At 35.3% G+C, this 72089-nt stretch overlaps 2 protein-coding genes across 4 annotated transcripts; both read right to left on the reverse strand.

Moving 5' to 3' along the window:
• Nucleotides 1-16078: 16078 nt before the first annotated feature.
• LOC110667188 (uncharacterized) lies at nt 16079-45610 on the reverse strand. 3 transcript variants are annotated; one of them, XR_009150685.1, is made up of 7 exons: nt 45235-45610; nt 44956-45146; nt 44618-44663; nt 33544-33626; nt 33312-33428; nt 17021-17094; nt 16079-16568 (listed from the first exon to the last, which is right to left on the reverse strand). XR_009150685.1 is itself a non-coding variant. In XM_058151590.1 (7 exons), the coding sequence occupies exons 1-6, from the start codon at nt 45455-45457 to the stop codon at nt 17061-17063; spliced, it is 702 nt and encodes a 233-aa protein (XP_058007573.1). In that variant the 5' UTR covers nt 45458-45610; the 3' UTR covers nt 16079-16568; nt 17021-17060. The 3 variants fall into 3 exon arrangements, 2 of the variants coding, with proteins under 2 accessions (XP_058007573.1, XP_058007572.1); XM_058151590.1 differs by having other exon boundaries at nt 17021-17102; XM_058151589.1 differs by lacking the exon at nt 17021-17094.
• Nucleotides 45611-45697: 87 nt separating this feature from the next.
• Nucleotides 45698-46341, reverse strand: LOC110667189 (histone H2B). Its single transcript, XM_021827968.2, has one exon. The coding sequence runs from the start codon at nt 46250-46252 to the stop codon at nt 45833-45835; it is 420 nt and encodes a 139-aa protein (XP_021683660.1). The 5' UTR covers nt 46253-46341; the 3' UTR covers nt 45698-45832.
• Nucleotides 46342-72089: the final 25748 nt, after the last annotated feature.

Genomic DNA, 72089 nt, shown 5'->3' on the forward strand with positions numbered 1-72089 from the left:
CTAATAGAATCAAGACAAGAACATTGGGATGAAGAAAACCAGCTTAGTTATGTTAGGTTAAGTGTCATTCAAAATTTTTCATCTCCATGCAAATTGTCTCCTCTCCACCTTTCCATCTCCCTCAAATCATTCTCTAGGGTTTCAGCAAAACTCCATCTCCAAGAATCCACAAAACTTTCTCAATCCCATCAATTTGTATAGTCAGAAATGGTTGGCAACAAAGCATTGGGAAATGGGAAACCAAAATTTAATCACATAATAAAAATTTTCATTTCTGGATCCTTTGCTGGCCAGGGCTTCAAGGCAGAGGCATAGAAAGAGACTGTGTGTATTGGGTCCATATACATGCAACATTCATCACTTAGGCTTTGCTGTTGTCTGCTTCCACCGGAGAGAATATGCCATTTCTCTTATTATTTTTACCTATATATAATTAAGTAAAGCGGCTAATTTGTTCTTGATTCTTTCTTTCTTGTTTTTCTTTGAGTGAGGGGACATCATGCAATAATGATATGTTAGCTCTCTTTGGATTCTACATTACATTTTTTTTTTCCACCACATGGTGTTGGGTACAAAGTAATATTTAGATAAAGCTTTGCCTGACTCCAGAATTTATATCTCTGACATTATAGGTAAAATTCATATGAAAATACAGTCTATTTTCACTCATGTAACTGTCTGTTGATTTTAGCTTCTCCATTATTTGAAACAAGTTAAAATTATTAATTATATTTCACTTTTTACATTTTTTTTCTCAAAATTTTAGCATTATTTTAGAAAGATTTTGTTGGATAGAAAAAAGGTAATAGTTAATTTATGAAATAAAAAATAAATTAAAAATTTTAATCTATGATGTTAGTGCTCATCTCGATCACTTTATTTCTTTCTTTTTTAATCTATGTTTTTACGTAATTTAATTTTAATTTTAATCAATTGAATAAAAATGTAAATAATTAGCTGAATTGGTTAAATTTTTAAAAAAATTATAAGTTTTTATTAAATTTAAAATTTGAGAAAAGATTTAGTGTTTTGTTTTAATTATAGATTTTTTAGTAAAATATATACTAAAAATTTATTGTTAAAAATTAATTATATGGCATAGATTTTATACATTTCTAAAATCTTTTTAAAATATTAAAAATTTTCTGAAATTATATATATATATATATATATATATATATATATATATATATATATATATATATATATATATATATATATATACCTCAGGCAAGAAAATGACAATGAGAAAGGAATTAGCTAGAAAATGAAAGAGGAAAAGGAAAGCCACACAAACAGAAATAGAATAATTTTTGTCCCATTATTAAATAAATAATAAAATTTTCCAAATTAAAAATTATCTTCTCTGTTCTTTTCTTTCTTTAGAAAAATATTTTCCCCATCATTACTATTTTCTTTATTTATTTTACTGTCTCAATCTCATTCTTATGTTGAGTTCTCATAGATATATGCTAGATGCGTTTCTTTTATTATATATATATATTAATACATATAAATTAGCTAAAAATATTCTAACTATGAATAAAAAAGAAAAATCGATTTTCTATACTATAATTTAGATATTTACCATATTATTTTTACATAACATTAAATATATTAAATAAATAATTTTTGTTAATTTAATTTTAGTTAAAATTAAAATAAAGATTTTACAAACATTAGAAATAATTAAAATATTACCCTGTCAAATTTTATTGATTAATAAATAAATATATTTTTTTATTCAAAATGGGAAATTAATTTCATGAAGGAGCCGCCAATTACTTGTAAAGTAAAAGTAACTACTGATTTTTGCCAAGTGCAAGTGATATTATATTATATTAATTAATTATTATCCTAGGTGTACTAATAAGACACGTATTCCTTTTCACAGACAAAGTTCAAAGAGACCAAAACATCCTTTGAGATGCAAATGATTAATCAAATGATCTCACATGATGTTTTCTGTTAGTACTGTAAATATCTTAGACCATAAGATGATAAAAGAGGATTAATTACATGAGTTAATATGAATGATTAAATTTACTCTTTAATATATCAATTTGATTTTTTTTTTACCAATATTTAAGAAATTATTCTTAAATGTGTTAATTGAAGTTGCACCTTTAGACTTATTTAAAAAAAAATAAAAACAAATCAAAACTCTTATCCTTTAATGAGATCGAGTGTTCGATCATCGTAAATGAAGATAATATTCGTTAGGATCGCTTCACCCCTTAGTGAGTCCATCTGAGCAGAATTAGTCTGGTCTAATAGGTTAGGAATATCTATGCAATATAAAAAGAAAATTTTGTTAATATACAAATAAATTATATATATAAAAGAGAGAGGCAAATTCAGAAAAAATCTTTTTCTAGGTCAATATATAAAAAAAAAATAAATAATAATAATAATTCATCATATATTTTTATACATTAAAGACTTGAAAGGATAGAGAGGTTAACCAACATCAAGCCAAAAACCTAATTTCTAAAATAATAGAGATGAACATCAAATCTCACATAATAAATGTTATCTTTTGTCATTTCAATTGTAATGAGTGTGAGTTGGAATTGACAAGAGCCTTTGAAATAATTGTCATTTTCCTTGTGGTTTGTAGTCAATTGAAGGGGTTGTTGGGAAGGATTTTTCAAAGGTTGAAGAGGGGAAACAAACAATGCAGTGTTATCCATCACATTAAATAGTGTAATACATCATTCCAAATTAAACATCAAAAAGAAAAATTTCATGATAATTAGAAGAATAGTTTCTTGATTTTTTTTTCTTTTCTTTTTGGCCATTTGGAGGTCTCTAATTGTCTTTCTCTTTTTTGTTTTGGCATTTTTTGATGAGATGGGAAACATAAATGGATTTTCTTAAGATATCTATGGCCTACAATCAATCAATCATGTTGCATAACACTGCCTCCAATCCAATCTAACTAGTGCAAATCTATTAGCTCCTTATTTCTACGCTTTTTTTTTTTTAATTTGGCTTATATATATATATATATATATATATGGAAGGAATCAACATTTAAATTTAAGATGTTATAATTTGAGGTCAATTTAATACCATTTGGCTTTCTTTTTTATTAGAACTTATTATTAGATATTAAATTAAATTAAAGTTTTAACTAACCTAATTATTAATTAACTCTAAAAGTATTAGCTAATTAAATTGAAATCGAGAAAAAATCGAATTTAATTAAAATAAAAAAATATTCAGCCACTTATCGATTATAACAAAATTATTTAAAAAAAATAAAATATATTTTATATTATTTATAAAAAAATAAATATCATTTAATATCAATAAGAGAATAATTATAAGTTAAATATAAATAAAAAATTATAAAAATATTAATTATAAATAATATATTACTAATAAAACTATAGTTAATATATTAATTAATAAAAATTTGATTATTTTGATTTTTCCGATTATCAAATCAAAGGTTTTCAAATTGATAACTGAAAGCAAAAACTTTTTATAATTATTAATTGAACAAAACTTATTCATATCAAAATAATCAAATTTTATTGATTTATTTCAGCTATTTAGTTATAACCGAATAATGCGCGGGGGGGGGGGAGGGGGGAAGTTAAATTGTCTTATCCAAGCTTGACATAGCCACTCCTACATAAACAATTTTATGAGGTTAAAAAAAAATTTACATTTTAAAATAAAATAGTGCAAAATGATCAAATACATAATATTTTTGTATAAAATTTTATATATAAAATAATTTTTTAATGTAATTTTTGTTTTATTTTACACCAGATTAGTAGGAGCGAGACTAATAAGAGAGTAGAGGGGCCATGAACACCTCAAAATTTGGTGAATTTTCCTTTTTTAAAATGTATAGTTATTAAATTAATTATTTAAGTAATAGGTAATTTTTATACAATTAGACTTTTGAAATCTTTTTAATAATAGTCCAACTTATTTTATAAATTTTAATATTTAATTTTAAAAATTAATTTACTTTTATTAGCTAGCTATTTAAAAAAAATAATTCTAAATCAATAATAATAAGTAAAAAAAAAAGATTGCTATGATAAATCTTTGATGAATTTATACTCAACTTAACTCAACTCAATTAAGCCTTTATCCCAAAAATTTGGAGTCGGCTATATGGATTCGCTTTTTCCACTCTGAACGATTTTGGGTTAAATCCTCAGAAATGTGTAATGCTTCTAAGTCATGTTGTACTACTCTCCTCCAAGTCAATTTATGTCTATCCCTTTTTTTTCTTTCTGTCCTCTAACATAATGTGCTCTACTTGTCTAACTGGAGCCTCCGTATGTCTACGCTTCACATGACCAAACCACCTTAATCTCCCTTCTCTCAACTTATCTTCAATTGGCACCACTCCTACCTTTTCTCTAATACTTTCATTACGGACTTTATCTAATCTAGTATGGCCACTCATCCACCTTAACATTCTCATCTCTGCAACTCTTATCTTAAATGCATACGACTCTTTCAGTGCCCAACACTCACTACCATATAACATAGCCGGTCGTATGGCTGTACGGTAAAATTTTCCTTTTAATTTATTGGGAATCTTACGATCACGTAAAACTCCCGTGGCACGTCTCCACTTCAACCATCCGGCTTTAATCCTATGACTAACATCCTCCTCACATCCCCCATCTACTTGAAGGACTGAACCTAGATATTTAAAGTGATTACTTTGGAACAGTACCACTCCATTCAAACTAACTCCTTCCCTATCACCAGTTTGGCCTTCACTGAACTTGCAATGCATGTATTCTGTCTTCATTCTACTTAACTTAAAACCCTTTGACTCTAGAGTACTTCTCCAAAGTTCTAGCTTCCTATTGACTCCTTCTCGTGTCTCATCTATCAGAACAATATCATCCGCAAACATCATGCACCAAGGAATACTCTCTTGTATATGTTTCGTCAGTTCATCTAAAACTAATGTAAAAAGGTAAGGGCTTATGGCTGATCCTTGGTGTAATTCAATTGAGATCGGAAAATCTCTTGTGTCCCCTCCCACTGTATGCACAATAGTAGTTGCTCCTTCATACATATCTTTCAATACTTGTATGTACCTAATAGATACCCTCTTTTGTTCTAACACATTCCATAAGACTTCTCTTGAAACACTATCATAAGCCTTCTCCAAATCAATAAAAACCATGTGTAGATCTTTCTTCACATCTCTATATTTCTCCATTAAGCTTCTAATGAGAAAGATCGCTTCCATAGTTGAGCAATGGGCATGAAACCAAATTGATTGAGAGAGATAGAAGTATCATGACGTAGTCGATGCTCCACAACTCTCTCCCACAACTTCATAGTATGGCTCATGAGTTTAATTCCCCTATAGTTTGAGCAACTCTGTATGTCTCCCTTATTTTTAAAAATAGGTACTAAAATACTCTTCCTCCATTCATCAGGCATTTTCTTTGAGTTTAGAATCTTATTAAATAATTTAGTTAACCATGCCACTCCCATATCTCCCAAATACTTCCACACTTCAATTGGTATTTCATCGGGTCTGTCGCAATAGATTTTGCGGTCGCCTGGACGATCACTCACCGAAGTGGGAAAAAGTGAGGAGTCGCCACCTTAGTTTTGAGGGAAACTAAAGAAAACCATTTGAGAAGTTAAATTAAAAAATGAAACCACTTCAAAACAGAGATTCTAAGTTCGGGGTCCGTAAACGGGTGGGGAAGGTGTTAGGCACCCCACCTCGTCCCTTAATAAGGGTAAGTAGATTTAATTCTGCATTCTTTATAAATTAGTTAGGAGGGCTTGGACGGCAATGTTAATCCTTTTAGTAAAAGGAATATTCGATTTTTCACTAAATTTGGATCACCCAGATACATAAGTAAATGAGACAACCTTAGTGAACGGGTGTGAGAATCGGATAAGAACTCTCCTCCGATCTCTTTTAAGTTGTTTATTAAAATTTTGAGGGGAGACCGGATAAGAACCCTCCTCCGATCTCTTTTAGAGTTATTTATTAATGTTTTGAGTTGAGACCGGATAAGAACTCTCCTCCGATCCCTATTTAATGTTTATTAAAATTTTGAAGGGAGACCGGATAAGAACCCTCCTCCGATCTCTTTTAGAGTTATTTATTAATGTTTTGAGTTGAGACCGGATAAGAACTCTCCTCCGATCCCTATTTAATGTTTATTAAAATTTTGAAGGGAGACTGGATAAGGACTCTCTTCCGATCTCTTTCAAATTAACAGGAGCCTGGAAGGGATTTCTCCGATCTCCCGGATTTTTAATTTCAACTACATGGCATAAGAGCCTAAAGCTAAGGATTCTGGCGTTCTAAGATGCTGGGGATAAGGCTTCTCGATACCTTTTGACTAGATAGAGAAAACTAAACTTGATTTACCGACCTTCCATGCGTTCATTTTACCAATATCTATTAATGACCGATCTACTCTGTTTCGTTTACTTTGGTCTTATTCCACTTTATGACATCTTTGTCGAATTGCTGTTTACGTCGGCCTAATAGTTTGGCTATCTTCCTGACGTGTTATTCATGTTCTCTCTTTTAAAAGAGACCCTTGAGTTGCAGTTACCTACGTTTACCCAACCACTTACATACTACTAGGAGTTAGAAAACTTGCTTTCAAAAAAAGATGAAGATTAATAAAAATGAACTTATCACTAAATAGATGATTTGGGAGTGTCATTCTTTGGGGATCGTTTGTGCAAAAATAATCTTGAAGAAAGTTGCAGATGTAAGAAGAACACAGGAAAATGCGGAAAGTAAATGCAGACACTTGATAAAACAGTGGTATGAGCTCTTACAGTAACATTCTTTGGGGATCGTTTGTGCAAAAGTAGAAAGTCACAGATGTGCGAAGAACAAAGAAAATGCAGAAAGTAAATGTAAGCACTTAATAAAACAGTAGTATGAGCTCTTACCTGTAAGGAGCCAAATCTACTAAAATAACTATGGGGTGTCAAATAGTGATAAGGCAAGGATTGATTGGCCTGAAGGGTGGTGTTCCTCGTGAACTGGAGGGTGCTTAGCTAAAATGCGACCAGATCAAGATGAAAAGAACCGAGTGGAATGAAGTTGAGCTTGGACAATGAAAACAGAGATGATAAAAGGCAGAAAGTGAGAGTGTGACCAGATAATGAACAAACTGGAAATGTAGAGTTCCAGTATTCAGAATCTTTTCAAGAAAAACACTTCAGAAAACTAGTTTCAAAAGTCTTTTTGATCGACACTTCTAAGTAGCAGAGTAGCAAACTAAATGAAATTTCAGAGTTCCTCCGCTATAATAACAGCCTCTTGTCTATTTTTTGCCCGTCCCTTGAACAGTTTTTGTGCAGGTATTTATAGGAATCGGGTGCTCTTCGTGAAGGGTCAGGATTTATTTGAGGGAGACGGAGGGTCGAGATTTTGAAGGACATGATCGGAGGTTCAGGAATTAAAGAGAATCAAAATGAATGGTTGAGATCACTCTTCATAATATTTGTCCTTTTCTTCTTTCCATCTGACGGTCCCAAATTTCCTTGTCCGGAACGATCTGAGGGCTAAGAGCGAAAGACGCTGGTATTGTCGTCTTCTCTCTTGATCTAAGGGTTCCGGGTTTGTCCTTACAAGTGGGATCAACGGTGGAGATTGGGATGTACAGGACTGTCATGACATACCACGCACTGTCGGCATTGCGGCGATTCTTAGGCGTGCGGTGGAGATCTCGTCTGCAACGCCTTAACTACCTCGGCTCTGATTCTGACAACGGTTATTGGGATTTGTCTTATTCTTTTTGCCTACCGATCCCTCCTCTTTCTGATCTCTTTCACATGTTCTTTCCGACCTTTCATGCTGGTCTCCCACCTTCCGATCTACTATTCCGATCTTTTCCCTTCTTGGTCAGTCTGGTCAAAGTATTAATTGTCCTCGATTCCGGCGTTAAGCCGTTTTGCTCGACAATAAATGCTCATTTTCCCCTATATATACTCCTTTCGACAGAGACATTTCTTTCATCTGATTTTCCTCTCTTCCTTTCTTACTTTCCCTGTTCTAGCTGCTCCGGTGGAAGTTCTGGCTATAACTGTGGCTTTTGATCCCTTTCCGATGGATCTTTTTACTCACCGACTGAAAATTTACGATCCCGGTGATCGAATAACCTTGTCTGATGACGGTGAGAGGACTGGATTTGATCGATCTGTATTGCGGACCTTGTTTGTACCGATCTCGAGTCGCTCAACTGAGTTCATTCGGTTTCTCATCACATTGAGTGTTCCGACAGCGATTTTCCTCCACATTGGGTGTCCCGACAGCGGGTCGGTTTCGGGTGGTAACATCGGTGACGATGTCTCTCATCTTCATGGGAGTCATAGTCACCCCATCTGAGCTGCACATCTATCCGATGTCAATAGCCGGTCTCCTGGTCAAACACGTCTTTTGATTCAGCCACGAGACTAGGCTTTGACATAGGCCTTTTAGATAGGATGTTCCACCGGTCTCTAGAGATCGCCCAAATGATGTAATCCTAAAATGTAATCAGATCTCTAGAGATCGCCCAAATGATGTAGTTAGACCTTTATTGTAGTCCGATCCCTAGAGATCGCCCAAATGATGTAATCCGATCTTTTGAAAATAAAGACTTTATTTTGTCGGTTATCATCTTATTATTTTTGCATTGATTATTTTCCGATCTCTAATGTGGTTATCCGATCTGGTTCTTTACCTGAATGACACTTAACTGATCCTTTATTCAAAATATTTAACTTATTATGCCGATCTCCAATTAACCGATCTCAGAACATTCGGATATTTGAGAGAAGTGTCAGAACAGCTGTCGAGTCCCACCAATTGATGCGCTGCCTAGAACCTCGCGAGCATTAAATGCTCAGACTAGTATAAATAGGGGTGGGAGGGTTAGCCAGTTGTTCTCTCATTCCATTTTCAATCCCCTGCTCACAACCTCGAAGTTCTCTTGTTTTCTCAAGTTCTTCCGACGCCGATCAGACTCCGATAAGGGCTTTGATCCTCTTTTTAGTTTAAATTCTTTGTTTCTTTTGAAAATGAGCGATGCCGAAGGTCAGAGAGCGGCGAGCCCTCCTTCCATTCAGTTCTCGTGGTCATCGTCTGATGAAGAAGAGGCAGTCGGGCGAAGCGTTCAACAAGAACCTCCCAGGGCCTCCGCTCCAACTCGGGCGGGTCATACCATCAAGGCTCGCACCTTCTTGAGAGAGAGACTCTCCTATAGACGAGCTACGTCGGTTCTTCGAGAATCCGATGCGCAATCGTTTAGCCAAGAATATAACATTCGGCTGATTAAATGCGAGCTAATCAAGTGCCACGGCGATCTTCGTGTCGATCACTCCTTTGAAGAGAATGACATGGTTATGGTGTACGAGGAACGAGTTAAAGGCCGGTCGAGGTTCCCTCTGCGATTTCTATAAGGAGGTCCTAAAACTTCACCGAGCATGCATTGTTCAAATTCACCCCAACTTGTGGCGGATCTTGGTAGCCTTCCGAGGTCTATGCCGAGCTAAGGGAATCGGACCTACGGCTAAGGTGTTCGCCGAGCTGCCGACTAACTTCGAAAGGATGACGAACACTTTGGTTCTTTCAGTGAAGCCTCATTGCGGGCTCTTTTCCGATCGCCTCATCCCTTAAGAATTGGAAGAACCGTTTCTTCATTCGAGGAGCAAAGATCCGAGTGCTTTGAGGACTTCCCTCGTAGGTGGTACCGGGGCCCTTGCTCGAGGCACATTACCTGAGTCGGAGGAAAGTTTAATAGTGATGGATCTCAAGAGTCGGGCCGCCACTCAAAAGTATTCTTGTTTGGATGCGGTGATAGCCGTGCACCATTGGACTATTCAATTGCTCACCGGCCAAGACCGCGAACTTCCGCTCTCGACCTTGGCATTGGTATTTTCTATCTCTCAGTTCTCACGACCTTAGCGATCTCACTAACCTTTTGTTTGTGCAGGTATGGAGGGTGGTGAGGGTTCTAGGACGCGGAAGTAGGAACGAGAGATCTGCCGGAAGATAAAGGAGATGAAGCGTTGGAAATGCTTGAACACCCGATCATGAGCACAGGAGATACAAAGAGACCCGCCTCAACCTTGGGTCCGCCTCGACCTCCGATCTCCTCCTAGAACGGAAGAGCGGCCTCCACCTCTCCCAATTGTTCCAAGCACGAGAAGGGGGCCTACTCAAGCTTCGGGAGGACCTCTTCTCGTGGCGCTTAAATCTTGATCGACTCCTTGAAGAATAACCGATCATTAGAGAGAACCCGATTTTGCCAAAGTCACGGGGTCTACCATCTTCTTCGGGAGGATCGGACAGGCTATCCCGGAATGGTCTCGATGATATCTTGACTCGATCCATGAGCCTAAACGTAGAGTGTCTGGTGAACCAGACCATGGTTCGGGAAAAGATTCAGCGTCTGGGTAAGGAGATCGGGAAGAAGAATGAGGAAGTGGCTTCCCTCCGATCCCAACTCTCATCCGCTCGGGATTATATATCTCAAGTCGAGGGACGGGCAAAGTTCCATGAAGACAGGCTGGCCGAACAGAATCGTATTTTGGCTGAGAGGGACCGTGCTCTTGGGGAAGTCCAGGCGCTTCACGCCAACGAAGCCGCTCAGGTCGCTCAACTTATAGAGGAACTCAAGGAGAAAGACGAGGAGCTTAAGGCGAAGGATGAGGAGCTTAAGGAGAAAGACGAAGAGATGGTGACAGGGATAGCCGGAGCCTATGTGAATGCTCACAAGGACCTCTTGGCCGAACTCCAGAAGCGCTACCCTGAAGAGGACTTCTCCTGGATGGCCGACCTGGCTCCTGAGGGCGACGATGAGGACAGTGAGGAGGAAGCCGAGGGTGAGAGAGAGAGTGAGCAGAATGTAAATCAGGCTGGGGGTGATCCCCCAGCCGAATAACTTGTACAAATTATGAAATGAAATGGAATGCCTCTTTGTTCAATGAATGGTTGTGATCGGAAAATTTTAAACCATTGTTTGTCTGAGTATTTGATTGTGTGAGCACAGCAAGACAAGAACTTAAATGCAATTATTAATCTAAGTATAAGAGATCGGAAAGCACCATAAGCATGAGATCGGTGGACTTGATTAAAATTGAAAATTTAACTTGAAAACTTAAGATCGGAACCCTCGTTAAACCGAACCAAAACCTTAGCTCTTAATCTTCCGAGAGATCGACAATAAAACTGGTAAAAAAAATCTAATGCTAGTTCACTTCATTTATCAACAGAGATCAGGGATATACCTGGTCGGAAATTCGCGTGGGTTTGAGAGATCGGTAAATGATTTGAGAGATCGGCAGGGCTTTAACGAATGTTAGGTCTTAGCATTGATTCAATTCCTTTTAAGGAGAGTTCGGAAATATGGTCATCTGGTAAAGAAAAATGAAGAGAAATCGGAAATGTCATTGGCTGGCCCAGGGAGACCTAGTGCTGGGGATCGGTTTCAAAGTCTTGTTGATTTTGGGGATCGGCCAAAATATGGTGTCGACAGGGTCCATAGGTTTTACCCACTTTCATTCTCTTAAGTGCTTCATTTACTTTTAAATATCTAATCCTTTTAGTATAATTTACATTCTTTTCTATTGTTCTATAATCTATATTCACGCTATTTCCATTTTGACTATTATTAAAAATATCATTAAAATAATTTCTCCATCTTTCTTTAATGTCCTCATCTTTCACCAACACTTTTCCTTCTTTATCCTTAATGCACCTAACTTGATTGAGATCTTGACATTTCCTTTCTCTACTCCTTGCTAATCTATAAATATCTTTCTCCCCTTCTTTAGTTCCAAGTTTCTCATATAACTTTTCAAAGGCCTGTGCTCTTGCTTGACTAACTGCCTCTTTTGCCTCTTTCTTTGCTATCTTGTATTGTTCATATGCCTCATTATTATCACATTTAGGTAATTTCTTATACCATTCCCTTTTTCTCTTTACTGCCTTTTGTACTTCCTCATTCCACCACCATCTCTCTTTTGAGGGTGGTCCATGTCCTTTAGACTCTCCAAGTACTTTTCTAGCTACTTCTCTAATCTTTGATGCCATATGTATCCACATATCATTGGCCTCCATATCTAGCTTCCATACTTCGGACTCGAGAAGCTCATTTTTTAACTTCACTTGCTTTACTCTTTTGAACTCCCACCACTTTGTTCGAGCTACACTATTTCTTCTGACCTTACTTGAATTGTTCCTAAACTTGACATCCAAGACCACCAACCTATGTTGACTTGTTAAAGCCTCTCCTGGAATGACCTTGCAATCCTTGCATAGAGCTCTATTTGTCTTCCTGGTTAAGAGGAAGTCGATTTGGCTTCTATGTTGCCCACTTTTGAAAGTCACTAAATGTGACTCTCTTTTTATAAAGTAGGTATTTGCTAGTATTAGGTCGTATGTCATAGCAAAATCCAGGATGCTTTTTCCCTCCTCATTTCGACTGCCAAAACCAAAACCTCCATGAACATTCTCATAACCTTGTCTATCACTTCCTACATGTCCATTCAAATATCCACCAATGAAAACATTCTCTTCATTCGGTATGCTTTGCATTAAATCATCCATATCTTCCCAAAACTTTTGTTTACTCTCACTGTCTAGTCCTATTTGTGGGGCATAAAATTTAATTTTGTATTTAATTTGTTAAACAAAAATTTATTCTTTGTCAAGTAAATAGCAAAAAGATTGAAATACACATTTAAAAAGTTATATTTTGCCCAATAATACATATTGTGAAAATTCTGAAAATAAATTTATTAATTAAATTAATATCTACATTAAATTACTAACAATTTTTATAATATTAATATTTACTTTCGACCCATTAAAATGCTAGCTGCGTTACTACGGATCAAGTCGTTTACCCTTATCCTTTATTTGAGAAGATTTTTTTTTTAATTGTAAGAAAAAAAATTATTAATTTTTAAAGTAAGATTTTAGAGATTATTGAAAATCTTTAAATTTTATTTTTTAATTTATTAAAAATTTTTTAATCTACTAAATGAGTGAGTCAATAGAGTTTTCTTTTAAAATTCTCTAAATTTCTTCAAAAAATTTTCATTTCTCTTAAATAACAAAAATTGTAAAAATTTAAAAATCATAAAACAAATCTTGTTTTAAAAAATTTCACGCTTAAAAATATAATTATTAAATTTGAAATCAACTGAGCTGTTGAATCAATAAATTAATGAATTTGCTCTCAAATTAATTTAGACTTATAATTGAATTAAATAAAAAAGTCATCCGACGTAACTCAATATCCGACCATTGAATTGATGAATCGATGTAATTCACTGATTAATAAATGTTATATTTAATTAATTTTTAATAATTTATTAATTAAATCATTAACTATTCATCCATTAATTCGATCTTTTCACTAAGTTAACTGCCGATTCGTGTTTAATAACACTACTAAAAAATCTTTCTAGACTTTGAGCCATCTTGGTTTAGATTTCATCATAGTAATTTCAGAGTTGACTTATTATGGGGTTATTATTTTCAGATTGCTCTGGGATTGGACATGTTATAGTCATTCAACAGGATGATTGTTTTGGAAATTCATTTTGAATATTTTCTCTAATTATTTTAAATATAATTTTGTTATAATTATTTTAATTTTTTTGATACCATTCATTTTATCTTGATTTAATTTTTATTTTTTTTATAAAATTTTAATTTAAGCTAAATTTATTTTTAAAAAAATTATAAAATATTTTTCATATTTTTTAATATTATTAATAGAAAATATTTTCTTAATAAAAAATAAAACAAAACCATATTTAAGAAAAATAATTTCATCTTTTCAAAAAATAAAAAATAATTTTAATAAAAAAAATCAATTTATATATAAATTATTTTTTTGAAACAAATGCAGTTTTTTTTTTTTTTTTTTTTTTTTTAAGCAAGTTAAGAGTCAAAATTTTCATGTGATATGAAAATGTGCTACAGATGAATTAATATCAAATGGACTAACATAATAAATTAAACACCTACCTTGACGGTTGTATGTCATATCATAATAACATTTAAGGTAATATTTTTTAAATAATTTATTTATTAATCAAAATTTTTTACAACATTAAATATGAATATTAATATCCTCACATAATTTTTTGTTAAATTCCCAATTTTTAATTTAAATTATATTCATTGAATATTTATATTAAAACAAACACTTAATTATTAAACAACACCTTCAATAGTTAATTTAAATATATTTTTCTATAAAAATATAGTGAAAACCAGAAAAATTAAAGAATTTTTTAAGATTAAAGTCTTGGGTCATAATTCTTAGTTTGGATATGAATTTCATTAGAAGCCCAAATCAAAATTTTAAGCAACAAAAATGAATAGAAAAATGGCCACAGATACTATTAAAATCCAATTATATATTTGCATCTTGAATTTTTTTTTTTATAATTTTCGTTAAATAATTATTTAACTTATATAAAAGCTGAACTTATAAATAATGATTTAAAAGTAATTTATACATTTATATTTAAATTTATAAAAATTTAGAGTGTACAATGCCCTTAATATAATACCCTATTGAGCTTAATACACAAATATGCACCTAAAGATCCTAAACTTCATCGGTTTGATTGTTTTTCTAATCTCATCACACATTTATACTTAATCTAAATATACAACTTCTCATAAATACATATTTATTTACCTCATATTTCATTATTTTATCCGTCTTTAATAAAATTATTTGATTATAAAGATACATGAAATTTACTTAAATTGATTAGGAAAAATATTTATATTTTATAAGTGCACTTCATATTTGTCACTAAACACATGTTTATTAATTAAAAATATCAATTAAATTAAATAATTTAATTATTATAATTAAAATTAATGTAAAAGTTTAATGGTTAAATTAAAATTTTTTATTAAAATTGAAAATACATGAAAAGTACTAATTTTTTTTTTTTGAAATCTTTAATAAAATATATCATGTTAAGAATTTGAAAGTTACTTATCCAAGCATAGTTTGTCCCAGCTTCAGGCAAAGAATGAAGTTTTGTGGTAAGTTGATGACCAGTGTAAAACTCTCATGAATATGAATCCTTTTGATTTAAATATGGGTTGTGCTCAATTAAGCACTCGTTACATCAACACGGATGTGGTATTAAATGAGCTATAAAACTATAGTTAAGCCACTTATATTGTATGAATAAATGTTTGATATCCAAGGCACAAGATGTGAATGTTAATATAGATGTTTGGTAATACAATATGAATAAGTTTAGAAATAATCACATTTGCTAAAAAGTGCATTAACATACATTACGGATAAAATGAGAGACGGTCGATTGAGATGATTTGACTATATCTGATGTAAAGCATCGAACGCATTGGCATAAAAATGTGCTAAATTAATAATGAAATGAGTGATGAAAAAGACAGACCTAAAATAACATAATGAAAAATAGTATCAAAAGATTTTAATTTTTGAATATTGATGCTTAATTAGTTTCAAATAGAATTAAATAACAAAAAAAATTCATATAGCCAACTTCAACTGACTTGATATTAAGACTTAGTCGTTGTTATTGTTATTTCAAAATGTAAATATTTCATAAGGTTAGACTAGTTAAAATGGACTAGTTCATCACATAAAACGACACAGTATGATTAACCAATCAGAGTAATTTTGGTTAAAATAGATGCATAGCAAATTACCATATATATATATATATATATATATATATATATATATATATAATTTCAAAAAAGTTGCAAAACTAACAAGCAGATCTTTCTAGGGTACTCCCAAGAACCATCTCCATCCAAATGGAATCAGTATCCCTCAAGGGAATGGGCCAGCAATTAAGCCACTTCTAACACAAGATCACACATATACAAGGCAAGAAAGCTTCTTTGAGGACCCAGATCAGCAAGAGAAACATTGATCTTTGTACAACTTTGGAAAGATTAGATCATTTTTTACAATGCACACAAGAAAAGAAAAGAAAAAAAAAAAAGAGCAGTTCTTCGAAGATTTGTAATTCGAATACATTTATATAAGCTTTGCAGAGATATAAAGTGCCATTGAGATTTTGATATAAAATACGATAATTATTCCAATCTTAAAATCGTTAAGTTTCTGTCAGATTTAAATCATATTCACAAGTAATAACACATTATCACCCTAGCAGAGATGGAAACGCATAAAAGGTTCAAAATTTTAGGACGAGCTCATGAGAGCATAGCCCCATGAAATCATCCACAGGATGACATGCTGATTCTATTTTTTGCAGCAAGAAGACACTAGTAAATCACTGCTTAAATGATCATTGTACCTTTTCTCATAAATCAAGATCTAAGACCAGCTTTGTATTGGAATGATAAGAAAAAGTGTACCTAGAGCAGTTGGGATTCTCACTGCCTATTGTACTCTGTAAACATGTGATTCCTAACTGAAGAAGACTACAGATTCAAATACCATAGTAGCCAGTGCTGCTTTCCTCAAATCTCAAATCTTACCTGTTCCAAGAGGCTGCCTTGAGGTGTCACCAGTAGCCCATGCTTGATAGTCTTTCACAAGCTGTACAACAATGGAAGGAAAATATAAGTCAATGGGATGTGGCAAAGACAATGTAATCACAGAGCAATATGTCGAGACACAGAACAGGATTCTTAAATTGAGATATCCAGATTGTTGATTTCATTGATAAAAATTACCACTCCATTCTGATGCGAACCACAAAAATTATACTTCATATATTACTGAACGACCAACATGATCACAAGCAACAAAAATAATTTACAGAAATCAGAGTCATGCTCACAACTGTCACCAAAAATTCAAAACAGGTTCATTTCATGAAATTTTAAAAATCGTCTCAGTAAGCGGTGATGAGATTTGTTTTTTCATCTAACGCCCCCTATCTAATGGTGGACATCCACATTTAATTGCCATGCAGAACAAAATGAATCAAATTACAAGAAAACATAAAAAAAATACAAAGAAAAGCATCCTGTAGAGTGTCAAGATACCATTTTAGACTTCACGCATTATTTGCTCTTGCCCCTGAAGTTACTCATTTCCCTTATCTCTTGATAGGGTCTTCCTGCATCGCTATAAAATTAAAGAACTATAGCATGACATTGTCATTATCTTTCAGGAATACTTTTGACTACATCACTAAAACAAACATCACCAAAATTATCCCCTACTGCGTAATGACCCTCAGAGAAAAAGAAAGTAGAAAAATAAATCATTCCATTGTTTTTAGGGATCACTTCTTATGGTCCCATGACCTTTTTGTTCAATCAAGCATCATAATAACATCACTGATACTGATATAAATAGATGGTGAGACTTGATGCAATAGTAAAGTTGCATCTTTGTAAGAGGAAGGACATTAATTCAAGTCATTGAAGCAAAGGGAAGGTTGAATACAATCAATGACCGTGTTCTACTCTGCATTGGGGATAATTTTGGTATGCAACTACAATCAATCACTATGATATATAAATAGAGGTGGAGACTTGATGCAATAGTAAAGTTGCATCTTTGTAAGAGGAAGGACATTAATTCAAGTCATTGAAGCAAAGGGAAGGTTGAATACAATCAATGACCGTGTTCTACTCTGCATTGGGGATAATTTTGGTATGCAACTACAATCAATCCCCTATTAATACTCATCCAATTACAATTAACTTCTACATGAGCCATGTGTATGCAACTCTCTGGCTATACAACTTTGTTTACCAAAAAGAAGATCTTCTTTTTGCTGTTTTTCCAAAATCCCCTCCTAGAAAGGGGTGAGCACAGACTAGTTAACCGATTCATTAACCAATTTCTTGAACCTAACCTTTAACATCAGTAAATCATTTTTTTCTGATTCGATTCAATGGTTAATCAGTTTTCGACCTAATAAATTAAATTTGATATATACATATATATAAACTTATATTTCACTAAAGAAATCGTAAATAATGATTGTTATCTAGGAACAAACATTATACTCAATATTATTATTATGAAGTAAATGTGAACACATGACTTTTTATTCTCATTATATTTTTTTTTTCAAAATTAATTATATAGTTCATTAAAAATTTAAAATACAAGTTTATGCAAAACTGTGATTAACTCAACTCAACTCAACTAAACCTTTATCCCAAAAATTTGAGGTCGGCTATATGAATTCGCTTTCTCCACTCTAAACGATTTTGGGTTAAATCCTCAGAAATTTGTAATGCTTCTAGGTCATGTTGTACTACTCTTCTCCAAGTCAATTTAGGTCTACCCCTTTTTTTTTTTTCTATCCTCTAACCTAATGTGCTCTACTTGTCTAACTGAAGTCTCCGTATGACCAAACCACCTCAATCTCCCTTCTCTCAACTTATCCTCAATTGGTACCACTCCTACCTTTTCTCTAATACTCTCATTACGGACTTTATCTAGTCTAGTATGGCCACTCATCCACCTTAACATTTTCATCTCTGCAACTCTTATCTTAGACGCATACGACTCCTTCAATGCCCAACACTCACTACCATATAACATAGCCGGTCGTATGGTTGTACGGTAAAATTTCTCTTTCAACTTATTGGGGATCTTGTGATCACATAAAACTCCCGTGGCACGTCTCCACTTCAACCATCCGGCTTTAATCCTATGACTAACATCCTCCTCACATCCCCCATCTACTTGAAGGATTGAGCCGAGATATTGTTAGGGTTTTGGATCCCTAACAAGAGAAATTAGGAGAATAGTAGAAGAAGAAGTAACTGAGAAAGAAGAAGTAAGAAAGAGGATCGAAAGAAAGAAGAATTAGGGAGAAAATTAGAGAGAAAAAGAAGAATATTATTTATGAAATTTCAGTTATGCAATTACAAAGTAACTCCCCAGTTTTATACACTTTATGATTGTATGCGCTTATCTAATCAATTCCAGCTGTTTATTGACTTCTATAACTGCCATCAGCTACTCTCCTTCAGTTACAACAACCTTTCCCTCCTTTTTATTCCTAAACTTCTTCCTATAATATGTAACAATACCTCCCCCATTACCACATTCTTGTCCCCAAGAATGTGAAAATTCAGGGAATTGAGCTAAGAGAGAAGCTTGATCTTCCCAAGTAGCATCTTCAGCAGGTAGATTAGCCCATTTAATGAGGCCTTAAAGCACATGCTGCTTGTCACATGTAATAAATCAGTTCTGTAAAACCTTCTCAGGAGCAACAATAACCCTTTCCTCTATCATTGTTGGTAATTCCGTCAAAGGGGTTACTTTATCTCCTAGTTTCCTCTTTAAAAGAGAAACATGGAAGACAGGGTGTATATAGGAACTAGGTGGCAATCGCAATCAGAGGCCACTGAGCCAACCCTTTCCAACACTAGATATGGACCATAATACTTGGCAGCAAGCTTCAATGAAGTCCTAAGGGCAATAGAAGATTGCCTGTAAGGCTGGAGTTTCAAATAGACCCAATCTCCCACAGCAAACTCCCTTTCACTTCTCTTTTTATCGGCTTGATGCTTCATTCTCTGTTGTGCAAATGACAAATTTTCCTTAAGAATAGAATTCATATGTTGCCGCTGTTCCAAATATTCAGCTACAGCACCAACAGTAGGCAACTCTGATGGAATTACTAGCAGAAATGGAGAAGAATACCCATAAAGAGCTTCAAAAGGGGACATCTTAATTACACTATGATGAGAAGAGTTGTACCACCATTCTGCTAACGAAAGCCATTTACTCCAAGAAGAAGGTTGCAAGTGACACATGCATCTCAAATAGGCCTCCAAGCACTGATTTAATCTTTCAGACTGCCCATCAGTTTGAGGGTGATATGCTGTGCTAAAAGCAAGTGTAACCCCCAAAGATTTAAAGAGATCCTTCCAAAAGAGACTAGTGAAAATTTTGTCTCTATCTGAAATAATAGATTGAGGAATGCCGTGAAGTTTAAACACAGAATCCATAAAAATTTTGGCTACTGAAGAAGCTGTAAATGGATGTGTTAAGGGAAGGAAATGGGCATATTTTGTCAATCTGCAAATAACTACTAGAATAGTATCTTTCCCATTTGATTTTGGCAAATACTCTATGAAATCCATAGAAATTTGTTGCCAAGGTTGAGTAGGAATCTCCAATGGTTGCAATAAACCAGGGGAAGCACAATGCTCAGATTTGCACCTAGCACAAGTATCACAAGTTTTGATATACTGCATAACATCAGTCAACATACCAGGCCAAAAAAAATGTTTTTTCAACCTCATGTGAGTAGCATGCACCCCTGAATGTCCCCCAACTGCAGTGCTGTGATAAAGTGCCAATAAATTCTGCCTCAAAACTGTAGCAGCCCCCACATACATTCTATCCTTATAATGGATCAGTCCATTTTTCAACCTATAACCAGGATATGCATTAGGATCCAATGAAAGAGTTCTTTGCAACTCTAATGCTTTCTCATCACCCTCATAACTATGAACCAAATTGGACATCCAAGTTGGTGTAACAGAAGAATTGGACAGCTGCAATACATTGACTTGCTGAACTGTCCTATCAGGCCTTCTAGATAAGGCATCAGCCACTTTATTTTCAACTCCTTTTCTATAGAGAATTTTATAATCAAGGCCTAATAATTTTGAAATTCCCCTCAGCTGTAATCCAGTATGTAACCTTTGCTCTAAAAGATGCTTGATACTCTCATAGTCAGTTTTTATGAAGAATTGACCTTGCTCCAAGTAATGTCTCCATTTAGAGACAGCAAAGGTAATGGCCAAAAGCTCCTTTTCATACACAGATAGGGTCTGTGATCTAGGTCCAAAAGCTTTAGAAATAAAAGCAATAGGATGATTCTCCTGTTGCAATACTGCACCCATTCCCCAGTTGCTAGCATCAGTCTCAATAACAAAATTTTTTGTGAAATCCGGCAAAGCAAGAACAGGAGCTTTAGTTATAGCCTGCCTGAGCCTGTTAAAGGCTTCTTGAGCTGCTGGACCCCATTGGAAAGCATCCTTCTTCAATAAATCTGTCAAGGGTTTACTGATGATACCATAGTTCCTTATAAACTTTCGATAGTAGCCAGTGAGCCCCAAAAAACTCCTCAATTCCTTAACAGAAATAGGGGTTGGCCAAGTAATCATGGCCTGCACTTTCTTTGGATCTGTTGCTACCCCTTCCCCTGAAATTATATGACCCAAATACTCTACTTCAGTCTTCCCAAAAGAACATTTAGACATTTTTGCATATAATTGCTGCTCTTGTAGAACCTTAAACACTACTTCTAGGTGCTGCAAATGTGTCTCCATATTATGGCTGTAGACTAAAATATCATCAAAAAAAACCAGAACAAACTTTCTCAAATAAGCCTGCAATATGTGGTTCATCAATGCCTGGAAGGTTGCTGGGGCATTGGTAAGCCCAAAAGGCATCACAGTAAACTCATAATGGCCTTGGTGAGTTCTGAATGCAGTTTTGGGTATGTCTGGAATATGCATTCTTATTTGATGATACCCTGCTCTAAGGTCTATCTTGGAAAAAACACAAGCTCCATGCAATTCATCCAGTAGATCATCAATAATAGGAATAGGGAACTTATCCTTGATTGTTTGATCATTCAATTTCCTATAATCAACACAAAATCTCCATGTCCCATCTTTTTTCTTCACCAGAAGGACCGGAGAAGAATATGGGCTAGTACTAGGCTGAATGATATGAGATTGCAGCATATCAGAAACTAACTTTTCAATTTCAGCTTTCTGAAAATGGGGATACCTGTATGGCCTAACATTAATGGCCTGAGAAGTTGAATTCAATGGAATGGCATGATTGTGGCTTCTAAATGGTGGAAGGCCATGGGGTTCCTCAAAGATACTATGATACTTTTGCAATAGCTGCTCTAAACCCTCACCCACATGCACTGCTACTGCATTAACAACAGAATCATTTTGCTCACTTTCTGAAACTGAAACACAAAAAATAGGTGTTGCTAAATCAGCCCCTCCTTTTTGAAGTAATTCAGAAATAGTATCACAGGATTTCAGAATAGATCCTGAAGAGTAATCATTCAGCCCTTGTAAAACAATTGGTTTCCCATAACCACTCAATATAACCCTTGAAGCCTTAAAATCAAACAAAATTGGATTAAAACTTTTAAGCCAATCAACCCCTAAAATCATATCGAAACTTCCCAACTGTAGAATCCTCAAGTCAAAATTGAAATGATGAGACTGCATTTGCCAAGAAAAGTGTTGACATTTGTGTTCACAAGTAATTTTCCTCCCATCAGCAACAGAAATATGGGCAGCTGGTATTTCCACCATTGGCAGCTTCAATTCCTCAGCAACTTTCCTATCCAAGAAGCTATTAGTACTCCCTGTATCAATAAGAATCACCAGCTGTCTACTTCTATGCTTCCCCAAGACTTTAATAGTTTCATTCCCTTGCTTCCCTTCCACAGCATATATTGATAGCATAGGTTCTCCCATATTTTCCAACTCCTGTGATTCCTCTAACATATTCAAACCTTCTTCCTCATTTTCCCCTTCTAATTCCTCAATCTGCACAGCCATTGCAGTCTTAGGTTTACATAGGTGCCCAGGTACAAACTTCTCCCCACACTTGTAACAAGGTCTTGGGTTGGTTTTAGTAGTTGAATTAGGTTGATTGGAAGGTTTGTTGACTGAAGAATTGGCTGTTACAACAGGGGTAGTACTGCTAGTAATTGTTTTGTTCAAAGAAAAATTTGGCTTAGGAAGAGAATTAACAAGAGGTGGTCTTGGAGGGTAAGAGTATAGCTGACTAGATCTAGAATTTTGGTTGGGTTGGCTAGCATTTGTAAAACTGAAGTTATTGCCAGAATTGCTATTGTTAGGATTGCTGTAAGAATTAGGTCTAAAACTTGCAGTGGTATAAGAATTCTTAGCAGGACCTTTGTACCTTCTGGTATTATCCAAAAGCTGCTCTTGCAGTCTAGCAACCTCAATTGCTTGAGAAAGAGTGGTTGGTTTCATCATTCTTACCATAAGTCTCACCTCATCCTTCAAACCCCCAATAAATCCTGAAAGAAAATAGGATTCACCCAAATCTGGCATAACCCTCTCCATTCTAATCCTTAGATCCTCAAAAGTATCTTGATATTCATCCACAGTCCCCTCCTGCCTTAACTTCATAAATTCTTCAACAATATCTTGTAACCCTTGATCCCCAAACCTCTCACAAATACTCTGCTCAAATTCCTTCCAAGAATGACTCTTTTCCCTATTCCAGTTATGAAACCATGCATCTGCCTTATCAGTTAAAAACAGACTAGCAATCCCAATCCTTTTATCCATTGGCACTCCATACACATCAAAATATTTAACACATTTCCTAATCCAAACCCTAGGATCATTTCCATCAAAAGTCATCAATTCAATCTTAGGCAGATAAGGGTTTGATCCCTCACAACTAAAAGAATTATTAGAGTTTCTAGAATTACCTTGAGAAGGAATGGGTAACAGCCCCCTATTTTCATGCACTCCAGATCTGTCCAACAGCCCCCTGTTTTCATGCACTCCAGGTCTGTCCTCATCACTGCTACAAATTTCCTTTCCTTTTTCTTTGTTTTTATCCTCCATCATAATGCTCATGAAAGCCCGAAATTCCTCCCTGAAAGAATTAAGTTCCAGAGAAGTTTTCTTTGCCTCCTCCTTCATTCCTCGAGTCTCCTCTTGGAGATCTCTCATTTTCTCCTCTAGTTCAGCAATCTTGACCATCTCAGAACTCACCACTACAGATCTAGTCATATTTCCAACTCACAAGAATCAACAATTGAATCAATCCCACCACGTACCAGCTCTGATACCAAATGTTAGGGTTTTGGATCCCTAACAAGAGAAATTAGGAGAATAGTAGAAGAAGAAGTAACTGAGAAAGAAGAAGTAAGAAAGAGGATCGGAAGAAAGAAGAATTAGGGAGAAAATTAGAGAGAAAAAGAAGAATATTATTTCTGAAATTTCAGTTATGCAATTACAAAGTAACTCCCCAGTTTTATACACTTTAGCAGTTGTAACTGCTTATCTAATCAGTTCCAGCTGTTTACTAATCAATTCCAGCTAATCAATTCCAGCTGTTTATTGACTTCTATAACTGCCATCAGCTACTCTCCTTCAGTTACAACAACTTTTCCCTCCTTTTTATTCCTAAACTTCTTCCTATAATATGTAACAGATATTTAAAGTGATTACTTTGGGACAGTACCACTCCATCCAAAGTAACTCCTTCCCTATCACTAGTTTGGCTTTCACTGAACTTGCAATGCATGTATTCTGTCTTTGTTCTATTTAACTTAAAGCCCTTTGACTCTAGAGTACTTCTCCAAAGCTCTAGCTTTCTATTGACTCCTTCTTGCGTCTCATCTATCAGAACAATATCATCCGCAAACATCATGCACCAAGGAATACTCTCTTGTATATGTTTCGTCAATTCATCTAAAACTAATGTAACAAGATAAGGGCTTATAGCTGATCCTTGGTGTAATCTAATTGAGATCGGAAAATCTCGTGTCCCCTCCCACTGTGCGCACAATAGTAGTTGCTCCTTCATACATATCTTTCAACACTTGTATGTATCTAATAGATACCCTCTTTTGTTCTAACACACTCTATAGGACATCTCTTGGAACACTATCATAAGCCTTCTCCAAATCAATAAAAACCATGTGTAGATCTTTCTTTACATCTCTATATTTCTCCATCAAGCTTCTAATGAGAAAGATCGCTTCCATAGTTGAACGACCGGGCATGAAGCCAAATTGATTGAGAGAGATAGAAGTATCATGACGTAGTCGATGCTCCACAACTCTCACCCACAACTTCATAGTATGGCTCATGAGTTTAATTCTCCTATAGTTCGAGCAACTCTGTATGTCTCCCTTATTTTTTAAAAATAGGTACTAAAATACTCCTCCTCCATTCATCAGGCATTTTCTTTGAGTTTAGAATCTTATTAAATAATTTAGTTAACCATGTCACTTCCATATCTCCCAAACACTTCTACACTTCAATTGGTATTCCATCAGGTCCACAGGCTTTACCCACTTTCATTCTCTTGAGTGCTTCCTTTACTTCTAAAGATCTAATTCTTCTAGTATAATTCACATTCTTTTCTATCGTTCTATAGTCTATATTCATGCTATTACCATTTTGACTATTATTAAAGAGATCATTAAAATAATTTCTCCATCTTTCTTTAATGTCCTCGTCTTTCACCAAAACTTTTCCTTCTTTATCCTTAATGCACCTAACTTGATTAAGATCTTGACATTTTCTTTCTCTCCTCCTTGCTAATTTATAAATATCTTTCTTCCCTTCTTTAGTTCCAAGTTTCTCATATAACTTTTCAAAGGCCTCTGCTCTTACTTGACTAACTGCTTTTTTTGCCTCTTTCTTAGCTATCTTGTACTGTTCATATGCCTCATTATTATCACATTTAGGTCCTTTCTTATACCATTATCTTTTCCTCTTCACTGCCTTTTGTACTTCCTCATTCCACCACCATCTCTCTTTTGAGGGTGGTCCATGTCCTTTAGACTCTCAAAAGTACTTTTCTAGCTACTTCTCTAATTTTTTATGCCATTTGTATCCACATATCATTGGCCTCCATATTCAGCTTCCATGCTTCGGACTCGAGAAGCTCATTTTTGAACTTCACTTGCTTAACTCCTTTGAATTCTCACCACTTTGTTCGAGCTACACTATTTCTTCTGACCTTACTTGAATTGTTCCTAAACTTGACATCCAAGACCACTAACCGATGTTGACTTGTTAAAGCCTCTCCTGGAATGACCTTGCAATCCTTGCATAGAGCTCTATTTGTCTTCCTGGTTAAGAGGAAGTCGATTTGGCTTCTATGTTGCCCACTTTTGAAAGTCACTAAATGTGACTCTCTTTTTATAAAGTAGGTATTTGCTAGTATTAGGTCGTATGCCATAGCAAAATCCAGGATACTTTTTCCCTCCTCATTTCGACTGCCAAAACCAAAACCTCCATGAACATTCTCATAGCCTTGCCTATCACTTCCTACATGTCCATTCAAATCTCCACCAATGAAAATATTCTCTTAATTTGGTATGCTTTGCATTAAATCATTCATATCTTCTCAAAACCTTTGTTTACTCTCACTATCTAATCCTATTTGTGGGGCATAAGCACTAACTACATTTATTGTTTTTGCTTCTAGTACTAGCTTTACTAGTATAATTCTATCTTCTATTCTTTTCACAGCTATTACAGCGTCTTTCAATGTTCTGTCTATGATTATGCCCACTCCGTTATTATTTCTCTCATTTCCGATAAACCACAGTTTGTACCCTGAATTACCCACTTATTTGCTTTTCTCTCCTACCCATTTAATCGGACCAATTAACCACCAATTTTTTAAAATGAAACTATCTATTGAACAGTTTGAAATAAACCAGTTCAGTTAACCTCTTTTTCGCTTCGGTTTTAGGGTTTTCAGTTAGAAGAATAATTTTTCGGTTTGTCTTGCTCACTCCTCCTACCTACCCTAGAGACAGAGTAGCATTCATTAAGCTCAAAACAACCTCAAGACATCAATAAACACCAGTAGCCTACATAGTGCAGTTGTTAACTCGAGTATCATTGTTCTGCCAAGATACATCAACACGAAACACCACCCCCACCAAAAAAAAAATGGTGGGGGCTGGTTTACTTTTTTTTTTTTAACTGAGATAAACATCGTTGATAAGCCATTATAGTTTGCCTTTCATAATTCGGGTATGCATATTCATTGTACACCACCTCTAATCTTTAGTCAACTGCACATAATTCTTTCCACAATAAACCAACTGATGTAGAACAAAGAGAGAAGAATAAAAAAAAAATCAAGGACCAATCCTTGAAGAGAGAACTAATTATAAAGATATTACTGATCTCATGAAAATTGTCATAACAAAGCTTATCTTATTAACAAAGCAATCCCAATATTAGATCCTAATGTCTTCAAGTAGTAATATGTTACAAACTTTTCCCACATTTTATTATTGTTACTAATAGAACAAAGCCATTTATATATATTATAATCTGCAAATCGGTATTTCTCATTTACAACACTCTTGTAAAATGACCAATTTAAGCATCCTGTTGAAACAGAGTTTTTGTGGGAAAATTGTTCTATTTTTGTGCATTTGATTGAGTTACATAAGATTCTATTTATACCGAAAGTCTAAGACTAAAACGGAAAAAAATAATCCTAATAATAACAATAAATCACCTAATTATCTCCTACTATATTTAGAAAATTACACAATCTTGGCTAACTTATAGGTTTCCAACACTCCCCCTCAAGTTGGTGCATGGATATTGCACATGCCCAACTTGCAAACTAAAGTGTGAAAAACTTTGCTATTAAGATCCTTGGTGAATGTATCAGCTAGCTATTATGTTGAAGTTACATGAGTAACTGTCAATGAGTCATTTGCTATCTTCTCCTTTATGAAGTGTCGATCAATCTCTATGTGTTTAGTTCTATCATGCTGAACAAGAATGTAGATAATACTAATAGCTGCCATGTTATCACACATCAAGGATATGCTATTTGTATCTGACAACTTCAATTCATCCATCAACTTCTGTAACCACAGTAGTTCACAAACTCCCTGTGCCATGGCTCTATATTCTGCTTCTGGACTCGATCTAGCAGTCACATTTTGTTTTTTACTTCTCCAAGTAACAAGATTACCCCCAATGAATGTACAATAACCTGAGGTTGACCTTCTGTCATCAAGGGAACCTACCCAATATACATCTGTAAAAGCTTTTACTTGTAAGTGACCATGCTTGGAGAAGAGCAGGCCTTTCCCAGGTGCAGATTTTAGATATCTCAGAATGTGGAACACAGCCTCTAAATGAGATTTTTGTGGATCATGCATATACCGGCTTACTAGACTTACTGCATAGACTATATCTGGTCTAGTATGTGAAAGATAAATCAATCTTCCAACTAACATTTGATATCTTCCCATATCAACTGAATTACCAACCCCTGCTTGTAACTTGTGATTGACTTCAATAGGAGCATCAGTTTCTTTCAGGAGATCCAGAATGTATTTTCTCTGAGAGATAAATATCCCTTTATCAAATCTTGCAACTTTTATCCCAAGAAAATATCGCAACTTTCCCAAATCTTTGATTTCAAATTCTTGGGCTAAGAGAGATTTCAACCTAACAAATTCCTCCTTATCATCTCCTGTCACAACTATATCATCAACATAAACAATAAGTAATGTGATCTTTCCTCTAGAATGCTTCATGAAAAGGGTATGATCAGCATTACTTTGATGATAGCCAAAGAAAATCATTGCCTTCCTGAATCTATCAAACCACACCCTTGGTGACTGTTTCAAACCATACAAAGCTTTCTTTAATTTGCAAACCTTTTCTTTGGTCTTATCATCGTCAAAGCCTGGAGGAATCTCCATGTATGCTTCCTCTTCTAGATCTCCATAAAGGCGCCTTAGCACCTCTCTCTCTCGTGCTCACGCTCCAAATCTAGCGCGCTCTACGGAGAAAGGCGGGCAACACATTTTTTTTTTTTTTCTCATCTCTCTCTCTGCGCGCTGCTTCTTGCGCTGCGCCGCTGCACACCTAGGCTCAGACCCCTTGGCGCCTTATCCATGTAAAAAGGCATTCTTAACATCAAATTGTTGAAGATCCCACTCGAGATTAGCTGCACAGGATAACAATACTCTGATAGTATTCATCTTTGCAACAGGTGCAAATGTCTTTCTCATAATCAACCCCGTAGGTCTGTGTATAGCCCTTTGCTACTAGCCTAGCTTTATATCTTTCAATGGATCCATCAGCCTTGTATTTTACTGTGAACACCCACTTACATCCTACTGGTTTCTTTCCTAATGGAGTAGTAACAAGATCCCATGTTCCATTTTTTGTCAAAGCCTTCATCTCCTCAACCATAGCTATCTTCCATTTTGGATCAAGGTAAGCTTCTTTCCAATCCCGCGGAATAGAAATAACAGCAACAGACAATACAAAGGCTCTATAGGAGGGAGACAAGGAATCATACTCAACTCACTTGTGTCTCCCTCCACTGCGCACAATAGTATTCTCATCAGCTTCTAATGAGAAAGATCCTTCCATAGTTGAACGAATGGGCATGAACAAATTTGGAAATGGGATGTTTTGTACAGGATCTAACTCATTTTCTGATAGCAAAGGGAATGAAGGTCATCAGCAGAAGAATTAGAATTAGCAGAAGGATTAGGATTAGAATCATCAAAATCAAAGGACGCTTATCAGATAATTCTTCTGAATGCTCAGGAACTGAATCCAGGGAATCATTAGATTGAATAGTGGTATTATCAATAGTATCATGCTCAACAATTGTACTCACTTTATTCCGACGAGTATATCTCAACAAATCCATTTTGTCCAATTTTGCTGCTAGGGTTTTTGGTTTGGGTGATTGGTCTTGGTCACTAATAGACTCCCCTTGAAGTAGGATCAAAAGGTTGGTTAAAAGACAACTCTTCCTCTCTATGCTCCCCCTGAAGAGGTGACTGTGTAGAGAAATAAGATTCAGTTTCCCTAAAGGCAACATCCATGCTCACAAAGTACTTTTTGGATGGAGGATGATAACATTTATACCCTTGTTGAGTTCCAGAATATCCAACAAACACAAACGTAAGAGCTCTAGGTTCTAGCTTCCCCATATTAGTTTTATGAACAAAACAAACATACCCAAAGATCTTTGGTGGAACAACATAAGAATTGGTACCCTGTAGGACTTCTAAAGGACTCTTAAAATTTAATGTTCTAAGTTGCATTCTATTGATAAGATAAGTTGCAGCTAAAACAGCATCACCCCAATAAGGTTTAGGGAGATTCATAATGAACATTAGAGACCTATCCACCTCTAGTAAATGTCCGTTCTTCCTCTCAGATACCCCATTATGCTCACTTGTGCTAACACAACTAGTATGATGTAATATACCATTAGAGTCTAGATAAGCACGAAAAACTCCATTAACATATTCTGTGCCATTATTTGTTCTAAGGATTTTAACTTTTGCATCAAATTGGGTACAAATCATTATGTGAAATTGTCGAAAACAAGTGAACACTTCATTCTTTGCTTTCATCAAATATACCCAAGTTAATATGGTGCAGCAATCAATAAAAGTAACAAGCCATCGACAACTAGATAAAGAAACAGTTTGGGTAGGACCCCCCACATCAGAATGTAAAGTCTCAAAAGGAACCAAGCTTTGACTATTTATTGAATGATAAGAATGTATTGTGTGTTTAGCAAGTTCACAAGCATCACAAACCAGTGAGTCAAATTTGCATTTCTTAAACAAAGTAGGATAAAACCTCTCTAAAACAAAAAAAGGAGAGATGTCCTAACCATCTATGCCACAAAATAATCTCATCACCAGCATTTATTGAATGTCCTAGTAAAGCTTGGCCTTTGCTAGGCTCTGTAACACCACATCTGTTATCCAAAAGATATAAGTCATCTTGCATCCTACCACTACTAATCTTTCTCCCTATTTTCAATTCTTGAAAAACATAGTGAGTAGGCAAAAATTCAATTTTGCAATTGAGGGCTTGAGTAAGGGAACTAATAGACAAGAGATTGATGAGAAAACTAGGAACATGAAGACTGAATTGAGACTTAAGTCAGGAGTGCAGGCAACAGAACCTGTCCCAGAAATAGATGTCGAAGACCCGTCCGCTAGGCGGACTTTTTCTTTCCTTGAACATAGAGAGTAAGTCAAAATTTTGTTTAAAGAACCTGTCATATGCTTGTTTGCTTCTGAATCTATAACCCAAGATGATTTATCAAAATTAGCAAAGAAAGAAATACCTGACTTAACAAAATTAGAGGAGGTAGCAGTGGTAGATTTAGAATCCAGTTGTGACAACAAGTGTTTCAGAGTCTGAACTTCTGCACTAGAGAAAATCCAATTTCTGAGGCTTCTTCAGATGATTCAACTACTTCTGAGACGTGTTTGTGGTTTGGAAGAACCACCTCGTTTGCCCCCACGCCCTTTAGTTGGGCGACCATGCAGTTTCCAGCAATACTCCTTTGTATGCCTTGACTTGCCACAATAATCACAATGTAGCTGGTCCTTGTCTGAGGAACCTTGACTGGCCTGTTCTCGAGAAGAAGCAGCTACCAATCCTGCTTTGTCAACAGGAAAAAAATGGATCGTAGCACTCCTACGGCTCTCCTCTTGCTGCACATAGGAATAGGTCTGTCGCAAAGAAGGCATGGGATCCTTGCCAAGAACCTAGATCCGTATCTGATCATATTCTATATTTAATCCAGCAAGGAAATCATAGATGCGTTCCTCTTCAACCATTTTCTGAAATTTTGCAGCATCAGTAGCACAGGAGGCTTGAAAATCCTGGTAATAATCTAACTCTTGCCATAAACCACATAACTCAGAATAATACTGTGCAATTGTCATCTTACCTTGCTTAGTTCCATGAACCTTATTCTGCAGCTCATATATCTGTGCATCATTACCCATCTGTGAGTAAGTTTGAGAGGCAGCATTCCAAATGGTAGCTGCATTATCCAGCAACAAACATCTACGAGCAATATGAGATTGCATCGAATTGATAAGCCAAGACATCACAAGTGCGTTTTCTTATTGCCATTGGCTGTATGTTGTATCAGTGATCTCTGGTTTTGTTTTATCTCCAATAATATAACCTTGCATACCTCTAGCTTGAACAAACAGGAGAAAAGACTGCGACCGAGCAAGGTAATTAGTCCCATCAAGCTTAACTGGACTGATTTGTAAAGAGGGGTTTTCATTATTGAAATTACCAGTAAAAACCTTCTTCCCCTCAGCCATTGCACAATTGTAGATAATAAAAGGTTGAGGAAAAAAAACTTCTGTAAAAAATCTCAAGGACAGAAACCAAGAACCAGACACTAGGGTATGGCTGGTCGGAGGCATGCTGTGATGGGGATGTCACCGGAAGGTAGCGTGGCTGAAAAAAAGGCTGGAAGATGCATCACGCGCAGGCGCGTGGGAAGGACGTGAAATCTTCTGGCAGCCCGTGAGCTCACGCGCATGGACGAACGACGATAAAACTTCGGGGAACGGCTGAACTTTAGTTGGGCTTCCTCTTGAGGGCAGTGGTGTATATCAACTCCACCTGTAGTTTTGCCAACAAGCTTAACCCCAGGAAACCCTAACTCTATTTTATGCAACTTTGCCCAGAAAAATCAAATTGGCTTTGATACCATGTTGAAACAGAGTTTTTGTGGGAAATTGTTCTATTTCAGTACATTTGATTGAGTTACATAAGATTCTATTTATACAAAAAGTCTAAGACTGAAACGGAAAAAAATAAATCCTAATAATAACAATAAATCACCTAATTATCTCCTACTATATTTAGAAAACTACACAATCTTGGCTAATTTACAGGTTTCCAACACATCCATTGAACTTGGAAGGAACAAGAGTCAAAATTGAAATAGCAGATTTAAACCATACAAGAGCTATTACAGATGTGTTTTATCAGGCAACTTAATAATAAATCCAGTTCATTTTTCAAGTATCTTCTCGGTTTAGCTATTTGGACAGGAAGAACAAATGTTATTCAATATTCCAATATGCCTAGGCCTTTTCAAATAAAAAGCTATCACATGTTTCTCACATCAATTCAGCACTCTCTTGCTTTTCATAATTCCAGGACCTAATTGGTTTTAGGAAACAAGAAGGCTAAAAGAAAAAGGAGGATGGAGATAGGAGCAGAACCACAGAAGCACTGTTGCAGAAAGTAGAAACCAAAAAGTAGCGGAAGAGATGTGAAAGAGATGGAATAAAATTGCTTTCTACCCCTATTTTCGCGTAACTTAAAGGATTTTCTGACTCCAGCAATCAGCATGAACCTACTATTCCTACTCCTTACGTAGAATACATTTCTCATAGATAGGAGCCTTCACATGGAATCAACAAACATCTTCTGAGAATTAAAGAGCATATGTATAGAGAAAATTTTAAAATAAAAGCATTATATATACAACAGTTATATTATAACCATTGATCATGGAGGGTCCCATATGGATCTTATTATAATCAATGATTAAAGTGTATCCATTACATGTACAACAGCTGCACTAAATAAATTCTCTATGCATAGGCAGGAACTACCAACATAGTGTAATTATATGGCAAATTCCAGGACAACCAACTGTGAACACGTCATGATTTAACACTATGGCAGACCAAGCAGCTTGTTTGCATTTATTGATAAGCAAATCTCACAGAGATCTCCAACAAACCTGTGCCATAAAGCGCGGAAGCATAAGCCCAAGTATTTGTTCAAGGATTCTTGTCCCACTTGATTCCATTGCTTGAACTGGAATTGCACTAAATGCAAAAGGGACCTCAATGTTAACCTAAAATTACAAACAACAAGTTAAAAACAATACCGAAACATAAGAGTTGCAATTGCAAAGTACATCTGGTCATTTGTGAAATACTAGGCTACACAACATGAAATCTAACCAGTACCTCAATGACTGCATCAGAAGTAAGTTGTTGCACTGATGAGTTGCTTTGGCTGCTACCACATGAGATATAGTTCACCATAGAAGCTGCATTCCCATACTAAGTAAGTGTCAAAGCACTCCTGAAAAAATTGTCGTGCTGTAAAGTGTAAATTCAGAATTTAAAGGCTAATCCTGATCACAATTGTCCTTCCACAAAAATATCTCTTTATGTCATCCTTTGCATCATTCAGAGACGGTTAGTGCAAGTGATCAAATAGAATCTAACCAAGTCTATTTATGGAAATTTTATAAGCACAAAGCGCAACAATCAAACAATAGAGGAGCACCTTTTATTTACAATAAAATGTGAATTATTAGGGTCCCCCCAACTTCATCAGCTAAGAGACAGCAGTTCCTCTTTCATGACACTGCATTTCGGTTAGAATATTAGATTCCTCTTTCAATGACACTGCATTTCCAATTTTCAAAATATTCCTAGCTAATAATCACTTCTTCCATTAAAAAAGAATATTGCTTCCCAACACAATGGGCTAATTTTCACCCACCGTCCTTGAATTTTGGGGGTTTTATCAACACCATCCTTGAACTTCAATTTATATCACAAAAGTACTCGAACTTTAATTTAATACAACCCAAAATCCCTTATATCACTTTCCGATGAGAGCTCTAGCTAAAAGATGATGCGGGCATGCCTAGGTGGATTCAAAAATTTTTTCTATATGCCACATAATATTTTAACAACAATTTTTTTTTCTCTCTCCTGCCCCTCTCTTCTCTCTCTAGGGGTTTAATCCTTCATTTTTTCTTCCTTAATGGCCTAATCCCTTTTCCTTTCTTCTCAATCTCATCTCATCCAAGAATCCACACTGCCCTGCCTCTAGCTATACTCTCCTCTACCCTCACAAATCCAGCTCTCCCCTTTCCAGCTTCCCTCACGCTGTTTCTGCTTTGCCTATAACTCACATTTTCACTTCTTCCTCATACCCTCAGTCACTCTTCATTTCCGCTTTGGGTTGATCAAAGAGCTCCGAACTCCATCTGGTCCCACCAATTCTCTCTCTCATCTCGATTTGGATTCTCTTAGCACCAATTATATCTTCCTCTGACTAAAATCAGGTTACAAAATTCTTCCTTTCCATTTCCATTTAACACCTCTTTTTGATTGCTGAGAAAACCAAGGAAAGTAATTGGAGTGCTAAACTAAGAACTAGTCACTGCTCTGTTTGGTTGCCAAATGATTCTGGTTAGGCGACTTTGTTAATTATGTTATTTTTGTTTTTCAAGTGGAGTTTTTGATGTTACTGAAGTGATTAAAGAGTATTTAGGCAAATCCGCTTATCCTGTCACAATAAATAGATGCTTAGGTTATGAAGATTATACTTGAATTGTGCTTCAAACATAGCTTGGGATTTAAGATAGAAGTAGTAGTATTATGAAGGTCACAAAGACTTGGTTGAAACTGGTGAATTATGAAATCTGTTAGCACTGAAAAAGCTGTGGTTGAACTTGAAGGCTAGAAAATATTGGAAGAATGCTAGTAAAACAACTGGTTAGGAGTGTAGAATGCAAGATATTTATTTGCTTGGGATTAAAGATAGAAGTAGCAGTAATAGTAGCATGAACTAATTTTGCAAGAGCTTATGCATGCCAGCGGTTTGGAGCATATCATTGTTCATCATTTATTCCAATTAATATTGCTGCGACTTTAACTTCTCATTTTCTTAAGAAAGTTCATGTGTTGAGAATGCCACTACATTTGGGTATGATTGTGGTCCTCGATATAAAGTAGAAACAAATACACCTATTAGGCCTTCACAAAATTTAGAAATTCCTCCACCTGGTTTACCTAGCTTGAACAAAGGTATTAGCTGGCAACTTACGTTCTGTTATGAGCAGAAGCAGAGAAGTGCAGATGCTACCGTGCAGTGACAAGTTTGCTAAGGGGATTCTGTGTCAGAAACGTGGCTTAAAGGAAGGGAGCTGAAGTGGTCAAGCAGTGCAGCTGTGTGCAGATTTGATTTCAGTTATTTTCTTATTTTGTTCCTATTTTTCTGGTTGTCCATTTTGCATGTAATCAGTAGTGGTTCCTACTTTGCATGCAGCAGTTATCTCTTTGTTATTTCTCTTTGTTTATTTAAGTTGAACTAGGAATGGAATAAAGAATCAGAATTTCAATCTTCAATTTATTGTGTTAAGAGATCGAAGGGTTCTCTCATTTAACGAGCCCTTTTTTTTAACAATACACCATAGGTTCTCAAAGGAGAAAGTCTAAAAAAAATTGCCCGTTGCACACTCCACAAGCTGAATTTACCATTAATCGTCCTGTAACTCGATCACAGATTCGGGACCATAACAAATTGGTATCAGAGCCGGAAGTTATGGGCGATTCATCTAATAATATCCAAAAGCAACTTGAAACCTTCATGAAAATGTACCAAGAGGATCGTCAAAGAGATCAAGTAGAGTGAGAACAACTTTCTGCCCGCATTGAAGAGCTCTCGAGGGACCTGGCTGCCACGCGAGTGGACGGGCGAGGCAGGAAGTGTTAACCGTAGGCAACGAGAACCCGGCCACACGATCCTAACCCAGTTGAAGCCAGGATGCAGGCTCCCAGATATGGCAGACTTGAATTTCCTATTTATGATGGACAAAATGATCCGCTTGCTTGGCTAAGCCGTTGTGACCATTATTTTCAACACCAACGAATTCCAGAGGAGGAGAAGGTGGAGATCGCCTCCTATCATCTCGATAGGGATGCACAAGTCTGTTTTCTTAAACTAGATAGAGATCGCCCTGGAATTACTTGGGAAGAATTTAAACGGCATTGTCACCTCCGATTTGGGCCATCTATCCAAAGTAATAAATTGGGGGAGCTGTCCAAACTACGACAATTGGGTACAGTACAGGACTATCAACGTCGATTTGAGCAATTAGCCGCCAGAGCAGGACCTCTCACCACCGACTAGGAAGTTAAAATTTTTATTAGCAGATTGCAGAAGTATATCGCAATGGAGGTGGAGTTACACAGGCCTCAGGATTTAACTAGTGCAATAAGCCTAACCCGACTCTTTGAGAGGAGAGGAGGCCCAAAAAGATTCACGCCTACATCATCAAAGCCAACGCTAAGCAATTCAGCCAATTCTCCAACTCAAAAAACCTTTAAACGACTCACCAAAGCGGAGATAGAGGATCGCCGGGTAAGAGGACTATGCTTTAATTGCGATGAAGTTTATACCAAGGGCCACCAATGCAAACAACTGTTCTGGCTTGATGGTGTTGAAGAATCCGTACAAGGGGACAAGGAAGAAAGAGAACTCGAAGAAGAATCTGACCCCGAAGTCTCACTGTATGCCATCGACAGAGAAACAATAGGGGGACAGACCATGCGAATTCAAGGAATCAATGGCAATCACCCTTTAACATTGTTGATTGATACTGGAAGTACCCATAATTTTCTAGATTCATGCTGGGTTAGCAAACTGGATCTGCCATGGGAAGCAATCGAAAAACTCCAAGTCACCGTGGCGAACGGCAGCAAAATCAAAAGCCCAGGTCAGTGTCGTGAGGTTCCGATTACTGTTGGACACAATCTTATTTATTTTGATTTTTTCATGCTTACTCTGAATGGAATTGACACTGTTGTGGGAGTGCAATGGCTGCAGTCATTGGGTCCAATAATATGGGACTTTAAATCCAAAACAATGACTTTTAAAAGGCATGGAAGAGTTCTAGGGCTACAAGGAATTGATAATACGACTCCCATAGGTGCAAAACTTCAAGTTATTGAAGTAGCAACAAACTCTGATGTGGAATTGAACCAGCTTTTAACAAAGTTCACATCGATATTCCAAGAACCCGAGGGGCTTCCTCCACCCCGGACTTATGATTACCACATCAACTTGGAGCTAGGAACTACTCCAATAGTGGTCCGACCTTATCGATATCCACATGCACAGAAGGATGAAATTGAGAAGCAATGCCATGAGATGTTGGAATGTGGAATTATCCGACCTAGTCAGTCTCCTTATTCGTCGCCTGTTCTTCTTGTTTCTAAAACTAACAACACTTGGCGATTTTGTGTGGATTATAGGGCCTTAAACTCAAAAACCATCAAGGATAAATTTCCCATATTGGTGATTGATAAGCTCTTGGAAGAATTACATGGAGCCAAACACTTCACAAAGCTGGACCTCCGCTCCGGCTACCACCAAATCCGAATGCATGCTGCAGATGTGGAAAAGACAGCATTTCGAACCCACCATGGTCACTTCAAATTTTTGGTCATGCCATTCGGCCTCACCAACGCAACTAGCACTTTCCAAGCTCTAATGAATGAGGTATTTCAACCCCATTTGAGGAAGTTTATTCTTGTTTTTTCTGACGACATTCTTGTCTACAGCAAATCTTGGGCTGATTATCTAGAGCATCTTCGAGAAGTCTTCATTCTCCTCCAAATTCATCAACTATTTTTAAAACGCTCTAAGTGCCTAATTGCCGAGCAAAAGGCCTCTTATCTGGGACACGTTATTTCGGCATAGGGGTTTCCAGTAGACCAAAGTAAAATTGCTGCAATGAAAGAGTGGCCAAAACCGAGTACAGTGAAGGGATTACATGGATTTTTGGGGCTCACCGGGTATTATCAAAAATTTGTGCAGAACTATGGCACCATTGCAACTCCTTTGACAACCATGTTACGTAAGAACTCTTTCCAATGGACCGAAGCAGCTTCCAATGCCTTTGAGCAATTAAAAACGGCCATGACTTGTACTCCTGTGCTGGCTTTACCCTTGTAGAATGTAATGCTTCAAACTCGGGTATCGGGACTGTTCTTCAACAAAGCGGATAGCCCATAGCTTATTTCAGCAGGCCTTTGGCCTGTCGTTACAAAGGGCTGCCGGCAAAAGAAAAAGAGCTCATTGGGTTGGCTAAGGCAGTACGACATTGGTGTGCCTACCTATGAGGGCTATACTTCCTAATCTGTACAGACCATTATAGCCTCAAATTTCTATTAGAACAACGGGTAATTATATCACCTTAGCAAAAATGGCTAAGCAAATTGATGGGGTTTGATTTTCAAGTGGAATATCAAGTTGGCAAAAATAACAAGGTAGCAGATGCCTTATCCTGTCGTCTAGAAGAAGAGCCTATTCTTAATTCCATCTCAATGCCACAGTTACCTATCTTCGATTCAATTCGTCAAGAAATTCAGCAATCGGATCTACTGCAAAACCTTATCAAAAAAATCCAGCAAACCGAAGCAGTAGGTCCCTGGAGATATACAGATGGTATTCTCTTCTTTAAAAACAAAGTATATTTACTGCCAACTTCCCCACTTGTTGCTTCTATTATCACTTCAATTCATGATAGCAGTCATGAGGGTTACCAGAAGACTCTCCATCGTATTGCTCAGAACTTCTATTGGAAGGGAATGAAATTTGCCATTCAGACTTATGTACAGCAGTGTCCCACTTGCCAGCGCCATAAATCAAAACATTTGCATCCTGCAGGTCTTCTTCAACCTCTACCAGTTCCTCTCCAAATCATAGATTTGATTGAAGGGCTGCCACTTCACAAGGAAAGAATGTTCTGCTGGCAGTTGTTAATCGATTCTCCAAATATGCCCACATTTTGGCTCTTTCTCATCCCTACACGGCTGTAAGTGTGGCTCGTTTGTTTTTTGATAATATTTTCAAACTTCATGGCTTGCCTGAAAACTATTGTTAGCGATCGGAATGCTACATTTACTAGTTCTTTTTGGACTGAATTGTTTCGTTTAAGTGGCACTAAGCTCTCCTTTAGCTCGGCTTATCATTCCCAAAGTAACGGACAAACTGAGGTTGTCAACCGAACTATTGAAATGTATCTCCGTTGCTTCACTAGTGACCGCCCTTGCCGTTGGTTCCAATGGTTATCATGGGTGGAATATTGTTATAACACCAGCTACCACTCCTCTCAAAGCAACTCCATTCGAGGTTGTTTATGGATGTTCACCACCAAAAATGCTCTCTTATTGCCCCGGTTTGGCCAAGCTTGAGGCGGTTGATCAGGAGTTAAAGGCACGGGATATGGTGCTATTGGACCTACGAGATCGTCTTCTACAAGCTCAAAATGCCATGAAGACTATTTATGATTCCAAACATGACCAGGTTCATTATCAAATTGGGGACCTAGTGCTTCTCAAACTTCAGCCCCATCGTCAACTTAGCTTGGCCACCAAAAGGTACTCCAAACTCTCCCCTCGCTACTATGGTCCTTTTCGCATTGTTGCTAAGGTGGGTAGTGTTGCCTACAAACTCGCCCTTCCTCCTACCTCAAAATTACATCCAGTATTTCATGTCTCCTGTCTCAAGCATTTCCATGTCACTGCAGTCCCTATTGAACCTTCCTTACCTATTCTTTCCAAGGGCGAAATGCACCCTTCTCCACAGGCTGTTATTGATTCACGGATTTAAAAGGGGCAGCCTCAAGTGTTGGTCCATTGGGAGGGCTTATCTCCAGCTGAGGCTTCATGGGAGGCTGTTAACTCCTTTCGCAGCAGGTACCCTTCTTTTGTGCTTGAGGACAAGCACAATTTTAATGGGCGAGGTGGTGTTATGAGCAGAAGCAGAGAAGTGCAGATGCTGCCTTGGAGTGACAAGTTTGCTAAGGGGATTCTGTATCAGAAACGTGGCTTAAAGGAAGGGAGCTGAAGTAGTCAAGCAGTGCAGCTGTGTGTAGATTTGATTTCAATTATTTTCTTACTTTGTTCCTATTTTTCTGGTTGTCCATTTTGCATGTAATCAGTAGCGGTTCCTACTTTGCAGGCAGCAGTTATCTCTTTGTTTATTTAAGTTGAACTGAGAATGGAATAAAGAATCAGAATTTCAATCTTCAATTTATTGTGTTAAGAGATCGAAGGGTTCTCTCATTTAGCAAGCCCTTTTTTTAACAATACACCATAGGTTCTCAAGGGAGAAAGTCTAAAAAGCATTGCCGTTACACACTCCACAAGCTGAATTTACCATTAATCGTCCTGTAACTCAATCACAGATTCGGGACCATAACACGTTCCCCCATGCAAATGCACTAGAAAATCTACAAATTGTGACTGGAAAAAGAAAATGGTTGCGTAGGTTTTTCTATTCCCCTTATATGAAAATTTTATACTCATATAGAGCATGTGTGGCATATACGTGTGGCATGCTCTGTAGTTGGCCCTTTCTTTCTCTTGCTTGCTTGCTCATTCTCTCATCTATTATTCTTTGCAGGAGATGGTTAAGAGTTATTCAGTGGCAGATCACTTTAATGGGTTTCAGGGTGCTGGAAAGAATGAGTTTTGGGGTACTGTTGCATCAAGGAATGGCAAGGCTGTGCCGGCGAGAAAGAGAGAGAGAAGAGGGGGAAGGAGAGAAAAAAAAATTATTAAAATGCCATGTGGCAAAGAAAGAAACATTTTTTTATTCTTTGTATTCTACATAGTCATATCAACGTCATCTTCTAGCCGGAGCTCCTATCGGAAAGTGGCCTAAGAGACTTAGATTGTGTTAAATTAAAGTTCAAGTACTTTTATGATACAAATTGAAGTTCAAAGACAATACAGATACAACCCTCAAAGTCCCAACATATTGCCTTCTCATTCTTTGAATGGTTTACAGAAATCACATTTATGGTAAGGCCATCCTCAAAATCAATACATGGTGAAAGATTTCGAGGATAAATACAAAGCAAATGCAAATAACATCACACAAAAAGTGTGCACTTATTTATTATTTCTAGAAGTTAATAATGAAAAGTGCAATGCAATTGAGGACATAACCTTACTAGCATTTACACCTATTCATACAATCAATTTTCCTCTCATATAATCGGTTATGGAGTCATACCTTTTTCCACCTCCTTTCAGGAGGGAAAAAAAATCCTAATAACTAAATTCAATAAAGGGGCACAAAGTGAGTAGTCATAGACTAAGAAGAAACAACAATAAGGAAGGATATAATGCATTTTTATCGAAGCACAAACTTAGTGGACTCAAAAAATAAACATGCACTTAATTTAGGATAAATTACAACTAAGTCCTTGAGATATAGCAAAATCCACAAGTTAGTCCTTGATTTTTTTTTTTTAGTAATGATTTGGTCCTCAAATTTAAATTTTATTAACAAATTAGTTCTTACCATTGACAGCTTCTAAATTTAAAAGAATTTAGTCTTTAAAATTTTGTTTTATTAACAAAATAGTCCAAATATCTAAACTTTATATTTAAGTAATTATTTATTTTATATTTAAATAATTATATATTTTATAAAATATTAAATAGAAAATAATATGCTTCTTCAAACAATCAATTTAAATGAAAATTTAATTTAAAATGTAATTTTTTAGAATATTTATAAATTATAACTTTAAACAAGATTTGTATGACTATGTATTGTCAAAATAAATAATATTAGATCATTTAAAATAAGCTTTTCATATTTTTTCTTGAAAATCATGTTAAATTTTTTTTTTATAATTATTTATTTGTTAAAAAAATATTACTATAAATAAAATAATTTTTTTTACAAAATTATAGATCATAATATAAAAATTTTAAAAATTTAGTATAACATATTGTTTGTTATGAACTATTTTATATTAAAATAATTATAAACATAAAAATATTTAATATTTTAAAAAATAATTATCTAAAAATAAAATAAATAATTATTCAAATTTAAATGTATGTACTATTTTATTAACAAAACAAAATTTCAAGAACTTTTTAAATTGAAAAGCAGTCAACGGTCAATTTAGAAAGCAATAACTAATTTGTTAAAAAGACTTAAATTTGAGGACCAAATTGTTCCTCAAAAACAAACCAAGAATTGACCTAAAAATTTGCTATACCTCAAGAACTTAGTCATAATTTATCCTTATTTAACAGCACACAAGAAGTAACAATATTCTTCCTGGTTCAAAAGACGAATAAGGGAAGCAAATATTAAACCCTAACCGCTTACACTACTAGGCACATATCCGACCACTGGACTACTGTCCTAGAGGTATGCAGATATGCAGAATGAAATGTTCCATTGGTAGAATATGTAATCCATCATATATCCATTTTTCAGATATAGTTGCAGGTTTAATCATCATGAGTAAGCAGCAATATTGTTTCTTTTTCTAGGTCCAGGTGATAAGCGAGCACCTTAGTTAAAATTTCACCAGTAATTTCCAAGTTCAAATTTCATTTAAAAAAGAAGAGAGATGTATAATACCTAGCCATCAATTCAATAAAACACATCAATATGGTTTATTTCAGAAGAAAAAACAACCAAAGCACCATGGATATGATTTATTTCCAAAGTTATGTGCTTGTTTACTAGGCACATTTTGACCCTTCAACTATAGCTTAATAATCATATTAGCCACTGAAAAAAATTTGCAATCAAACAAACCCTTGTAACTTTTAAAATGGATCAAATTAGCCCAAATTTAACATCTTTAATCTGCCGATTGTTCTCCTATTTTCCACTTCTTCACACGGCTGAGTTGAGTTGTTCTCTCTCATTCCTTTTCTTCTCCAAAGACCTAAAATTCTTCTGCATTTTCTTTTCTTCTCGTCTTCATTCTCTTTTCGTTCCCCACTGCAATTTCAAACCAACTCCATAAACTATGCCATGGAGACCAAATCCAGAAGAAGAATAGACAAAGAAACTAAGAAACATGTCAGAAGAAACTCAGAAACGATGCCAGAAGACACGCAGAAACAATGTCAAAGAAACGCAGAAGGCATTGGGTCCCCACTTCTTTGGCATACGGCTCAATGGCCTCCTCTCATATCCAACTTCATCTGCCAGTACTTCAACAGCTCATCTAGTAATTTGAGGTTGTGACAAAAATGGGTTAACAAAAGGCTGTTGAGAAACTACCTCAGAAATGTCACAAATTTTGCATGCAAATAAAATTTGTGAAATGTCTTTTATTGATATAGGATTATTTGTAGACAAATTATATATCTTCCCAAACGCCAAAAACCTGGTAATAATGGTATCCAAAATCCAATTATCATGCAGAAGGTCAAAGCGATAGTGGAGGAGGTGGCCGAGAAGATGAACCTGCAATGGTAATTGAAAGTGAGTTTGGAGAAGTAGAGGGCTACGATTCTAGAGTGAAATGAAGGTGTGGATTTGAGGGACAAGGATTGGTGGTCCTTTAAGAAAAGAGAAAGGCATGTGGTGCAAATTCTGTAAAGAAGGGATTGATTGCAAGAAGTGAAGAAGAGGACAGTGGTGGTTATGTCCAGTGACATCAAAGTCACTGGTGTGTGGAGGTGAGATGCATTTTGGACTGAGAGAAAGGCCAAGAGGGAAAAAGACAATAATGAAGGAAAAGCCCCAATTTTTTTTATTTTGAGTTAATTTTTATTTTTTTTCAAGTTTTTTTGCAAATGCAGGAATTGGATGATCATTTGCCTCACCATGAGCTATTGGACCAATTTGAGCTAAAATAAAAATATAAAGAATCCAATTGACCCTAATAAAATTGTGCAGGGCTTATTTGATTGCAATTTTTGAAGAGCTAATGTGACTATTTGGCATTAATTAAGGGACCAAAATCAACCCTTTTCCTATTTACTAAAACCATGGCTTAAACCTACACTCTCGCATGAAAGAAATGAATCCAACTTTGATTTAGATAAGTTGCCAAAAATCCAAACGTTGAAATGAATAATAAACTAATTAGAAAGGAACAAATCCAAAGTTTGTACAGTGCACAAAAATGTCAGACCTGTGCAGCACAATTAAATTGTTATAAATCTTGTGGATAGTCAGCCTAAAGCCCAAAAACTACAACTTTTCAAGTCCATACAAATAAACTTTAAAACCCAGATTTAATGCACACTGAAATCCAAACTGAACCGCCTTATCCTTGTCTAAATCTATGCTTATGGGAGTTTTTACCATAACTTGGTTTTTTACAAAGTAAAACTGTGTCAATAACTACCTTTGATGAATTATCAGTCTAATCTAAAGTTTAAAAGAACAAAGTACAAACAAAGTAAATTAAAATCAAAGTAACCATAGAAAACACCTATGCTTATATAGATATCTTACCACTGAATTTCTCATTCTGTGCAACCACCATAGGTGAGCCCTCAAGCTGCCAACAGTCAACAGATCAAACAGATAAACATCAAAACATAACCAAGCAAACCATCAAATATAAATGAAAAACTAAACTATACTCAAGAAAGCCATCCCATATAGTACTAAGCCCCATTTACAGAACGTTCTGTTCCCACTATCCCAATAACAAAAGAGGCTACAGTTCAAATCCCATAGTTTCTGTTATTTGTCGTTCATCTCAAGAAGAAGTACAACACAATTGAAACTCAATAAAAGAAGAGAACCCTTCAAATTTTAAAAATAGGAGCATCAAGCATGAATGTTACCTTGCATGATAAAAGCTTAATGCAACAACCATTAGGCTGCTCTTCAACTCTAACAAGCAAAACAGGGCAAACCTCAAAAGCAAAGAACTTGAACCTATACACATAACACCTAAACGTGTTGTCGTCCACCCGCTCTATCCTCTCCGCATCCAACACGGAGTATTGACTCGCCGGTAAGCTCATATACTCAACTGCAACGCACTCAGTCACAACCCTTGACACCAATAAAATGAATCAAAATCTTTAACCAAATAAACAAAACTCGTTCCCTAACATTACTTAGAGGGCGCCCAAGTTGCCGGACCAAAACCGACTCCTTCCGCCGTGCAATGAATTGCGCTTTCGGAGTCGAATTGGCCAAAGCGCGGAGGAAGGGCCTTGGAGATCCATGCGGTGACGAAGACAATTTCATAGGAAGATAATTTTTAGGGTTCCTGGGTTGGAATTGTAGAAAACTTAGGCTTATAGTAGCTCTTGAAGAGGTAGAGCAGTTCAAAGCCATTTCACTCCAATTTTAGAAGATAACGTTACTTGGGCAAATCTAGGCAGTAGGCTGAGAGAACCGTAGTGGTGAAGGATAGATAGGACTACGAGTAACAACTAACTAGGCGCATGTTAGCATCAGACGCTGACATAGTTGTGGGCCCCACTTATTTGTCTCCTTTAGGCATTCATCTCTGCACCATCAGGAGACCTTTACCAAATCACAGAAACATTCAAATGGACAGCAAAATCGCAGGAATTTAAGAGTTAAATCAGGAATTCCATTGATTCAAATGCAGGAAACTACAATTAGAACCTCATTCATGGTAATAATCCAACTCTTTACATCGAAAAACCCTAAGGAAGATGTGCCACAATAACTCTAATCCTAACCCTAAGAGCTAGTGAACTTAGTAACAGCCTTAGTCCCTTCAGAAACGGCGTGCTTGGCGAGCTCTCCAGGGAGGACAAGCCTAACAGCAGTCTGAATCTCCCGAGAAGTGATTGTAGGCTTCTTGTTGTACCTAGCGAGCCTGGAAGCCTCTTGTGCAAGCTTCTCAAAAATGTCATTGATAAAACTGTTCATAATCCCCATGGCTTTGCTGGAGATCCCAATATCAGGGTGAACTTGCTTCAAGACCTTGAATATGTAAATCTTGTATGTCTCCACGCTCTTCTTTGCCTTCTTCTTCTTCTTATCGCTTGCGCCATCCTTCGGCAGCTTCTTCTCTGCTCGTGGCTTCTTCTCCGCCGGTGCTTTCTCAGCCGCTGCTGGTTTCTTTTCCGCTGGCTTCTTCTCTGCCTTGGGCGCCATTGAAGTTCTAAATTCGGAACTGAGAAAAAAGATTTTGCGTACAGCTGACGAGAATTTGGTTGCTTGAAGTTAGACGAAGCAGTGACTGTGGGGTTCTCTTATAGGGAGAGATGGTGAGAATTGATTGGTTGGATTGGAAGGGACACGGATCGATGACGTGGGTCATTGGATTTGCGCATAGGAAAATGAACGGTGAGAGATGATCTTTTTAGACGGAGCGCATTGTGGAAGTCGAAAATTTTCGTGCGCCTCAAGTGATTTTTAAATTTTTTGAATTTCGCAGGTGAGTGTTGAGGCCAACCTTTTCAAATATTTTCTTTTTGAAATTCCAACTTTTCTGCAAGCTGCTTGTAGATCCGGCCATCCATAGCCAGGTAAAAACTGAAACCTGGTCCGTTCAAATCAAACAAAAACTATAATTAATTTGAAATGTCATTGAATTAGATCAAAAATTGGTTTTAAATTAAAATAAAATTTCTCATTTAAAAATGAAAAAACTTGAAAAATTCATATATAGATGATTATATTTTTATTAAAATCAAATTAACTTAAAATTAAAATTTAAATCACAAAAAAATTTTAAAAGATAATTTAGATTTACACTTAAGAGTGTGCTATTAATCGGTTTAATTTCAAATCAAATAATAAAAATTAAAAAATCAAAATATTTAAAATAAAAATTGAATTAAACTATGTATGAAATCAAATTGAATTTGGTTTGATTTATTAGTTTCGTCATCTTCTTCGTTACATGGAACAAAATACTGGCTAGAAAACAAAATTGCAAGCGGAAGAATAGTGAAAGGCCTTGCACTGAACGCACGTGTATAATTTTTTTTTTTTTTGAAATCATCGCACGTGTATAAACTTCTGCTATTAGGAAAGTGGAAAAAAAAAATACCTTATGCTTATGCTTTTTAGAGTGATTTTAAATTACTGATAATTTTTTAGTTTTTTAATTAAATCTTTTAGTAATTTAAAAGACTAAAAAATTGGGTATAATAAATTATCAATAAATTTAAAATCAGTTAATAATTTAAAAGATAAAAAAATTTAAATATTTAAATTTTTTATAAATTTTGAAATTTATTGATAATTTATCAATGAATTGGTAAATAAAAGACAATCATGCATCTCTTTTTTTAAAAATTTTTAAATTATTAATAAATTTTGAAATTTGTTTGTAATAATTGGAGGGGAAAAAGTCTTTTTTAAAGAAAAAAAAATTAGCAACGAATTATTGCTAAAACGTGCATAAATACCTACATTCACCACCGTTCTTTTCATTATTTATTTCACTTAACCATTTTCTTCTCCTTTATTTTAATTTTCTTTCATTTCCTTCTTTTTCTTATTCCTTTTTTTTTCCTCTCTCATTTTCTACTTTTTTTTCCCTTTCTTTTGACTCATTTTTTCCACTTTCTATCATTTCTTTTCCCCACTCATCATATCTTCTATTTTCTCTCATTTTATTTCCTTTTATATAATTTTCTTTTATTTTCTCTAATTTTCTTTTCCCTTCATCACTTTATTCTAATTTATCTCATTTCTTTATGTTTTTCAAATTTTTTTTTATCTCTTCAATCATTTCTTCACTTTTTTTTAATCCGCTTTTAATTTATACCTTATATTTTCCATTTTCATTAATATAATTTTCTCTCATTTCATTTTCTCATCTTTATTCTTATTCTCTTTAAAATACCACTTCTTCCTCTTATTATAATTTATTAATAATAATTATTAGTGGCAAATAAATATCATATTTTTAATAATAAAATAATCTAAAAATAATAATTAAAAAGTCTTTTTTTTTTTAATTTACCAATGGATTGTAATACTTAATATTTTAGCTTTTTCTTATATTTTTCTCTCAATTTACCAACAAATTGGAGTATCCATACTCCAATTTGTAATATGAATAGAAAATCTATTGTTAAATACAAGTGGATTTCAAATATGTTAAAAATACTAATGAGGTTCACTGCAATTGATGGAATCCATTGGTAATCTATTGGTAATTGAAATTACTAACGAATTTTATAAGATTATTAATGGAAAAATTCATTGATAATCCTAAAAAATTTCTTGTAGTATAGTATTTATATAAAAATATAATTTTTATTGATTTGATTAATTTAATTTTCTTGCCGTTAAAAAAATTAATTGAAAATCCTAAAACTCAAACAAAATTGAATTGAATATCCTCGAAAGCACCACTCTCCTCCTTCTGCATTTTCCCTCCACCTAACTCCACCACCTATTACTTCTTCTTCCATGGTGTTAATGACACCTTCTGCTTCGGTCAAGCAAGGTAATGGTGAAAATGGCCACTAGTTGCAACAAAATGTAAAGAGAAAAGGGCACAATGTTGTCATTTCTAAAGTCATTTATAGTCGCTTCCATTATTGATTCAAGATTATTTGGTGGTGTGGGACATTCTTTAGGCTTTTATTTTTTATCAATTTCAACTCATGTTGTTGCTAAAGAAGAGAGATCGAAAAGAGGGACAAATTGACCATACATAGCTTTTTGACACCTTTCCAACTAAGCCCGTTATTAGATGGATGATCTGAGACCACCATCGTATTTTTCACCTTGAGGACTTTCATTTGGCACCAATGTTGCACATTTTTAACACTACACAACCAATATGCCCTACAAAAGATCTAAATTAAATTAGTCAATCTTTGATAATTGGTGAAGAATTTTTTAAAAAACTTGGTTTATATTAAGGACTTGCCCCTTGGCATGCAAAAAGTGTTCTCATATTGATAAAACTCCAACGTAAATTAGATATCAAAATAAATCAGATGCATGAGTCCCATATTCTTCCCAAGACTAGAAGAATGGCCATAAAATCCATGTCTCTTCTTGCATTCTGGGATGTGTCAGTTGCATTTGCAAAGTCAGAATTCGCATGGATAAGCCTGAAACTCATTTCTATTGTTGGCATAATAAGGCATTTTTAAATTCGGTATTATAAATGTGGTATACAAGTAATAGAAATGTAGGAAAATTAATTATAAACTGTAAATGGGTTATTGAGGACATTTATGAGTTGAAATTATAAGTGAATGAATTTAATTGGGTGTTAAAGCTAATTAGGATTTTATTAAGTAATTTGTGTAGGCAATAAATTAAATTAATTAAGGATATATATAAATGAGTAGTATATAAACAAGCAAAAAATATTCATTTGATAATTATATGTTGATGAGAATTAAACTGGATATAGAATTAATTTAATGTTGAATTATTAGATAAATGATAATGGTGAACATTATATTATGTTGTAAGTCTCAAATGGAGATTGTAATTGTATGTTGCTAGCTTGAGACCTTGCACATAGTTATATGAATTGTATGTATGCATGAGAAGTGTAGTGATACTCACTAGGGTCACTAGATGAAGGCTTGTCCATGATGGCAACACTAAAAATGAAGCAAGAAATCTCTCAAGGGTCCAAGTGTGGTGCCAACTCAACTCTAATTGCTAAAGCATAAGTGTAACAGTAATGTGGACTTGAAGGTACTACCTTTACCTTATGGTTTTCATTATTTAAGAATGTAGCTTTGCTAGAATGATTTCCTATGAGTAAGGCTAAGGGGCATCTAGGAATGAGGTTCTAGTAAAGTATATCTAGTCCTAAGTGCTGGGGTTGGATGATTGGAAGTGACCTAGATGGCTAAGTTTAAGGTACGGTATAGCTTAAAGTTGTTTTATGGGATCTAGCACAGTTTGCTATAAAGGCTACCTTACTATAACCATTGGTAACGTTCCAGGGTCTTTAGTAAGTTAGAGATGTGCTATAAGTTCAAGGTGCATTAAGAAACTCTTAGGATGCAAGGGACTAAACTTTAGAGGCAATTGCTACATTGAAAGGTTTAGTCAAGTTCCAGCATAATTTTCTACGAAAATTGCTTTGCTAGAACAACTACAGGTGTATTTTAGCTACTGGAAAGTTAGAGGTGTGCGAAAATCCAATATGTAGAGGTTATTTCTAAAAAGCAACAAGGTTTCTTAAAGTGTGTAACACCCACCATTTTTTGATGTCGGAATTCCTATCGTTGATGGGAAGTTCTCGTGAAACTTGAGGTTTTATGGATAAGGGAATGGTGGTAAGATGTATATATGTATGTGTCTGTATGAATCTAATGTGTTAAGAGTTTAAGTTATATGGGGGATATTAAGTGCGTGTTTTGTTAAGAAGAGAAATCAAGAAATTCTTGTGGGTATAAGGAACTTCGGTAGCAGAAGGTTAGACTTTCAACAACCTAAGTCTCTTTTTACTATTCAAATGTCCTTTTAGACAAAATGGACTCCTGCAGTCAAAAGTCCTCTCAACAGCAAGGGTATAAATGGCCCACTTAATCTCGTTTTTTCAAACAAAGTCGGTTTTCTTCTCTCTTCTCTATTTTTGTTGCATGCAAGGAGACCAATCTTGAGATTTTCCTTGGCAATTGCATGTTTTGTATATCTTAATGGTTGGACTCTTTTAGGGAAGTCAAGTGAGAGTAGATTGAAGCATGGACTATCAATTCTCTCAATTCAAGTTTAAAGGAAAAGAGGTAGTTTTTCTTCCCTTTTTGATCTTTTAGTAGAGTTCAAGCATGCTTATGAAGGTTAGGTTGGGTAGCTTTAATTGCATGTGTAGTTTGAGAAGCATTTGAACTTGTTAAGTTTAGGGGAAATTCTTGCATGTTAGGTTTTTGATGTTTTTGGTTGCAATTACATATCTCATTATTAAAATCATCAAGTTTAAGGTGTTTATAGGCCTAAATTGGCTAGTTTTCCTAGATGGAATGAAGTGATATATGTTAATGTTTTGTTTAAGTTGGAAAGATACTTGAATTCATGTTTTTAATGGATGCATATGGTATCCAAGCTTGTATTCATGTTGATATATGCCTTAGAAATGTGCTTGGATAATTGGATTATATTTTAGAGCAAAGATATGAGTTTTAATGAAGTTTGGATTTGAGTTGCTACAGGTTTTTTACTTGAAAAATTCCCAAGTTTAGTTACTAAAAACTATTATTTCAACAGCTAAAGTGATGCAATTTCTCAAAAAAATCTAGAAATTTCCAGTTTGATAGCCAAAGTCCAAGACTTTGGCAACTACAGTTGCTACTACACTAAAAGGACATTTAAGGTTTAAAACTTTGACAGCCGAAGTACCTTACTTCAACAACCAAACTTGGTTTTACCAGCCTTGTTTTTGCTTTTATTTTAAGGCTCCAAAACCTATTTTTATGATCCAAAAGGACCTAGATGATATACATTAAGGGCCCTTTACTCATTTTTAGGGAGTCTAGGATATAGAATTGATATATTTGTTATTTCATCACTTGATCAAAGTTGGTGATTAAGGTTCAAGGAAGTCAGGCCCTAAGTCAGTTTGATGTCAGAACATCCTCAGAAACACACATGAAGTCAAATCAACCTACCAAATTTAGGGGGTAAGAGTAAAAGAATAAGTTCTACAAGAGGTCAGTATAAACTGCTTAAATTAATTTCAAATGCCTTTTAATTACTTTAATTACTACTTTAAGCATAATCATGCATCATGAAATGCATTGATATCAAGGTGTAATGCATTAGAACCATGCTTGGATGAAATTGCATAATTTTTTATGATGTGAGGTGGATTATGGATGACCCATTGACTCACAAATGGTGTATGGTATTATGTTATGTCTGTTATGGATCCAAGAATCCAGGTGAGGTCCCTACTATTAGTAGTATGCCCTAGAGCATATCATTTGGTTTGTATCTTATACATGTTTTATTAATAAAATGCATTTTCACTTTTCCGTTTACATAATATATTTATGTGTAATAGAAAAGGTCCATTGATATTTTGTTAGAAATTCTATTCTTAAGTTGTTAAGAATATGAGTGACAGTATTTCTAGCACAAAGTATCATAAATAGGTTCACAATCGAGGATACTTCACAATAAGGACATGAGTTATACAGAAAGATTGTATTCATGTTTGTTCCCAAGTTATTTATATGAGATATAAATAAGATGGAATGGTGAGTCTCATGCCATATAACAAACATGATAGGCACTTATAAATGATAAGTAGGTCGAACCAGTGACATTTATGACAAGCACATGGAGTTTACTATTGTCAATATATTATCATAAATCATATCAGTACATATAATCTTTAGACCTAAGATAGCACAGTTATCTTGTATATAGGTAGTTTGAGTTTGATACTGCTTTCATACTTGTACTGTGTATGGGTATATGGGTATGTGTTGGCTCCTACTATTTATATATGGAGGTAGGTGTTGATCAAGATGGAATATGTTCATCTAAGTAAATAGGGATAAAATCCTATATTCTTTTAATTATTCTTGATGTTTCAAGTTTATGGCCAGGACAGTTTCTGATGAGAAAAATCTTTTTAATCGAGAACTGGAATTAAAAGAGAATATAATATTCATAGCAAATGGGGTTTGACATAAACCATGACTCCAGCTTGAGTTGGGATTTTATAACAGAGAGATTCTAGTGCATGGTAACATATGATTATAGGTTCATTTAAGGGTAACCTTATTACTGATTGGGTGGCCATGGCATGCTATGCTAGGTGTTAACCATAGTCTATGAGATGCATAAAATGATTTAGAGAAATCATTTATGGTAAGAAAGAGTTCTGATGATATTAAGAGTTGATATCATGTCTCATTGCCAATTAGTAATGAGCCTAGTAAGTCACACACATACACAAGTAATCACCAAATTAAATATGATTTAATTAATTAATTAAAGAGTTTAATTGATTAATTAAATAGGTTTGGTTTGCAATTAGATTGCAAAGTCCTTAGCATGGCTTAAAACCAAATCTAGATTATTGGATGTATAGTATAAGTTAAATTTATATTTAAAGTGTCTAAATATGAATTTAATTAATGAGAAATTAATTAATAGAGATTAATTAATTAATTTATATTTGATATAAATTGATTAGAAGAAGAGAAATAATTATTTTGGGTTGAGAACTCAAAATTAAGACACAGGGGTATTTTGGTCATTTCACAGGGTGACATGTGGCACCATGAGATGGTGACACATGGAATTACACATAAGCTTGCCAAATGTCTTTTAATCATGTAAGATGATTAAAATTAAGATTAAATATTGGTTTAACACTTGGCACAATGTGATTGGGTCAATTAAACCTAGAACCAATCAGAGGGTGACATGTGGCAAGGGTTTAAGTGGTGACCTAGCTATATAAGTGTTGTTATGAAAAGAAAACAATACAACCAGCAACTGATATCTTTGGTGCCGCCACCCAAGAAGCTCTCCCTTCTCTTCATCTTTTTCTCTCATGTATTCTAAGAGATTAGCAAACAATCTCTAGAATTAAAAACACTAGAAATTGTTTCTAGTGTCCTGTTTACATCTGTAATCTCTTAAAAGGCAAAACTTAATTTTCTAATTAATAGAAAAAGCTTTAGAAGCTGTTCAAGAGCTGCCATAGGTGATCTTGATGTGGACAAGCTAGAGGGATAACATCTGGTGTCCTAAAGACGCATCCCAAAGGTGCCAAACACATTGCAGTGCATCAAAAGGTTAGTGCACTTGTTCTTGATCTAATCTAGGGTTCTCATAATTAATCTGATTAATTCTAAAATCTTAAATAACAAATATAAATCCAAAAATATATTAAAAGAGTTTTAATATGCTGTTTATTATTAAAATCAAATAGATAAAAATAAATCTTGCATGATGCATGTGACCCTAGATGAAAAAATTTTGAATTTCAATGATCTAAACTAGTGTTTTTCATGCTTCCGCTCCTTCACCTACAAGGCCCCTAGTATATGGCATATGTTATGTTTTAAGCAAAAGTCTTAAGGAGCCTATGTGTGAGTCGAGCACATTAGATATATTAAGCAAAAGTCCTGAGGAGCCTTTACATAAACTGGGCACATTTGTAACAACCCAAATTGAGGGCCATTATCGACGCTAGGGATCTGGTCAGCTTAAGGCTATCGGAACCCATAGCAAGCCTAAAAACCTGTTAAACATAAACATATATCTATATCTCACAATCCAAGCATACTCTAAACCATTATACTTTAGACTTTTCATTCATACTTAATTATTTTTAACATAATTGAAGTTTAAAATTTGAACCTTTACATACATAAAATCACTAAAGTGTAATTAGTTCATACATATATACTCAAATGAGGAGTTAGCTTAGATTTTAGACATACATAATTACATCACTCATACTTAACATAAAACATTTATCAAAAATCCTGTAGAATAACACATTAACCATCCTGTTATAGTTTACACATCTAATTAAACACATATCATACATTGAAATTCTATAAATACTCCTGCTCCTCATTTGCTAAAGAACTCTTCTATTTATGCACTCCTGCATGTGGGGTGAGGGGAAAGGGATAAGCTTGCATAAGTTCAGTGAGTAAACTAATCAACATAAATTAATTATACCATTCATTTCATGCATATGTAATGCATCATCCAAATGAGTTTTCACATCAAAAACATTCCACATAAGATGGACTTATCACCAGTGATTTCCCAGATCCAATATGCACGGCTCATACAGAGGCTCCTCAGGACTTTCTTTTAATATATCTAATGTGCTCGACTCATATAAAGACTCCTAAGAACTTTCACTTAAAAGCAGTGCTCCAGAGGCTTATTAAGCCTCACCTAGACTTACCACCATAGATCATGCATGATCACATCATAAACATAACATATACATAAAATAGGGGGAATCAGTGGGTCATCCAAATTCCATTATGCATCAACAATAATTATGCAAAAAATGCAACATATTCATGCTCTAGATACACACACACTAGTAAATAATGAAATGATGTATGAGGATGATCATGAATTGCATTTAAAGAATTTCCATTTATTAGGGTTAGAGTTACTCATCTCTTGTAGCCTGTCAACCACCTAACACAAATGTAAGCTATCCTTGGATCCTTAACTTTCCTAGTCTCTCAAGCTCGATCCTATAACATAGGACCCTAAAGAGTTATACAAGGCTCTAAATCTCTATACACATATTAAACATCTTATTTTAGACCCTTAGGAACCATAAAATCATGTTTCATAACATTATGAGGGAAGGAGGAATAGGCCTAGCAAAACCCACTTTAGCTGTTGAAGTCTCGGACTTCGATTGGCTTTTTAGTCCAGTTGCTACTGTGACTGCTTTTCTAGATTCTTCCAAGAAACTAAATAATTCAGTTGCTAAACTAATGGTTTTTGATAGCCAAACTTAGGAATTTCCAGAATTTCTAAGTCAAAAACCTGCAGAATCTCACTTCGCACAATACTATAACTCAGACCAAGCTCCCAAAACATGATCCACACATCTCAACACATAATTAAAGCCTAAAACAACTTGAAATTAAAATTTAAACCAACATACATCACTTAGGAACATGAATTTAAGGTTTCTCTCAACCCTAAACATACATTAACAAGAATTCCTCAAATTCATCAAAGAGAAACTAGCCATTTAAGGCTTATAACATCTAAACTTAACAAAATCAAACAAAACATGTATTTGCAATAAGGCTTCTTCAAAACCCTAACATGCAAGAGTTTCCCTTAACCTTAATAATTTAAAGGAATTCCCAACTAAATCTAAACCCAAACAACCTAATCATACATAAACATAATTGGATTCTTCCAAAGAATTAAAAGAAAAAGAGGACTACCTCTTTTTTCCCTTGAACTTAAAGGTGAAAGATTTAATGATCCAAGCTTGAATCCACTTTCCTAAGCCTCCCAAAAGAAGAATCAACCTTCAAAATGCAAAAAAGCCAAGGATGTCTTCTCCAAGAACCTCTTGCTTACTACAATAGTTCAGAGGAAAAAAGGAAGAGTTCAAGTATTTTTTTGGGCAGAAGAAGGAATATTTGCCCCTTTTTATACCCTTGCTACTGAGGGCCTTTTAGCTATCAAAGTCTATTCTAACTAAAAAGTATTTAAACAGTAAAAAGGGATTTTAGCTGCAGAAAGTTCATACTTTGGCTGCTAAGTTCATTCTGCCCAAAGAAACACTTAAAAACTTTTATGAATTACAACCTTTTCATTTAAATATATTTTAAATATTTTGGCTATGGAATCTTCAAATTCACCAAAATATTCCATCTACAATAGAAATTCCGATGTTGGGAAATGGTGGGTGTTACAACATTGGATTATATGGGAATCATTAGTGACATGACTACCATGTTTACATATGTTTAATGAAGTGATGCATTCATGTGTTTGACAATCATATGTATGTAATAAAAAGAATTTATGTGACTGTTTTAAGTAGTTTATGCTCACTAAACCTCCTAGTTCACCCCCTCCCCCTAACCAAAACAGTTTTTGCAAGTAGTAGATACACAAGAACTTAGGAAGGCTCGGACTATGAAAGAATAATTGTGTAATAGTATAGATTTATCTAAGTTGTGTATTATGTAATGTCTTATGTGTAAGTTTTAGTTCAAGTATGTAATTAGATTATGATATATGGTTACGTAATGTCTTATGTGTAAGTTTTAGTTCAAGTATGTAATTAGATTATGATATATGGTTATGTAATGTTAAAGTATATAGTAGCCTAATGGTCACATGTCTTATGTCTTTGTGTGGGCATGTATAAGTAGTGTATGTAGTATGAGAATGTGCTTACCAGTGAGTTGTATAGATGCATGTGTAGTGAATGGTTTCCTTTAGATTGAAATGGGAGAGCATAATAAACTCTGATAGCATAAAATGTATTTTTAAAGAAGAAGTTTGGAATGTGGAGTTCTACAGGTGTTTTAGAGAAATGAAAATGTTAAAAGATAAGACCAAAAGTTAGGTCTTCTTCACAATTAACTAACCTATGTTTCATAAATTATATAATGAAGAAAGAGTAAAGTACTGTCCTATTAGTCACACTAAATTTGAGAAATTTAATGAAAGTGTACTGGGGTAATCAATGATCCCCTTGGGTATTTCAATGCTAAGCGTAGACCTAATGTTTACAAAAAAGTAAAGTTGATGTTATTAATAGGATGCAGTTAAAGTTAAAATGCTTTGACTAAGTAAAAGAGTTCCCTTAAGGGAAGGTTTCCAAAGTTTATGCGTGATAATGTGGAATAGCCATAACGTAGATGAGAAATTAAAGGTCTTTCAGCATGCTTTTCCTAGGAAAACAATTCAAAAAAAAAATGTTATATGGTCTATAGCAGTCATAAAAAGGTTACAAAAAGAGCTTAGTTTTGTGCAAATGAAGTTTAGTACAATAATAATAACAACGAAAGATAAAAACAGAAAAAGAAATTTTCGCATAATGCACTTAAAGTTTTAAGCTCTTTTTATTGAGTTTGAGTTTTAGGGAGGAAAGAACCTCCTTTAGACTTTAAGAAAATTTTTAAAGCAATTATGTGGGCCCTTAAAAGGTCAAAGTCTATAGTCTCAAACTTGCTATAGGTTCCGGCAACCTTAAGCTAACTCATTCCCTAATGCCGGTAACGACCCCCATGGTTGAGGCTTACAAAGTGTAACAAAGGGTATTCTAAAGAGCAGTGGCAAAAGCAAGTGCAATGTTATGTAGGGGTGAGCATAACCGAACCAAACCGAACCAAATCAAATTATGAAATTTGAATTACATATTTTAGAAACCGAACCAAAGTGGATGAAAATCGAATCAAACTGAACTGCTCTATTTCGGTTCGGTTCGATTCAATTCGATTGAAACTGATTGGTTTTGATTTTTGATTATTTTTTAATTTAGACTTGATTTTTAAGTTATTTGGTCTGATTTTGATCTTGGTTTGAACCTAATAACCATTAATCAATAAAATTAAACAATTTATATATATAAAATTACATATAATTTATAAATTCTCTATAAAAATAAATCAATTCAAAAATCAATAAAACTATTTGGTTCGGCTCAGTTTAACTGATTTTTTTTCTCTTCAAAATTAAATCGAACCAAAATAATCAAAATTGTTATAATATAAAATTGAACCGAACCTAATTATTTTAAAAATCAAATCAAATTACCAAATTAAGACGGTTTAGTTCAATTTATTTAGTTTGAATAAAATAATGCTCACCCCTAGTATTATGGACCTTAGTGCCATGAGGTCAAGTATTAATCTTGGAGTTATATGTCAAGTATGGTGACAAATTGGTGCAAAGCACAGTGAAGTGCAACTATGAAATTATGAGTACAGTGAGTGGCCATATGGTGCAATGGTGAAATTGTAAGATACAGTAAGACGCAATAAAATTCTAAAGAAGTTTTGGCAGAATTTCCCCATGGAAATTGCAGTGCCAAAATATTCTCAACATCATATACAAAGTAAATTCTCAAGTCACAAATTCTTAATAAAATATAAAATTGATGTTGGTAAAAAAAAATATTTGTTATGTATTTAGTTAAAATTGCTGTGTAAAATGCTGTTAGAGGCAAAATGACAAAAAAGAATAATAACTATAAATATATCTTCATAATTTTATTAATAATTAACCATTTATTTAATTATTTTTTAATAATTATATTTAATTTGAATAACGAAATATATTTAACTTTAAAAATGATTTTTTTTATAAAAGAAAAATATTATATTAATTTTTTTTATCATTGAATCAAGTGGCTAAAAAAAATCAATTGAAAGATAATCATTGGATTGCTAAAAATTTGATTAATCAACCAAACTGGTTTAGCATATGTTTTTTTAACAAAACCAGCTTTTTCACTCTCATATCGCAGCGCCAAATGAGTCTGTAGTTAACAATTTCATTGTGCAATGACAAAAAGTCTCAAAATCAAGTAACATAGCAATCAAATCTTGACTAGAAATTGCAAAAAGCCAAACAGCAAAAAGGTACATAGGTTTTTCTCTTCTTATTCTTTCCTTTCTCTTTCCTTTTCTTCCCTTCATTGCCAATTAGTCTTCTACTCTTTTCTTTCTTCTTTTTTGTTTTTCCTTTCCTCTTCTTCCTTCCTTTTTCTTCTTTCCCTTTTCTTTTCTTTTCTTTTTCTTCTTCCTTTTTTTCCTTTCCTCGTCAATGCTATTGATGTGCCTACAAGGGAGTCAAGAATTTTCATCAAATTTAGAACCTTGAAGCATGTTCATCACAAGTATGTAAAGTGGAAAAAACATGGAAAACTCTTTCATTATGATTGCATGGGCTTAGTGAAAGCAAAAGAGTTAAGCCTATTTGAAGTTATAAAAATTAGGCCCAAATAGAGCACACTATTGGGACATGTATTAGGCTAACTTGTGGTAGACATTTATTTTTCAAAATTCATGAGTTCATAATATGGTATTATTTATTCACTTTTGGAAGCCCATATTGAGGAGATTTTAGTATTTTTTATGCCTTTTATATTCCTATATGGGTTGGGAGTCAATTTGGTATATTTGACCACAAATATTCTCCAAGATCTTCAAAGATTATGGCTAACAACAATGTGGAGGAATTTAACTTATCAACTCAAAATACAATATTGGGAGATTATTACTATCTTGAAATATCTTGGCTAGCACTTTGTTAATTAAGAATATTTTACTTTTTTTTTCCTATTTCTATTAGGATTTATTCCAGAATTGTATTTCTTTATTCCTAATTACTTTCTTTATAATTTTCTTCTTTAGTTTCTTATCTTTGCCTATAAATAGGCTTACTTATGTAATGCTTCAAACATAATTAAAAGATTTTAGACAATTCAGAGAATGAAGAGAAAACTTAGCATAAGTGCTACCAAATTTCAATTCTTATCAATCTATTTTGATTGTGGCGAATTATTTAACTTATCATAAGGTTCCTTATGTGGCGTCTACCATTGAAGATTGAGTTCTTTGTTGCGTTTTGAACTTATAAAAGAATTTCTCTTTTCTACTTATCCTTTTATCTTTCTTGTTTTGTTCTTAGTTTCAGTTCACAAACATAAAAACCACAAAAAGATTTTCTTTTATCCTTTCTTTTTTACTTTGTTTCAAGTTAATTCAGAAAATACCAAAATAGTTAAATCTAGTAGAATTCCATTCTTGTGTTTCGAGTGTTCTTGTTTGATTTTTACTTATTTCCTATTTGTTTAATGCTAGTTCTCTTGTTTCTTTCTCTTAATTTGAATTCCCTTTTCGTTTAATTCAATTGAGTTATTTCTTCCCTCACTAAGGCATATCAGTTTGGTGTTGGAGCTTCGGTGGTAGTACTTTGTATTCTTGAGAGTGCAAACACGTGAGGGAGTGGGTTATAGACACCATATTTTGGTCGACCTTTAAATACACAACTTGATTAATATACAAATTTTCTCTTTGAATGTTATGATGCAATTTTAATTTCAGTGAATGAATTTCCCATCTTAACATCCTTCGATCTCAATAAGTTATCTAAATTATGACTCGATCATAGGTCACTTATCTTAATCATTTCCCAAATAAATGTCTGACTTTAGAATAATTTGACCTCACGCACAGTTAGGTTATTTTCTAATCTTTTCGTTGTGTGTTCATGTGTTTAGGTTTCAAAACTCTCTGTTTTCAGGCACCTTTAAGTTAGGCTATTTTCTGATCTCTTCATCTTTATTTGACCTATTCTGATCGATATCCGATCTTTGAATTATTTGATCTTACATTCTGTTGTTTTCCGATCTCACTGTGTTCAAAAACCTCAAAATTCCAAATTGCGATTAGTTTTGTGATCAGTTATATGGCTTGAATTATTCAAACACCTTTAATAAAATTAATGCTTTATCCAATCTCTAAATAATTATTTTGATCTTAATAAGTTACTTCAATTATGATCCAATCTCAAGTCACCTTTTCGATTTTATAATATTCCATATCTCTCCTCAAATGTCTCAAAACTTCAATCGATATTCAATCTCAGAATTATCTAGTTCTATGTTTAACTTTATTCAATTGATTGAGAGTTAATCTTTCTGATCTATTCAGTACTTGCGCATGTAACTTAGTCTGATGTTTTTCCGGTCTCATCAAGAAAATTGATCATAAAAAGAGTTTATTCATTTCAAAAGGTAGAGAGTACAATGTCATTCAACGGGAGGGTCTTCCCCAGCCCGCTCTTCAGGTGCATTCTCAACATTCACTCCCTCCTCCCCCTTTGGTTCACCCTCACTCTTGGCCTTGGCACTTAGGGCAAGTTCCTTGAGCTAGGTGAAATCCTCATTGGGATAGTGCTTGATGAGCTCGGCAAGGAGATCACTATAGACTTTCACATAAGCCCCAGCTTCCTTCATCAGAGCATCCTCCTCCTTTGCTTTGATCTCCTTAGAAAACTTAGCCCGGACATCGACAAGTTCCTTCTCTAGCCGAGCTGCCCCCTTGTCATGAGACTTTGCCTGTTGTTCCAGTTCGATGATCTGAGCATTTGTAGCAAAGAGTTGGTTCTACATTACCGCTGCATCTTGGGCCATCTTTGTAATGGCCCGGCCCACTAGTGATATTATCCGCTCTGCGCCGAAGCCCTCATGTTTTTAAAATGCATCACTAGGGGTTACGAACCGCTAACTTATAAACCTAACATCTCTCCCGTGTTTTGCCGATGTGGGATTTGCCTAGGGTGTTACAATCCACCCCCTTTATAGGACTTAGCGTCCTCGTTGAGGTTTGCCCCACCATCGCCCAAGGTTGCACGCGGAGCAGCTCTGATACCACAAATGTAATAGCCCGGCCCACTAGTGATATTGTCTGCTATGGGCCGAAGCCCTCACGGTTTTAAAACGCGTCACTAGGGGTTACGAATCGCTAACTTATAAACCCAGCATCTCTCCCGTGTTTTGTCAATATGGGATTTGCCTAGGGTGTTACAATCTTTGACATCTCCCTCTTCATAAGATAAACCTTCTCTCTGACCGCGTGCTGGGTCGCCATCACTTCTGAGCTCAAACTCATCGAGAGGCTGAGAAGATCATCAATACTTTCAAGGCCCATTCTGGTCTGATCCTCAGGAAAGCAGATTGTAGCGCTTAATACTTTTGCGAAGTCAAGTTTACCCACACTAATTTATTTTTCTCTAGTGATTGGAGTAGTATTCTAGCATCTTGCAAGAGAGGTCACCCATACGAGGCTCCTTGCCCTGAGAATCCCCCCTCTGTAGCTGAAGAGACTGGAGGTCGAAAAGGAGGTTCAGATCGAGTGGGAGGCTCCACAGTGAGGATTTGCACTTCTAGGATTGGTTGCTCTTGGATTTGAACCTTGGAGCTCGTCTCTTCAGTTTTGGCTCTCTTCCGAACCTCGGCTCTTTTCATTTTTAGCATCTTTCTGCTGAGCTCCTTATTTCTCTTTCGAGCTTCTCTCACAGCCTCACCTCCTACCATATCTGCATAGAAAAGCAAGTTAGTGAGATCGTTAGGACTGGAGATCAAATATTCGGGTTTTACCCATCCCAAGGCCGAGATCAGAGAGTTGCAGCTTGATGTTCTCATGGGTAATCACACTTATTATCCACCATTTCAGCTCGATAAGGATCACGTCTGAACATGAGTATCTGTGAGTGATCGCCTGGCTTATCAGTTCCTTCACCATGGTGTCCTTGTCTTTATTTAGAGTGACCTTCTTTTTTGACTTTGGGACTAGGTAATTCCAGCTACGAGGAATGCCCACGAAACCACTGGGATCTTTACTCCTAAGGATAAAGAACCGATCTTTTTAATTTTTTAGCCAGGAAGGGAGATCGGTGAAGAGCCTGCAGTTCGGCTTTGCTTGAAAGAACTAGAATTCATCATCTTTCACTGAGCAAGCCTGTGCAATTCGGTGAAGACCTTCACTGTGGGCTCTAATCCCTCAGCTCTGTAAAGAACTCTGAAAGCCACTAGAGTCCGCTAGGAGTTCGGATGTACTTGAGCTACGCAAACTTAGTGATACCTTAGAACGTCCTTGTAAAATTGCTCCAACGGAAACTGTAGCCCAACTTTTAGTTGCTCTTCGTACACCATAATTAGATCTACTTCATCACAGAAGTGATCGGCTCAAAGATCCCTATGGCACCTAATGAGCTTGAAAGAGTCAGTTGGGAGATTGAATTCTAGGCTAATTAACTCGAGATCGGCTATCCCAAGGACTAATGGGACCTCGTCCACAAGTAGATTCTCCTTCCTCATGACCAGAGCTTGCCTTGGCATTGGCCCGGTAAGCTGACTGGTGGTTGGAATGATAGTTGTAGTAGGTTCAGATCGCCCACTTAATCTAGCCTCATCACCCTTTTCTTAGGACCACGAGAAGTGAATGGAGGGTGGGCTTGCAACTCTCTAACTGTCGGTGTTGCTCATTTTCACGTAATAAAGCTAAAATTGATCGGAAAAAGATTAAACTATTACCAGATTGCAAACCAGCGTCGAAAAAGCTAAGGAAATTAAGAGAAGGCATTTAAAAGGCTTAAAAAAATAGAGAGAGCAAAGTGTGAGAATGACTTAGCCCCTCCCTATTTATAATTATCCGAGCATTGAATGCTCATAAGACCCTTGGTGGCACATCGATAAGTGAAAAATTTAATATTATTCTAGTTCTCTATGTACACCTAGAGAAGGTTCCAAATGGGGAGAGATCGGACACGCGAGGTCGACTGAAATGATTTTATTTAGAGATTAGATAGAAGGGGGGCCAAAAGAGTTTAGTTAAAAGGACTGTGACTAGAGATCGGGTAAACATGGGAGTTCGGGAGAGAGTCCTTTCCTGGAACCCCCTCAGTTTTATGTTATTATAAAATTCATTCTGTACAAATATGGGAGATTAGGAGAGAGTCCTTTCTTTGAAATCTCTGATGTTAGTTTTCATGGAAATCCCACGAACTCTTATTCTTAAACAAATTTATAGAACACATTTCAATGTTCGATTCGAGGGAGAGTCCTTTTAAGAATGCCAAATTTTATATAGGGGGACCCAATAGAGAGTCCCTCTTAGGAGTCCTCATATTCTTCCTTCAGTTTGGCTTAATCAAACAAAATATTGTAGTTATAAAACACTAAATAGTTTAAGATGAAATGATATGGGCAAAAGTTTTATGGCTAATTATGTCGATGATGAAACCTTCCTTCATAAACTGAGAGTCCTGATTAGTGAAGGGAACTCTCTAGGTTGTAATTAATGCATCCCTTTTGAATTAGAGTCCTAATTAAAAGGAATGAAAATCTATACTTGTATTAGTTCATGTATGTTCACTACACACACCACACCCTCAATTATTTTGATACTAATGATGAGGCGAATGACGAGTGAGCCAAGAGTCCTCCTCACTCATCATGAATCTCTAGGTATCAAAGAATACCTATTCAGAATTAGAGTCCTAATTTGGGGAGGAAGGATTTTAATAACTACTTAACCAATTAAATAAGTATGATCCCAATTTACTTTGGAGTCATTTCATTTACCTGTGTTCACGGGAAATCCAGAATAGTGAAAAATCAAGCGTTCCTTTAATAAACCATGGGAACCAACATCATAATTTTAACTCCAAAATTATTAGTTTTAAGGTATAAAGGGTACATGATTAAATCTACTTGCCCTTGTTGAGGGATGATGTGGGGTGCCTAACATCTTCCCTTTATGTATGTGGACCCCGAACCTAGAATTTCTATCTTAGAAGTGGTTAAATCTTTTTAAAATAAAAAAGGGGTTTTCTTTAATTTCTCTCAAAATTAAACTGGCGACTCCTCACTCTTCCACTTTGGTGAGAATCGTTCAGCGACCGCAAAACTCTTGTGACAACTTGGTGACTCCACTGGGGAATCCTAAAATCTCTGGTTTAGAGGTCCAAAAGTAGATTTAATCTTATGCTCTTGTAAATTAAAATCGATGATTATGGGGTTTAACCTATGAAATTGGGGCCCTTAATATTTAAATTATCGTTATTATTTTTTACTTTTATTTTTGAATTACTTTAATTATTTGGCTCATTTTGCGTGTTGCAGCAAGCATCGTTTAAATTCCCTTGAATAAGGAAGAGGTAGATATGTCCTTTCACACACTTAACACTTACACAATGCCCTCACACACTTTAGCCCTATATCCGAGTTTTTTTATCCTCTAAGAATTAGGAGGGAGTCGTGTAGTAGTACCCGTGGGTTCTACCGTCTTAGTATCCATGAGGACTTCTACTCAGATTGAAACCCGCTTCATTTGTTGTGATACCCATGGATTTTTCTGTCAGTATCATGGTAATGAAATGGGGCTCTAATGTTCACAGTAGGGACAATTTTTTAATCTCTAAACCTTAGCAAATTAGACCTTGAGCTTGTTAGTAGTATGCCCTATAGCATATCATTTAATATGTATCTTGTACATATTTTTATTAATAAAAGGCATTTCCACTTTTCCGTTTACATAATATATTTATGTGTAATAGAAAAGGTCCATTGATATTTTGCTAGAAATTCTATTCTTAAGTTGTTAAGAATATGAGTGACAGTATTTCTAGTACAAAGTATCATAAATAGGTTCACAATTGAGGATACTTCATAATAAGGACATGACTTATCCAGAAAGATTGTATTCATGTTTGTTCCCAAGTTATTTATATGAGATATAAATAAGATGGAATGGTGAGTCTCATGCCATATGACAAACATGATAGGCACTTATAAATGATAAGTAGGCCGAACCAGTGACACTTATGACAAGCACATGGAGTTTACTCTTGTCAATGTTTTGTCATAAATCATATCAGTGCATATAATCTTTAGACCTGAGATAGCACAGTTATCTTGTACATAGGTAGTTTGAGTTTGCACTGCTTTCATACTTGTACTGTGTATGGGTATATGGGCATTTGTTGGCTCCTACTAGTTATATATGGAGGTAGATGTTGATCAAGATGGAATCTATTCCTCTAAGTAAATAAAGATAAAATCCTATGTTCATTTAATTATTTTTGATGTTTCAAGTTCCTGGCCAGGACAGATAGATTTAATCAGAAAAGAGTTTCTGATGAGAAAATCTTTTTAATCAAGAACTGGAATTAAAAGAGAACATAATATTCATAGCAAATGGAGTTTGACATAAACCATGACTCCAGCTTGAGTTGGGATTTTGTAACAGAGAGATTCCAGTGCATGGTAACATATGATTATAGGTTCATTTAAGGTAAACCTTATTACTAATTAGGTGACCATGGCATACTATGCTAGGTGTTAACCATGGTCTATAAGGTGCATAAAATGATTTAGAGAAATCATTTATGGTAAGAAAGAGTTCTGATGATATTAAGAGTTGATATCATGTCTCATTGCCAATTGGTGATGAGCCTAGTAAGTCACACACATACACAAGTTATCACCTATTTAAATATGATTTAATTAATTAATTAAAGAGTTTAATTGATTAATTAAATAGGTTTGGTTTACAATTAGATTGCAAAGTCCCTAGCATGACTTGAAACCAAATCTAGATTATTGGATGTATAGTATAAGTTAAATTTATATTTAAAGTGTTTAAATATGAATTTAATTAATGAGAAATTAATTAATAGAGATTAATTAATTAATTTATATTTGATATAAATTAATTAGAAGAAGAAAAATAATTATTTTGGGTTGAGAACTCAAAATTAAGACACAGGGGCATTTTGGTCATTTCACAGTATGACACGTGGCACCATGAGATGGTGACACATGGGATTACACATAAGCTTGCCAAATGTTTTTTTTTAATCATGTAAGATGATTAAAATCAAGATTAAATATAGGTTTGACACTTGGCACAATGTGATTGGGTCACTTAAACCTAGAGCTAATCAAAGGGTGACATGTGGCAAGGGTTTAATGTGTTAACCTAGCTATATAAGTGTTGTTATGAAAAAGAAAAAAAACAACAACCAGCAGCCACTCCTCCTTTGACACGCCATTTTGAAGCTCTCCCTCTCTTCCTCTTCATCTCTCATCAATTCAAAGAGATTAGCCATCAATCTCTTGAATTAAAAAATAGTAGAAATTGTTTCTAGTGTCATGTTTATATCTCTAATCTCTTAAAAGACAGAACTTGAATTTCTAATTAATAGAAAAAGCTTTAGAAGCTGTTCAAGGGCTGCTATAGGTGTTCTTGGTGTGGACAAGCTAGAGGAACAACATTTGGTGTCCTGAAGACGAATCTCAAAGGCGCAAATACACTTTGAAGCCGATCCCCAACACAGTCCCCTTTACCAACCGACCACACTTCCGATCTCCCCACAAAAAAGAATTTAATTAATACCAAGTCTCCAGGTCATTTAAAGCCTCACCGATCCCTAAAATCAATTCTCGAGTCCCCCGATCATTTAATTGTATTTCCGATCTTTCTTATCAAATAAAATTGAACCAACATAAGGCCTTCGTAACACCAATCTTGTTGCCGGTCTCTCATTTAAAATTTGAGAATGATAAAGGTTTCGACTCAGTTTAAAGATGATCCCGATCTTAAGTGTTCAAAGCCAAATTTCTAATTTTAATTAAGTCCCGTTTCGTAACTGATCTAATGCATATTGTGTTTTCCGATCTCCTATACTTAGATTAATAATCACTTTCAGTTGTCATTCTAATATGTTCAAACAATCAAGTGCTTACGCAATTTAGAAATTTTCCGATCACAATCAATCATTGAACAAAAGGGGAACTTTCATTTCATTTCATTTCAAAATTTATATGTAACACCCTCCCGGTAACAACTCCGTACATTCTACTGTTCCGGTGACCGGTGTCGGTCCGGACAGCTAGAACGTCCGGAAAAATATTTAAATTTAAGTGAGGGACCAAAATCAACTCAAATATTAATAAGAAAAATTTAGTAAAAATTTTAGAAATAAAATACAACCAAGTTAAACGAGCCGGTGCCCTAGCGATGGGTAACCCAGAGGGAAGTTGCGGTTCTCGCAACTAGGAGCCCTAGACCCGGGGGAAAAATTATAAAATAATTTTTGGGACTCCAGAGAAGGGTTATTGAGGTCTCTATGGCATTAGAATGCCAAGAAAATATTTAGAAAATTTTTTCAATCGGTACAGACAATTTTGACTCGTTAAGCCAAACGGAGGGCATTTTGGTCATTTCGCCTTTAGAGGTGATTTTTGGCCGACTTGTCCAGTTGAGTAAATAATTAATATGACATAAAATATGAATAAACATTACTAGAAATTAAATTGAAAATGAGTAGTGATGAAAAGAAAAGAAAAATGAAATAAAATGCCAAATATGACATATTATGATATCATTTAAAAAGTTTTCTCTAATCATAATAAAACAACCAATTAATTAAGTAATAAAAGGGACAAAATAAAGACCAAAGGAAACAAAAACACAGCAGCCATTTTTCCCATTCCAGCCGCACCATAGCAAGGAAGAAACCCTCCATTTTTCTTTTTTCATTCAAGCTTAAGAAACTCTCAAACTTTACCTCAAAACCCTAAGTCACTTTCACTAAAATTCATCCTAGCACCTTGCATAACCTTTTGGCAGCCAAGAAAAGGAAAGGAAGTGAAGTTTTGAGCTTGGGAAAAATCTGCCTACAAGAGGTTAGTGCATATATGTATTTAAAACTCATTAATTCCATGATTGAGACTTGTAATAGATGAGAAATTGTGAAATAAATGAAACAAATTCATGTGTATGTCCACCATAGAATTCGACAGCCCTAATGAAGGAATGGTTTTGATTGTTTTGTTGGACTTAGAGTGGACTAGAAATGATGTTTAAGATATATATCTACATGGATAATAAATTGGTATGCTAACTAAGGCATCTTGTAGAAAACATAATGTGAAGCTAGGGTTTTGGGGAGTGAAAATTGACTTGGCTTATGAAATTGTTAGAGAACATTTTAATGGTCAATTAGTGACCATTTTAGGTAAGTTGACCATAATATGGACTGAAAAATAGCATGGAAAAGTGAATGACTATGCTGCCTAGGGACAGCAGCAATGGTGACTGAGATTCCAGTCCAATTAGACAGCCATAACTTTGGCTGTGTTGGTACAATTGGTGTTTGGCCAATTGGACATGAAACTAGGCTTATAATGGCACATTTTTTCTGAAGAAACCATGCCCAAAAGACCAAAGCAAGAGGACCAAAAGTTGGCCCCAATCCGGATACCCTGCAACAGCACCTGCAGAAATGACCAAATGAACAGTAACTGTTCATTTGGCCATAACTCACTGTAGAAATGGTCAATTGACCTGAAATTTTTACAGAAACAAGTTAAGACATAGATAAACAACTTTCATGAAGAAACCTACCCCATATTATGTCCAGAACCTAAACCAAATGGCAGTCACAGTCACTATTTATGTTACTGTAGATTTGGTAACTCTGCAGTTTTGGCAATTCGGCCAGCTGTGGTTTTTGGACCATATCTGGAGCTACAAAACTCCAAATGGAGTGATTCAAAAAAGGAAATTCAACTAGACAAAATAAGGAACAACTTTCATGTTTACCATTTGCTCAAATTCCCACTGGAACAGTGCTCAATAAAACAGTAAAGTCAGGCTTCAAAATCTGAAAATTCTGCTTCCCTTGGTTTAAACTTTGAAATGGTATAAATGCTTAATGCTAACAAGTTTTGAATGCCAAATGTGGTATGTTGGGAGTGCCAAAGTCAATGTACATATTTTCTATCCAAAAGTCAACATTTTTGTTGATCAATGAGGTGAATAGTGACACCAAAAAAATTGAAATTCATAAATTGAAGAATTTAAAAGTTTCAAATGCCCTAGTATACCTAACAAGATTGGTTTGGATAGTTTGGCATGCCAATAGGGTTCAGTTAGCAAGATCTTGCACATGGCAATATGCCGTTACGTGATTTTATGGCTTTTAGCCATTCCGACCTTGTATTGAGATTTGGCCTTGTGCCGATGTATTTACACTTGTTAGCCGCTCATTGCACACCGAGATGCATATGTGACCGATGGTGTGACGGCGAGGTACTAGATACCCGGTGCTTTACCCGTTATCCATCCGATGCCTAGTGTAGGTTACTTGGGGCAACTAAATGAATAAAAGTGGACAAAGTAAATGATATACAAATACCAAACAAATATAACATGTACATTCACTACATATTTATTTTCTTGCTATTTCCTTTATTTTATTATTGCACCACTAAGCATTATTGCTTAGCGCGTTGCTTTGCCACGCGTAGGTTCCGGGATACAGATCATGAGCCCATGAGACCGCAGGTGGGTGAGTCCATCCTGCAGATTCGCATGTGTCCGTGTCACCTCAACTTCTGCAGTGCATTGGTAGGACACTAGGTGTCATTTTGATATTTTGTAGCTAATTTTTATTTCCTCATATGTATTTGAACTTATGTAATGTATTTTAATGTTCATGTAAATAATGAAAGTTATGCTTATGAATGCAAAATTTGAGCATTTATTTATTGTTGTATATGAGTATTATGAGAAATGGATGTTTGAGAAATGAAAGGGTTGTTGAGAACCGAAATTGAAAATTGTTGAGATTTTGGATATTGGAGTTTGAGATGATTGAATACAAATATTGGAAGTGTTTTTCACAGGTTCCGAAGAACTGTTTTCTCCATTTTTAGCCGGTACTCTGTCGGATTTTCTTTAAAATTTTCGGAACCTCAAATAAATTATAATTTCAATAAATGACTTAAATGAACTATATTTCATAAACTATATTCAAAACTATGACAAAAATTAATTAAGGAAAAATAGAGTGTGCCAGTACACCGTGTGACATATCTTACCCGGATATACTGTAGACGAGTAAGGGGTGTCACATTTAGTGGTATCAGAGCACGGTTTAGGCGTTTCTGGGCCTAGATTGAGTCCATACCATGCATTGCATTTGTAAGAGTCGAGGTGACACTAATGCAGATCTGTTTGTCTTTCTTATTTTGAATAGGATATGGACCCTTCATCACAGAGAGCAGTCGAGGAGGGAGTGGAGAGTCATGCTCCACTGGCGGTGAGGCCGGGGTAGGGAGAACCTACTCCACCAGCTCAAGCAGAGCCTGCTCAGCCTCCACAGGCCATGTTCCAACAAATGGCCGACTTCTTTAATCCTGGCAATTCATCAAGAAATACATTCGGAAAGTCACACACCGTAGGGATGTCCCTCAATGCTGGACTACCCACTTGGGTGTCTATCACATGTGCCAAATATGCCCACACCCCTTCCTAATCATTTTTCTGGCTAGTGCAGCTGAAATGATGTTTGATGGCAATAACTGCCTCTCCCCATGTATTACTACATCACCATACTGAGGGAGACCAAAAGTAGTATCTTGATCTACTGATCAATCATGGCATGATGCCTGGCTCACCAATCCATGCCCAAGATAATGTCATAATCTCTGAAGGGCATTTCAATCAAATTAAACAAAAAAGTATGTCCTTGGATCACCAGAGGACAATCCCTATATAATCTATTTACCCTGACCTCCTGGCCTAATGGACTAGTTACTAGCACATCACAGTCCATTGGTACACACTGAATAGCAGTAGAACACATCACACCGCAGCGACATATGAATGTGTGGAGCCGGATCAAACAACACATATACATCTTGGTCAAGGATGGAGAAAATACGGCTACTACGTCGACGTTTGACCTCCTCCTCCTCTCGACGCATTGTATACACTTCGATCGTGCGCCACTGGTACCGGGCCGTTAATAGTGCTTTGACTTCCAGGAGTATTACCAGGACCCCTACCTCTGCCTCTACCTCTACCAGCTGGTTGTGACCCTCTAGGTGTAGATACTTGGACTGATCCCTCAAATGTAGCAGAAGGTCCAGACCGACGTGGACTAGTATAATCCTTGGCGAAATGTCCGCTCCCTCCACAGTTAAAACATGCACCTG

This window comes from Hevea brasiliensis, chromosome 8 (genome assembly GCF_030052815.1).
Source record: "Hevea brasiliensis isolate MT/VB/25A 57/8 chromosome 8, ASM3005281v1, whole genome shotgun sequence".
NCBI lineage: Eukaryota > Viridiplantae > Streptophyta > Magnoliopsida > Malpighiales > Euphorbiaceae > Hevea > Hevea brasiliensis.

What these genes read in the sequence shown, in the direction of transcription:
- LOC110667188 (XM_058151589.1), bottom strand. Translation starts at nt 45,457, where the DNA reads ATGGCTTTGAACTGCTCTACCTCTTCAAGAGCTACTATAAGCCTAAGT. An exon ending in TTAAGCTTTTATCATGCAAG is followed by an intron (nt 44,664 to 44,955) that starts GTAACATTCATG and finishes GACTGTTGGCAG; the next exon opens with CTTGAGGGCTCACCTATGGT. An exon ending in CTTCTGATGCAGTCATTGAG is followed by an intron (nt 33,429 to 33,543) that starts GTACTGGTTAGA and finishes TTGTAATTTTAG; the next exon opens with GTTAACATTGAGGTCCCTTT.
- LOC110667189 (XM_021827968.2), bottom strand. Translation starts at nt 46,252, where the DNA reads ATGGCGCCCAAGGCAGAGAAGAAGCCAGCGGAAAAGAAACCAGCAGCG.